Source organism: Anas acuta, chromosome 7 (genome assembly GCF_963932015.1).
Source record: "Anas acuta chromosome 7, bAnaAcu1.1, whole genome shotgun sequence".
NCBI classification, from domain to species: Eukaryota; Metazoa; Chordata; class Aves; order Anseriformes; family Anatidae; genus Anas; species Anas acuta.
Genome location: NC_088985.1, coordinates 37,261,152 through 37,333,240, shown reverse-complemented (window position 1 = coordinate 37,333,240; position 72,089 = coordinate 37,261,152). Strand labels below are relative to the sequence as shown.

The 72,089-nt window shown below is 43.5% G+C and overlaps 2 long non-coding RNA genes across 6 annotated transcripts; both read right to left on the bottom strand.

Annotated features, from left to right (window-relative positions):
* Positions 1-11,163: 11,163 nt before the first annotated feature.
* Positions 11,164-22,323, bottom strand: LOC137859832 (uncharacterized). 2 transcript variants are annotated; one of them, XR_011098586.1, is made up of 6 exons: positions 22,081-22,323; positions 16,225-16,514; positions 15,761-16,078; positions 14,452-14,611; positions 13,236-13,308; positions 11,164-13,146 (listed from the first exon to the last, which is right to left on the bottom strand). It is a non-coding gene; the product is annotated as an uncharacterized lncRNA (long non-coding RNA). The 2 variants fall into 2 exon arrangements; XR_011098585.1 differs by lacking the exon at positions 16,225-16,514 and having other exon boundaries at positions 22,081-22,310.
* Positions 22,324-30,108: 7,785 nt separating this feature from the next.
* On the bottom strand, positions 30,109-70,058 carry LOC137859831 (uncharacterized). 4 transcript variants are annotated; one of them, XR_011098584.1, is made up of 8 exons: positions 69,849-70,058; positions 68,765-69,133; positions 67,510-68,676; positions 66,360-66,510; positions 64,995-65,235; positions 44,911-45,089; positions 39,098-41,765; positions 30,109-34,929 (listed from the first exon to the last, which is right to left on the bottom strand). It is a non-coding gene; the product is annotated as an uncharacterized lncRNA (long non-coding RNA). The 4 variants fall into 4 exon arrangements; XR_011098583.1 differs by having other exon boundaries at positions 65,654-66,510; positions 67,510-69,133; XR_011098581.1 differs by having other exon boundaries at positions 67,510-69,133.
* Positions 70,059-72,089: the final 2,031 nt, after the last annotated feature.

Sequence of the window (72,089 nt, the reverse complement as noted above, 5' to 3'; positions counted from 1 at the left end):
GGATGGCCTTAGGGCATCATCCTAGGGACCTCCTTCCGAACAGTTTGGATGCTGCTGCTTATAGCTGGCACATTTTTGTGGTGTGTAGCTCAACTGCACGATACGCAGTGTCTCTGTTCCTTCTGTGTGGGTCTCTGGCTGACAAACACCAGAAGAGCCGTGGGCAGGAGGGACTCAGAGCCCAAATGGCCTGCAGGGAGAGAAGGGCTGGTGGCTGGGGTGCAGGGTGGTGGCCACCACCAGGCACAGCACCGCTCATCCCCCCTGGGCTGGCACAGCCGCCCACCTTCTGGTGTTGCTTCATAAATTATGCAGCAGATGATGTAGAAATTGTGTGTGCTCCTCCCAATGGCTCTAAAGATGTTTATTAATTCAAGGAGATAACCCAGAAGTCCGGGGCTCTACGCCTCTCCCCTCCACACGCCATAAAGCCAGGACGCAGGAGCTGGCTCTGGGACTGGGGCCACGCTCTAACGCTTGAGCACTTGCAACAAGCCATCTAGCAAAACGACCTGGCAGTAATTTGGGCTCTTAGAGTGAAATTTGTTGAAAGATCAGTATAAAATACGTGAATTGAGGTTACAAGCTACAAAGCATTCCCCACACTGCAGTAAAATTCACAGTGAAATTCAGCAAAATGTAGCTCTGCCCTGAAGAAGCAACACTCCTCCAAAAACCACCAGAAATTTATGGTGAGCATTTCTTATTTTTTTCACAGATTATAGAATTATGTTTGATAATAATCAATAGGAAAGAAGGCTTAAATCTTTAAGGAGCTTAGGCTCCTAATTCCAACTGAAATAAAGAAGAGCCAAGTGCTGAAGTATCTTAAAAACACAATTATTCCCTAAGATAGGATGTGACATAACTGAATAAGAATACTCATGTGCCCTGCAGCGTTAACTGTGGGTTGTAAGCAATTTACAGGGAATCATTTGTTAATTTTTTCAGCATATTTTTCAGGTCTGTATGCTGTAGTGCTGTTATTGATAATTGGCAATGTTGTTAGCAGTGTACAATGTGCATGTTCCCGATAAGAGTGCTGATGTCTTTGTTGCAGTGACTATAAAAAGGTCTATTTATGAGTCACAGAAATTTTTGTCTCTCATAACCATTGCTAAGAATTTAAATATTAGCTTTGCTTTGCTGATGGTGGTAAAGAGGAATTAGGTATATGCAATGAGCAACTAGAGAAATGATAAATACCACAGGCAGAAAATTATAGTTTTCACCCATTTTCTACCAAGTTTTCACAGCAATAATGCCAAGAAAGTGATATCCAAACAGCACAGAACCTCGCTTTGCTCAGATCAAGGTGAAGAGGAGTTGCTTCAGCTCTGCATTGTGATTTCCTACAGGAGATGATGGAGTAAGTACAAACAAGCCCGCTGAGTTGTGCTGGGTACATTCAGGCTGCTATTCAAAAGGATTGCTAAGAGAACTTTCCCCACAGACCAAGACTTCTCACAATTACAGATTTTCTGCCTGTGAAACCAGAATCCAGATACCACAATCAGGATGCTGCGACAGGTGCAGACCCCACGGACATGCTCAAGCTGCACCAATAAATATTTTCAACTCACTAACAGGCTTCTGAGATTCTACTTCACCTTCCTTTGTTAAATGGTCTCCAAAAGTCTGTTTCTCCATATTTCCTGCTAAGCATTTTAAATTTTATTTACCGCAGCGATGGAAATGAAGCAAAGATATGCAGAAGAGGACTTCAGGTGTGGTGGGAAGCTCTGCAGGCTGCCTAGACCTCCATGTGACTGCCGAGGAGGTCATCAGCATTACCATAGGGTGCTTAAAGGTGATGACCCTGCCTGAGTTTTCTAAAAATCTGTGCACAGAGAGACTGGAAAGGACCAAAAGAGCAGGAAGAGAGTAAAATCTTAATGACCACAGGATGGGCAGAGGGTGAAATTAGGCAGAGTGCTGGGTACAGGATGCTTAAGGAGGAAAAGAGATCAGGCTGGCTTGCTGGGATGAAAAACACGGGGAAGAGCAGCGCAGGATGGAGATCCCAGAGACTGAGAGGCAGCAGCATGGTGCCTAGAGGGTCTGGGGGGATCTGGGGGCAAGGGCAGGCTCAGTCCTGCTGCTGGAAATCCCTCAGAGAGAGGTAGCCAAGCACAGCCCAGGCTGGGTGCATCCACGCTGAGAGGAGCACTGGGCCCTGTGGAAGGTGGTAGAAAATGCAGTACCACAGCAGCCAAAGCACTTCAGGAAGGAATAAAGCACCTCACGATCCCCAGCATGAACCATTCACTGGCTGAGACTAGAAGGAGACTGTAACTGGGAGGAGTTCTCACATCCAACCCCTTTCTTTGCCTTCTGCTCCTCCTGAAGCACGTGGTGCTTTATTAGATGTTGAAGAAGATGTTAAGCTGGTTGTGGCACAGGGTAAGATGCGAAGCTGTGCCCGCATCGCTGAGGAGATGTCAGATCTTAACGAGCTGGCCGTCGTTAGGAAGAAAGCCAGAAGAGCTACAGGGAACAGGGATTGAGCTGGCCCAGTGAGCAGATGGCAGAAACTTCTTGATCTTCTGATAATCTTCCCCAAGATCAGCAGCAGATCAAACGTCTTCCTACTCCTCTAATGTGACAGGACACAAAGACAAGGGCTCGCCTTGCCAGGCGGGCACAGCCCCGTGCCGCGGGTTTGATGAAAGGACGTGTGCTTAAAAGCTCCTTTGTACCACTCATACACTTCTCTTCCTCTCTTTCATCAGATATTGCTTAAGTATGTGCTCTGATAGCAGGAACGCCTTTTAAATACTTGTCTGTAATACACTTCAGTGGGTGTATCAGACGTCCCCTTCCATTTGCAGTGAAGGCTTGCTGCTGGGTCTGCAGCTCAGCCTCCTCCACCCTGCCACAGGAGGCTCCAGGAAAGCCAGTGGGACTGCTGGAGTAAAATAAAGCTCTGGACTGAAGATCTGCTTCTTAACAGAACAACAATGACCCTGCTACGGGGACCGATGGCCTGCAGTACCTGCAGGATCAGGACGTTGGTCCAGAGGTGCCACTTGTTGACTTCCATAATGTCATTTACCGAATTTTCAAAACAAGCTTACACTTCAGCAGCATATAATAAGAATGAAAGTGTAAAAGCTTGCCATGTAAGCATGAGAAAAGTTGATGACTGGAGTGTTTTGTGCCAGTAGGAATTGCTTCAGGTTTAGCACAGTTTCTGTCACTACAGGTTGCTCGCAGCCTGGAGAGGACACCGGGAAGCTCGGGTGAGGCTGGGCTCACGCAGGGTGAGCGAAGCCCCAGGCTTTCACACTTTTTTACATTCTTTTCGGTATCGATCCGTGTAGATTTCCTCCTGTGGCTCTAGCTGCTCTCACTAGCATGCCTTTTCTTTCCCACTACCTTGTATACAAGAGCAGGACCATAAATGCCCAGTGCTTGAAGCAAGGCAATATCACTTATGTGCATGGTGGCATCATCATGTTTCAGTTACACTTTCTGTTCCAAGCCTTTAAACAACCAAACATTTTGCTCGTCCTTTTATGCAAACTGCTGCCTACTCAGCAGATACTTTTATTAACTCTCCGCAGTGATGCCCATGTCTTTTTCATGACTTTTTGAAGTTAATTTAGAACTCACCAGTGAGTCACAGTTCATACCATTCCTTCTAATGTGCATTGTTTTGCATGTCAGCAGAGCGATCCATCTGCTACGCTGCTGCCCTCTCTCCCACCTTTATTAAATCCTTTGGAAGTTTCCCTCAGACTGCCCTAATAGCATGCTGCGGGCACGCTCTGCTGCCTCCCCAGGAGTTAAGGATGCGTTGAATACCACGGACCTGGGGTCCCACACCAGCAGCCTCTGGAGAGCTGTTTATCTGCAGGTATCAAAGTGCTGCACCTCCTGCCCCAGTACTGCTCAGTTCCTTAGCAGCCTCTTGCAAGGTTTTGTGGGAATATTCTGGCAGCCCAAATAGGTATATCAAGTGTTTTATATCTGGTTTATTCACTGTGTCTAGACATGCTGTAAAATCGCCACTAGATTAGGGAGGAGTAACCGGCAGCTGCAGAAGCCATACGAGCATCCCACTTTCAGTGCTTGAACAGAACGAATGGATTTCCTTAGCGTTCCCTCTGTTATGAAAGACAGATGAAAAGAAAAGGAGCCGCTCACATCTGAAGTCTGATCACTGAAAAAAGCTGACAAAGAACAAATTCTCCCTCACATCTCATTTGTCTTGCACAGACTGACTCAGACTTTGTTCGAAGAAGAAACCAACGGCAGCTGCATCGAGGTGTGCACATGAGAGGTGCAACACTGCAGCTTTGGAGCGTGTGCTGGGGCATGGCAGTGTCTGATTAGAGCCCTCTAAAATGAAGTCCTCGGGGACAGAGCACAGCCTGAGGCTCCCTGGAGCATTCCTGGACGCTGGTTGGAGCCCAGGGCATCACACAGGTGCATTTTCTGGTGGGAGAAAATGTGTTTCAGGAAATTCCCCAAGGGAAAACCTGCAAACATGAAGAACATAACTCACCAGCCTGTTGGGGGCAAAGTTTTGCCTAATATTTTAGAAGCTGGAAAGAAAATGTAGATGGAATATCTGCCTATAAACACATACATACACACACCTCCCAGCTAGGCAGCTGCCTCCCTACACCTGCTTTAGATCACCAGCTTCAAACGCATACTGCAGATAAAGTTTATGTGTTCAGTTACTCAAAGATTAGAAATAATGGGATTTCTACAATTACAGAACTAAAAGACATATGCTTTGTTGATGAAAGATCTGTCCATACAAATGCAACTCCCGGTAATTAAATATGCCCTTCTATCAAGCTGGGAAAGACAGAGAGCAAAGATTTAGAGGCAACAGAGGGAATCTAAAATTAGACTCGCACTACACACAGCATTTCTTAGGGAAAACAGAAATTATTTTCTCCACATGTAAAGTCTCTAATATTCCCAGGGAGAGACTTTCTTCTGCAACACATTAAGAAGATGTATCAGGTTTTAAGCCTTCCAGGGTGTTTGGGGCAAGGTGCTCCGCTAGGGAATAACACACGTCTCGAAATGAGGAATTCAGCCATCACTGGATTTTTTCATGTACCAACACACAGGCAGATAACCGGCATGTACAATTCTGGACCTCAGCCAAACATCACCACTGATTTTCTCTTCAAATGCCTATCTTCAGTTGCTTATGATATTAATCTCATTCCCCCCCATTTCCAATGTGCATGCAGTGATTGCAGCGTGGGTACCTGGGCAGAAGCAGTGCTCCATCAGCTCCCGCGGGCTTTAACTTCTATCTGCACGTACACCTGCTGGGCTGAAAACAGAAGGACATTGCAGCATTATCATGAAGAGCATTATGTGAAGACTGCTTCATGTAAATGGTTGCTTAATACACATTTCTCAGCTGTTGGGTTTGCAGTTCTGAGGCATTGTCACAGCATTACCCCAAAAACAGGTACATTGTCGTAGCCACCTGATTTTATGGAGTTTTCTATTCTACCATGGCAGACTTAGGCTTTACTTATTATAAATGAGGTAAACAGGAAATCTGAAGAGAGGAGAGAAATACGATCACTGCAAATTGAGCTTTTAATTAATGCATCTTTTACCTGAACTTCATCTGCTTTTCCCCACTATTTTCTCTTCTGCAAGTGCTGCTCGGTGTGACAGGAAATTAATTAAATTCGAAGCTCTCATCAGCTAACCAAAAGAATCATTAATTTTGGTACTTTAGAAACTGAAGTCCTGACTCACAGCATTTCCAGGCAGTGCAGTTTAGCACCTGATGATGGACAGTGCCAGCTATAGCCGTTTGCTTCATCTGCAGCCGCTGCCACCATCAATCACCAGAGGAGCGCAGGTGAATGAGGGTTCAGTGATGCAAATGTACCTGATGAGAAATGGCACCCTCTGACATTGCCCGCAAACGTGCGTCTGCCTTTACAGTTTTATTACACAGTGACATGCCAAAAAATATTATAGTTCGATGCTATTTGCTTGTATGAAAGCCTTTCCAGTGATTTGGGAAGCCCTAAATCTGTAATTAATTAGTTAAAGGTAATTAATATTAACTTTGACGTCCAGATATTGGGGGGAAAAAAAGCAGGCTGTGGTATTATTGACAGATTTCAACACATCCAAGTTTTGTATCAATTGCTGTCACCATGAAGACTTTTTCTTGTGATTTGCTGCTTTATCAGAGCTGTTTCAAACTACAGATGAAGCTGAGCTTGTTTGAACTTCACTGAACTTGCTCAGAGAATAAGACCTAGCAGCTGAGATAAGAAGTGAAACTTCTGGAAGAGAAGTGGTTTTCCCCTGAGGCGAGAAGGATCAATCCAGCTCTCCTCTCGTTGCGGTCCTTAAGGAACTAGTGACTTTGGGGCAGCGATTTCACAGCTCAGGTGTGCCCACAAACACTCCTGAAGAACTGCCAGCTGCCTTAAAGTACTGTTAGCACATCACCGGCCAGGTTTGGTCCTTACCACGCAGGGTTTCCTGCACGGCACCCAGGCTGGGCTGGAAGCAGCCGCCAGAGACCTGGTGCTGAGCCCTGCTGGGGCCAAGGGCTCTTTGGTGCTGCTGGGGAGGCAAACAGCTTGGCCTTGTGCCTTAGAGCACAGCTTCCAAATCCATCTTTTTCTGAACAAAACCTACCAGTTTACATCGCCATCCCTATGGCGTGAAATCATGCTGAGAATGTCCCCGCGATGCCAAGCCTCAAGCAAGAGCCAGATGTTAGCCTGGAGAAGAGTGACATGTCTATGAAAGTGTTCAGCATTCTCTTGGCTTTACTCCTTTTGTGCTTTAAAACTGAAAAATGCTGCTTATAAGACATGAAACAGAGTTAAAGCACCTTGCACTGGGGTTTGGGGCAAATCCTCTCAGGAGAACAGGCTGGAGGGGCCCCTGGGTGTGGGCAGGCTGGACCTGGCTGCCTCCTGCCGACCTTGTGCAAAGCTGGGGGACACCTCCCTGGAGATACCATGTGCCTGACCCTGTGCAGCACTTCCCAGGCCCCACCTGCAGGATTTTACACCCTGAAAACGCAGAAGCTTGTGTTCAGGAGCTGGGGGCAAGGCTGGGAATCAGCTCTTGATTGAAACCCATCTCAACACAGGCGGACGTGTAGCATTCACACACCTGTGGGTAAATGCATTTGATATGCACCAAATTCCTTTTGGTCCTCTGCTTCTAGACATCACCCGGATTTTGTATCTGTCTCCCACACTGGCATGAAGGGGAGATCCAGTGGTGTGACCGGTGACTACCATCCTAGTTTCCCACAACCAGAGCTAGTTACAGACGCCTTGTTACTCTCAATGCTGTAACTTTAAATATGCAGTAGAACTGTTCAGTACTTTCACTCAATATTTATCTTTTCAAACCAAACATTACTGCTTGCATAACCATAAATGATGAGAACTGAAGATAAAATATACAGGCAAATCTAATTCTGATGCTTCTTTTTCTGAACAGTACACTTTCCTTCCCTAGGGCACTGCCTCTCTTGTTGGACAGGCTTTCCCTGCTTTTCCAGATGTGAGCCGGTTCATTGCCAAGTCCCCTTGGCGCTCCTCTTTCCTCCCTGCGATAAGGGGGCTTTGACTTTTGCATGTAAAAAATGATGAATTACGACGAGTTGCTCGCAGCGGAGCTGCTTTGCTCAGAAGATCACAAGGCAGCAGAAGCCTGGCCAGAGGCGAACAGCTACCGATACCCGCGTCCATGGCAGCACGTGAAGACCCAGGTGGCAGTTTGCATTTTTAACATATAAAATGAAATTTAAAGGACCTCAGAATAAATGGAGAGTAGAAATGGGAAGAGAGATCGAGAAGAAGGGCCAGAAGATGTTGTCCAGAGCAAGGCAGGACCTTTAGGGAGAATAAAGCTCTAAACCACAGAGAGGGTTGCTTAGAGCCAGGGCATGAGCAGTAAATACCAAGATCATCACTGATCTGAACACAGTGGACCGCTGCTTATGTGCAAGGTTTCTGGACAGAAAATACCTTTTTCCATTCCCGTAAATGTTTTGGGAAGTACAGAAAGGTAACCCGGGGGTATCTTCTGCTCACAGGGAGGGAGAGGGTGAGTAAGTGAGAAATAATAACAGCTTGTTTCCAAGTGCAACCTACAGGCTGCAAGGTATTTGTCCACTGGAGGAATTTTTTCCTAATAAAAAACATCTTCTATAAGTCATTGATGGCTGAGTATGAAAAAAATGGAAACTTGTATCTCATCACAACCACTGTTAAAAGTTATGTTTAGTAATTAAGTAACTAATTGCCTCGGATAAAATGGGAGAAAAAAATCAAATTCTTTTCATTTCTACCACCATTTTTTTTAAAGCAATATTTCTCCATAAGTAATAATAATAATAGTAATAATAAAGTTAAAAATGAATTGCACACTTAGGAATTGCTCTACATTATCTCAGACTTCACAGCAAACAGACTAAATTCTCCAGGGATTAAACATCAGTTTAACTATAAATCCAGCACAATGACAATAGACAGCTTGGCCAGAGGTACAAATAAGGCTTTGCTCTATGCAATAAATTTCGTGTCCTCCTTTTCTGCTAAGGCTAAGAAAGAAAGAAAGGAAGACACAAGTGAGATTGCCGGTATTTCAGCAGTCCCTGCTACAACAAACTCACCAAAGTGGAAAAGCTTTGGTTCCAGTTTGAAAAGGAATTATGTTCAAAAGAAAGAACCTAGCAAAAGCTTTTCCATGCTCAGCTCAATAATACATATGAAAAAATATATTGATATATGCATGGAAAATAAATAATTTATCCACTCCCCTCCCGCTGTTATTCCAGTTATACTGCAAAGGTTTCTATCAATGCATAAATTATCCGTTCTTATGAAAACATGTTTTAATTCTGTTTCTTTTATTTGAATTTTAATCCAATTCTTATCTAGCATTGGTATATGAAAATATTAAATAACAATAATTGTGAATACATTTTGAATGTGTATGTAAAACTGCTCATGCAGGAAGCCTAAATTTTACATCCTTCCAATGGCTAGAAAGAAAAGTAGGCACCAAATGGTATGTCAGATCCAGGAGGCAGCAAACACCTCTCGGCTCATACAAGCAAGCTATCTACAAAAACGGCACATTTAATTGGGAAAAACCACGAATACTTTCAAGACATTTTGTGAACAGAAGAATGAAAAAATAGCTAACTAAGGAACTTGCATTAAACGATGCACCCGCCTCTACCGTCTAATTTTCTCAGTGGGATTCCTCTGTCTCATCTTAAACACGACACCTTAGTCTGTGTCTGGTTCAACTGATTTCAATATTTTATCTTCATATTCAAAATACTTTTATTTTTCTATGTGCCTTGAAACTTTCCCCACATTATGCTGTGGGTTTCAAAACGGTTGTGCCCTACCAGTGCCACAGAGGCCAGGAAGGCCAGGCTTTCCTGCTAGGAAATTCTCTGTCTCACCCATAGATATCAGTTGTTATCCCGTGGCTATCACTCTTAACAAATGTATTTTAGTATTAATGCACGCTAATATATGAGAGATTAAATTTTAAAGTCGACAAAGTACAGATATTTGACCTGTGCTACTTTAGTATTCATATTTCTAGAATACACTACTTTTATCCTTCAAAGGCAAATGCTGTTCCATAAAGATGCCTCTTAAACTATTTTCATTTTTTGGTACAATCAATTAGCTAAAATGCAGGAATTGTTCGAACCCAGTGCAAAAATGGACTGTAATAAAAATCTGAGATGCTCCTTATCATGGGTTCCTTATCTTGTGCACTGCAGGGAGGTCTCTGGTGAGCCTCATCACGTGCACACAGCCCCAGCCCAGACCCCACAGGCTTCAGTGGGGCCATTCTGGCTTTTACAGCCATATTTTTCTTCATTTATGAACATCCATAGCCCCAACAGCACACAACATAGTCTAGAAAATTCAGGTATAGGATATACAATGCTAGAAAATGAATAAATGGAGATGAAATAAGAATCTTCCAGCTGAAGCCCAGCCATAACAAGGCATGGGTGAGGAGCTGAGGTGCCTGGGGACGTCCCCAGGGCTTGTGTCCAAGGCAGCAGCAGCCCCAGCTCTGTCCTGAGCTCAACGTTTCACACAGACAGCTCTCAAGGCAGAGCGCACAGGGCTAGCAAGTTGTTCTGCTGCAGGAGCAAAGCGTGAGGTGGAGGTGGCAGAAAGCGCCGAGGCACAAATTTGCTTGACACAGCACTTAAACCTGAGTACAGGCTGCACTGGACAGGCACTAAATGACAAAGATAGCTGCTGATAGATAAAGAAATCCATTACCAAGGTGAGAGGAGGTGAACTTTGAAAGTGCGAATCAATCATCTTGTGTTTTGACTGTTTCATCTGTTTTTTAAAGAGCAGGGAATGAATGACTTGTTTGAAGCAGACAATGGTACTGTAATTTCTTTAGCTATATATATAATGGTGTCATGAATATGCATCTTTGGAGATTAAAGAAAGCCCTTTTTCAGACTCCGACATACAAAACTCTGAATTTGATTATTTAAATCATAGTGAATTATCAGTGCAATTATCACACAGACAAAACAAGTAGATTATTATTCTGTGCGATTCTCATTTAAATGAATGGGGGAGAAACAAAAGAAAGAGGAAAACCATCTTAACCTTCAAAACGAGCTCCCAATCTATCCCCTCTTCTCCTTCAATGTTCATACCTTTCTTGCAAGGTGACAAGTCTTTTGTCCCCCAGTGCCCAGCTCCTCTCTTCTTTCCTGAACATCCAGTTAAAATATCAGCGCAGCCCACCCGGTGTGAGTGCCACGGGGCTGCTTGGCGTGCTGCTTGCTGCCAGCACCCACACCTTTCTGCACGGCACAGGTGCACACCACAACCACCTGTGAGGTGGGCAGTACGAAGGCAGTTCACACTCACCATGGCCTTCACGGGGTGTTACTCAGTGAAGTGCCACCAGGCAGGGCAGGGGGTGCCCCCATGCATCCTCTTCCTCACCCTCATCCTCTTGAACCCACATCAGGGAGCAGAGGCAGAGCTAAGGGTGTGTGACCGAGGTCAGCACTTTCATTACCTGTAGGAGTTAATTTAATACCTGCCTGTGGGATTCATTATGCACCTCGGGTGCTGTGCGTGATACCCCGTGAACTGCCTCTCCTCTGGGACACTTCCCTTGCCGTGCTGCCGCCTCCTACACCCCTGCTGCTCACAGGGAGGCTCGGTGACACAAATGAGCAAGGTTTTCCCCTCGAGGACCCCGCCGTGACAAGCTGACAGCTCGCAGCACCTGTCCCCTCGCCCCAGAATTAGCCCCAGCCGGAGGAGGTCTCAGCGCCGTGGCATCTCTGCTGCTTTCCCAGCAGAACAAACGGAGAGAAGAGGAGCAATGGGCGTGGAGATGAGAAGTCACCTGTCTCACTGGAGGTGAGTTATCTCAAATCCTACCACAGCCAGAGGGAAGTATTCTTCTGTTGTGTCGGGAGCAGCAGGAGCATATAGATATCGACCACCTTTAACATTTCTGTAGATCCTAATCTAAACTAATCTAGTGCAAAGGAACATTAAAGGAGGCTCTCTGAAATGTTATATGTACGATAGGAGATAAAACCTGTCAGGATGCACTCTGGGTTACCATTTAGTGTGATGCAGAAGGCAGCGTGCTGTCATTGCTCATCTTCCACGCCACTTTACGGTGTTTGCATGCACAATGTGAAAGCTCAGAGGGACACATTTTAATTTGAGCTTTATGGTGTGTAAGGTTGAAGCCTCATAATGTTAAAAAAGGGAGTCATAAATAACGACAGCTGCCCACTGCATACGAGAAAACCCACAGCACTTCATACAGCCCTCCTGGGACAGCTGAAGGTGAGCAAACACAGCCAAAGTTTGCCAGCCTCACCTGCTGCCTTCCCACTGCCACCTCTGCGGCCACACTGGAGTTCCCAACTTGTGCTGGTGGGTGGGAACTGGCCCGTTTCTGAAGGCTTTATAGGCCTGGAGACAGGAGGGGAGGAAATATTTTGACCACGGTAATTTGTCTGAAATCCTCATGGTTGATTTGTTCCCAATATGTGTTTTCTATAAAACTTTTGGCCCTGCATTCAACCAAGCCCAGCAATGGACACACAAAATCACATAAAACCAAGACAGAGCAAACCCCTCTGAGTTCTTCCAAAACTCTTCCCCCAGTGCCCAGAACTGAATGCCCCTGTGCGTGCCGATGCACGACTGCCTGCCTGGTGGAGAAACTGCCTTCATTACAATGCGAAAGTCACGGGCTCAAATTCTCTTAAGCTGATATTGTTGTTAAAATTCCTATTGACTTTTCTTTACATCAAAGCAATTATAAGTGAACTTATTCTTGTTATTTGCCTAAAGCAAAAAAACAAACAAACAAACAGCAAAGCTGCCAAACAGCAGCAGCAGCTTTCTTTTTCTCATTCAAGAAAAAAAAAAAAAGGAACAGAAGAAATGATCAACATTAGATATGGCAAGCTTATTAACAAGTCCATTAGCAAAATCATTTTGCTGATTAAATTCAATAATACGCATTCAATAGAAGCAGCGACATAACCGTAGAAGCCGGTTCCTGCAGCACACTGCTTCCTGCAGCAGGTTGGACAGAGCAGTGCCCTTGGACCAGTCCCAAACTGGGACGTGCTGGGGCACTCACAGGGAGGCTGTGGGCAGCGGTGGCACCCTGCGGGCAGCAGGGCAGCTCCGCTTCTTCTGGCACTGGTGTAAGCAACGTACTGGGGCTGCACATTGGGCATTAATGCCCCAGCATTAGGAAAGGGCAGGCATCATTTCACGTTCCTAGATGGTCCCATGGGATGGACGTGGGAGAACTGCTGCCCTAGCCAAGGCTCCAGGTGCTGGGAGCAGTTACATTAACACAGCACGGCCAAAGGCTGTCCCACTCGTGTGCCAATGGTGGGTAAGGAACTTAAACTGTCGGCTCTGTATGACATTAGGTGTGTGCCCTCACAGGTACCTGTCTGCCAGGAAAAACGATGCTGGTCTGCGCTGGGACCTGTGTGCAGTTCTTTAGTCTGGAGCTTGTTTGTCGACAAGTTTGGTGCCATCCGTCTTCGGCTTCTAATTGGCCATTTCTGTCGCTTTCCATTATTGGGTGGCTGACGGTAAGTGCCTCATTCTGAAAGCAGAGGACTAATAAATAACTTAATTTCAAGCACACTTCAGTGGTTTAAGGCATGTTAAAAATGAGAACTTCAAATCATCCACCTGAGCATTTAGAGTCGTGTCCACCTAAATGGCTCCTCCGCTTTACCGCTCTGATGGATTGCTGCAGGTACACCTGCATTGCATGCAACAAAACAGAATTCATTCCCAGCACATAAAATATCCCTATGTCCTAAATTTTAAATCCTTAAAAGCCCATATATTTATAATAATTGACATTCTGCATTCCAGTGAGACTTGGTGCTTTCAGAGCTTCCCAGCCAACACTTTCCCGACATTTCAGTTGGTTTTCAATGCGTCCCTTTACTGATTAATTGCAGGGTGTATGTGTGGTTCTGTCTTTAACAGAGGGGAGAAACCGAGGCAGTGTGCAGACAAGAAGAGTGTCGGATGACCACTTGGCTTGCCAGCTGCCCTGTGCTGTGCCATGCTGTGCCGTGCCATGCCTGCTCCCAGGGCACCCGGTGCCGTGCTCCAGTGCCCATGCACAGCCCCAGCTACAGGGATCAACCCAGGGGTCTCTCCCCCACATCCATGCTGACAATCAGGCTGGACGGACAGACACATGCCCCCATTTACAATCCTTCATGTGAATATGGCATAAAATAGAAAGTGCTGACATTAAATCAGCTGTGAGCGTGAACACCGACGTTTTCTGCACATGCCTTCTGTAGTGTTGTCAAATAACAATGTGTTTTCCAGAGGGTGCTTTATGATGAACTTATTATTGTTATTACAAGTGCTCTCTGCTTCATTCTGGGAATGACTTCAAACATATTTGAGGTTCAGTTCCTTTAGCAATTTCAGCCCTAACAGTTTTCATCAGTGATCTGTGCACTGTAAATAACATGGGGGGGGAAAAAAATAAAAAACATTTCTCAAAATGGTAATTTCTGGACTTCTCCCTGGCTGAAACTCCAGCAGCAATAAGCATATTTGCATTATATCAGCAGTCTCGCACCACAGCTATCTGCTCGGCAGAGTGCTCGTATTTACAGTGCACATGGTGCTGCCTGTTGTCAAACTCATGAACAAACTCAATGACCCAAAAAACTGGGAAATGTATGAACTGGAATAAAATGAGGATGAGAGGAATGTGCATGAGGTTATCACAGGCAGCAGGATTCCAGTGCAAACAGCGACACTGCCCCTGCCTCCCACCCAACCTGCTCTGTTCCCTGTCACCTGCAGCATTCACAACTTTGTGCTCGTTTCCTGCTCCCTGAGTTCTTGGTGGAGACAAGCACACGAATCTCACCTTGCACCAGGGAGATCTCCCAGCACTGGCTGCTCGTTGCCTGTCCACATTGCAGCTGTCCTGGGGTCGCACCTCCTGCATGAAGGATGGTCGCTGAGGAGCGCAGGTCAGCGAGGAGGTGGCGACGTCTGACACCAGCATTCAAGCAAGAAACTGCAAACTTGGTTAAAAAAAATCACCAGGCTGCTCCTTGTGCATTTTTCATTCCAGCTAACTGCTTCTCGTCCCGCAGCCCCCTCCCGGGGTGTGCTGGGGCCAGCTCAGGGCTGGGAGGTGAGATGTCGGGGCAGCCTGCTTCACCTTTGCCCGGGGCTCAGCAGCCGTTTACCCTCGTGCAAGGTTTGTTCTGCAGAGCAGCCCAGCAGCAAGGTTATCAAGGAGCTCGAGAACTGCCTCACTCACTGTGCCGAGCCCCAGCCCCTGCTTTTTGGAGGCAGCCCAAGTTGCAGCGGGCACCCATGGGTGATGCCTGCGCCGTGGGGGCAGCCATGGAGGTATCGGGGCTGGGGGTCCCATCCCGCACGCCCCGAGGCATTGCAGCACAGGTTGCGCCCACACCCCACATTATTTTCTTGTCTTTGTTCATCCTAAAAGGATTACTCCATCCACGTCTCAGGATTTTGTTAGAAGATGAAATACAGTATTGAATTCAATCAAGAAAAAGTGTGATTTTAATTTAGAAGCTTTGTTTTCCACTCTCTCTAAAAATATCTATTTTCCCAACCTTTAAATGTTTCCTTAGGTAATACTAGTGTACATAACAATATGCCGTAATGGTTCCCCACGCTTTTAGACGAAGATGGCTTTATATTGAGAGATATTTCAGTTCACTGAGTAGAATATTAGAGTCTATAGAGCTTTGATAGGAGAAAGGCGATAAAGATATATTAAGTTATTCTGCGAGTAAATGATAAAACTGCAGAGAATTAACACTGTTTGTGCTAGGCTGTCAAATTTCTAATTTTCTTTTCTGCTCATATTCATTCATCAGGAAACACATAACATTTGTGAAAGGACTGCGGTGTCAGTCATTTTGGTCTAGGAACGTTCACCCTGCTGCCTATAAGGGTTACACACCTTCTTTTACATCTGAGAAATGGAAAATTACTTAAACGCAATTTACTTTCTGTTTTCTAGAGGATAGTTTATACAATCTATAAATAATTGCTATTTCTGCCTCTAATTTCTGCTAATGCCTTTTGCACTACTTCAGAGACCAGCGGAAATCCCAAGGAGAGAGATGTGAAGAATTCCCTAATTTGGGGGAAAGAGGGGAAGAAAAAGAGTGAAGAAAATGATAGCATCGTACACTGTTATACTGTACTGCTGATAAGAATACTCCACAGGTGCCAGATGATGAGGAAAGCTGACACAGCCCCACAGGTGTCCGGGGATTTGGGCAGTCCCTGCTGCACCCAGCTCCCCAGCAGCCTTCCCCAGCTGCACCTCTCGCAGCAAAGAGGCTCTGCCCGAGATTTTGTAGGTGACAACTGCACCTCATCACCTCCCAGAGACAGGATGATGAAGAACGATGAAATGGGGATCTTCCAGCCTGCCTGGGACTTCATCAGGATGACAATTCTTGACATTCAGTGCTTGGAACACTGAGGGGTTGGATAGAGCAGTCCTGGATTAAAAATTAAATTAAAATTAAAAAAATAAATAAATAAAAAGAAAAGGAAAGAAAAAAAAAAGGAAAGAAAAAAAAGAGTTGGGATTCTTCTTTCTTCTCTTTTCCAGCTGTCTGAGAGTGGAATCACCAGGAGAAAAAACCTTGAGGGAGCTCCCGCATCCAGATTTACTTCTGCAGGCTGGATGGAGCTGGGTTTCAGAGCAGATCGTGCCTTAGCACTGGAGCTTGGGCTCCCTGGCACAGGAGGAACAGCTGCACTGAGGCATGCCAGCCCTGGGAAGCAGGACGCTGCAGACACGGCATCTGCTGCCAGCCAGGCTGCCTGCTCCCCGGGGACACAAACAGGGGTCAGCTACGGGCAGCGCCCCTTCTTCAGTGGCTTCTCGTTCACTCTTCAGACCAAATAGATGGGAATGACGCTGCCGTTACTCTGTTGGGTTGAAGTGGAAACGGTAAACGGAAAGGAAAATCTTTCCATTTAACTTCACATCAGCATTTTGCCTGACGTGCCAGCCCTAGGGTGTGTGTAGCATGGGATGCTGCTGGGAGGAACTGAAAACACAAGCCAAGGTATGGCTAAAAAGCAAAGTATTGTCAAATATCTTCACTCAATATCCTTCTTACTGAACGCATGATCATGGACTAAATTTGTAAGTAACAAAACGACATGCTAAAAGATAAACAATTAAAAGAATAATGATACGATCTACCTTTCTAAAAGAGAAAACCATTACAGATGGCTGTGAACAACGATTGTAAATTAGATCATTTGTGTATCCATTTATATTCCTAATGTGCCTACAACTTTAATACTCGATAAATAATAATGAAGGTGCTTTAAACTCCCGGATTTTTTTCCCTGCCCCAGTGGCTTGTGGCTGTTTGATTGCATTACAGAGCCCTAATATTGCTATTTACACAAGACTGACTTGCAGTTTATGTAAGATCAAGGCTTTTAGTCCTATTCCTTTGTGAGCTCCTCAAGCGAGGAGCTGAGCTGGATTTTCACCAGTCCCTGCCCAGCAGTTCAGTAGCTGTTACAGCTGGCAAAGCAGGGAGGCAAACCACAGCACAATGACTGAGTCTGCTTTGGATTCTGCCACGCTCATGGCCTGGAGGAGCTCAGCTGTGGCACCTGAGTGAGGAATTGCACTCGCAATTATGCTGCAAAACCTCGGAGCACACGGGCAGAGCTCGGGGCAGTGCTGGTGCAGGTGGGTGTGCAGCCACCTCCTCCTCCTCCTGGCATCCCTCGGCCACCCGACTCTTCCTCTCACATTTGGGTGGCCACAATTGGGTGTATGAGGGTGTGCGTATGGAATAATATGCGGCGAGGACAGCTCATTTACAGAGGAAAAATAATGCCGAAAAGGTCAGAAGTCCTGGTAGTGAAATATTAGATAACAGACTATTCAAATGAACCAAATTATCAGGAAAAAAAAAAAAAAAAGAAACAGAAGAATATGGAAATCAGAAGCTCTGACCTTTAAAAAATGTGCATTTTGCAATGCCAAAATAAAGCCACGTGGGAGGACCTGGCCTCCAGTTTCAACAAGATTAAATATTTTGCCATTGAACAGATTATTGTGATTTACTGGCATAAATTCAGTCTGTCTGTTTACCTTTTTGCTGGTTGAATGCAGCATGCATAACATTAGAACAAGGCCCGAGACTTAAAAATAAAGATAAAAAGATGGATTCACATATGAGCTGCATGTTCCATGGACTGCTTAATGCTGGAGGCAAACAGCATAGAAAGAAATCCTCAAAGTTAGTAACAAATCAACACGTCACTTTTAATCTGTGCTTTAATAAGTTATGCAGAAAAGTCTGCAGTTTCTGTCAAAACAGAAAATAAATCTCTTTTATAAATCAAATCTGTACGGCTGTCTGCATCAAGTTAAAAACTAGGTGATCAATAGGTTTTCAGCAGCACGCCAAACAAATATCATCCCGGTGTTATAATTGATATAAATGGCACGAGCACACATCTGTCACACTGCCTTTCAGCAGCGGGAGGCATGTGGCAGAGCAAGGAGCTGGTGGGTTCATGCATGGGGTCTCCAGCAGCCTGTGAGCATGGCAGAGCCCTCCCAGTGCCAAGGCTCAGCCCCACGGGGCTGCAGCCTCAGCAGAGAGCAGCAAGGGACTCCACACACCCCCACCATGTCCAGCATCCACCACCAGCCTCATGAGATGAGTTTATTTCAGAATAAACATTGGCCTGTCCAAGGAGAAGCTGCATCAGAAGGTGGATAACATTATAGGATATATTAGGAGATGGTAAATATGCTTCCTATATTAGTAAGAAACATTTCATAACACTTCGGGAAGGAGTGGCACCGTGAGTGCATAGCGTAACGGTGTGCCAAACAACACCTGAAACACCCAATTCCTTCTGCTGCTCCAGCAAAGGCTTCTCTGATTTTACTGTTCCTGGCTGCCCGTGCAAATTCCCCATCTCAGCTTGAGCATCCCACAAGGGACTGGGACCTGCTGCCAGCAGGCTCCAGCTGTCCTGCAGAAAGCTTTCTCCCCAAACGGGTGCGACAGGCAGGTCGGGTAGCACCCACCTGCCTAACACAAACCTGGTGATTTAAAAAAAAATGGAAGAAAATCCAGTCTTAAGGATTCAACTAACTTTAGCAGAAATAGGACAAGTCAGCAACAAGACTGACTCGCAGCTGTGAGTGGAGCAACCCAGAGAATAATGTAGTAGACTGAGAAAAAGTGACAGATTCAGAACTAGTACTTAGAAAGGTTTAAATTTAATACTTGTAGCATCATAGCATTAAAATAATAACGATATTTTACATTATTATAATTATAAAATAATTGGTACCATTGATATATTACTTTTTTTTTTTTTTTTTTTTTTTACACACTGATTTATCCCAAAATTTCTCTGCAATTAACACTGTATAATAATTACATCATTGGTAAGGAAAAATAAGGCACTGTTCCATCTTTTCCCAAGTCTGTGCATGGGGAACAGGGGCAGAGAGGGGAGGAAAGCTGTTTAGAAGTATAAAACTATCATTCTGGGGAATGTGACTATAAATGAGGTAAGTTTTTGCCTTGGTGTGTTTGTTGAGCAGAAAGCAATTTCCATGCGTAATTCCAACCACTGTTTGCTTGTGGCTGAAGTTGAAGTGCACCAGGCAAGGCGCCACCATGAGCGCTGCGAGCAGCTATGTTCCCAGCTCCACTTCAGTTTGTATGAGGAAAAAATGAATAAACACCAAATATAATAAAAGTATTTCCAGGATAACTGCGGGTTCATGGGCCTGATCTAAGGTAAACAAGTGAGACAAAAGTCCTTTCACCGGGACGTTGGACCTGGTCACGGATGGATGCCAGACAGATGAATACAGGGAAAAGGAGGACTGCTAAAATCACCATCCATGCTCAGCGAGCTCCCTAGGGTCAAACTCAGCTTTCATCAGCAATAACAGGGCCTTGTCCATGGGGGTTCAGATGGGGGATGCCCCAAAGCACTGCCGTCCTGTCCCTGTCCCTGCTGGGGCTCTGTCCCTGCCACCTGCAATGCTGAGGCTGCGGTCCCTAACACGGGAAAAGCAGCAAAGAGAAAATTTCCTCGTTGGGCTGCAGAAAATCAGTCACAGTGGCAAGAAAAAGGTGAAAAGCGCTATGCTGCTTAAGTTACCTGATTCTCTGGAAAAAGCCGCTGTAGAAATCCCCCGGCTCTGTAATCGTGATGGATGGCAGCGCACTTGGTGAGTAATCCCTGTGCAAGGTGCCGAAGCCCTTCAGCTAATACCGGTGTCTGTGCTTGACTAGTTCATTTCTTTCCTCCCCACCATCCTCTTTTTTTTTTTTTTTTGAAACTACAAATCAATTTTTGGTTATTTATTTGTTATTTCATATTTATCCAAGAAAGAAATATTTCTCCCCTAAAGCAAATCAAGGATAGAATAACAATCTGAGAAAGGTCAGCATCTATCCCGTTTGTTAATTGAATCTGTCTTCAGAGCCACAGTGCCAATACTTCAAGGGCAAGAAAGGGCAGGGATATAATAATAATCAGAGCAAATGTCTTTGTACGAACTGGAATTGATAGCGGATAAGCTCAAGACAAGTGCGGCCCAAGCTTCAAATCTTCTCTAAAGAAACCATCAGTCCTTGGAAATTTTGTCATTTTTCTCAAGGTAAATGGTTCCACGAGGCTGTAATCCTCTGTGGCTGGTCCCAGGGGTGTAAATTATCCTTAATCCTCAGATATTTACAGCCTGCTCAACTCCCCACCAAAAGATCTTCTATTTTACTAAAATTGCTCTGTACTGTTTTCATGTACATAAAATATTTCATATTCGTGTTTGGACTGGTCTGCCAGAGTATCTCTGAGGGAAGAAAGGGGGAGAAAGCATCTGGTCCGAGCAAGCTGTGAAGTCACCCAGCAGACGGTGTAACACAGCTCAGCTTTTTGCTGCCGCGACACTTGGCTAAGCATCACGGCTACACACCATTTCTGAACTTCACAGCATTTCCAGCACCTAGCAATTAAAGCTGCAGGAGAAAACGCATTTCCATAATTTTTGCAGCTGGGACATTATGGATGTCACTCACTGAAGCCAGGAGGCTGAGGAGGGGGGAGCTCAGTGGGACAACCTGGGGGCTCCCAGGCAGGAGGGAGGAGAAATGGGCTTTTGGTGATTTATTTTGGGCTGCTGGATGTGCAGAGGGACCAGAGGTCCCTTAGCCTTCATTTCTTCTGACCCATTTTTGCTGAAAAAGAACTTGAGAGATCTTTGCAAAGCAGAACACTTAATCAACTCAGAAATTAGCAGTCCTGGGCTCACGGCAGAAGAGTTGTGCTTCTCAGTTAAGTCTCTGAATCTGACAAACTTTCTCTAGAGTCAACACAAGTGATTTGGGGATGTTGTTGACAAAAGAATTTGATTATTTGGGGGATATCAAGGGATTTTTGATATTAATTTATTTGGACAAGTTATTACTGTTAGGGACTCGGAGCTGAAAACATCTCATAAACAATCTGAGCCAGTTAAATGAAATTCATTGGTGGGAAGACATTGCTCCTGTTCATAACTTGTTGAAGGACAGCTACCGGATTAAGATAATTCTTGTGAAACAAATACATTAATCCTGTAAAAAGGAAAAAGAACATAAACATTTTCCTTTTGTTTTATTCAGTAAGGGTGTTCACGGCTGACTGACTTCTTGCATAACAATTAAATGTTTGTTTTAGAGAAATGAGCAGGGCCTGTAGGTAAGAAATCAGATAAACGCATGGCTGCTCACGAGGCTCACAACAGCCTCCCCATCCCCAGCTTGTCTCAAGCTTCGTGACACATTCAGCTGCCTGGAACATGGGGTGGTGGCAACCTCCAAAATCCCAGCCTGCTGAGCCCTTCGAATCGCAGCGACTATACAAATGGTTTTAAATGTGAAACTATTTTAAAACACGTTTTTGCACTAAAACCTGTTCTAATATTGTTTATGCATAAGGCATATATCATTTAGCTTTCAAATACCCAATGACCTGTATTTACTCAGGTTTATAAGTTTCTTGTTTTCCATTAAATGAGGTGCTTAATTCTGTTTGTCCATTTCTACTACTAAATTTTCACCTAATTATAGCAACTATAAAAAATAAATAAATAAATAAATAAAGCACTCCTTTCCTGTTTTCTGTTGTGCATCACTAAGATGATACACACATCCCAAATATGCTTCATAGAGACGCAGGGGAAAATGCTATTTACATCTAGATACACACATCCCAAATATGCTTCATGAAGATGCAGGGGAAAATGCTATTAACATCTATAGTTTGCTTTTCTGTGAGACCCGACAGGCATTTTGCACCTTTTTTTTCCTGAAGAAGCCCTTGACAAAAGCTTTCCTACAATGCCAGTACATCATTCTGGGGGTAAATCAGAGTTTCTATGTCTCTGGATCTTATTTGCAATATCTTGATCAAAAAATATTAAATATGTCATCAGTCAGACTCTTACCTTCACTTATCCATTTACAGCTGTGGATTTCTGTTATTAAGCCAGTTTTAGGGATCTCCTCCCCACCTTTGTTTTTCCACAGCCTTCCATATTTATGTGGCTACTTAGCTTTAACCACGGTGTTTTAAGAAGCAATCAGGTGAACAGAGGCCAGGTGAAATTCATCATCAGTGCCATCAGCACCTCTCCTGAAGGCAGCACTGTTGGGGGCTGGGACTTACAGCAAGGTGTCAGTGCCCACCCAGCACTTACACAAACAGCTTTCTTCTGGGTCCAATCCTCCCCAGCCACCAGGAAACACATGAGAAATCTTTAACCAAAATAATGTAAAGCAAGGGAAAAAAAAGTAATAATAATAGCATTTAATAATATGATTCTTTTCAGTTTCATTATCTTACCAGCTCTTAATTCAGAGCTGTTCCCCTTCCAACCAAAAGTACTGCGATCTCTGGATTGACTGAGGGTGAGAAACAGTGCTTAAAGCAGTTTAGGTTTAAAAATAGGAATTAAAAAAAAATAAAAGAAAATTAAGTTTGGAATACACGGAGATGGAAACAGTATGAAAACAAGGGAAGAACAACTACTGTGAGTTTCCATGCTGGTTAGGCAAAATCACGGTTTCCTCGGGGTTCCTTCTCATCAGTGGTTTTACAGCAGCTTAATTCAGTAGCGTCCATGAAGTTTTCCAAGTTTTTGCATACTGCATTTGAGAACAGCCCTAGATGTTGTGTTCCCTGTGTGTGCACTAACCTGAAGCTCATCCTTCGAACTCCACCTGTTGGGTTTGGGGGGCAAATGCTCACAGTTGGCATGCACATTAGTAGAAAAATGTGAAAACCCAGCCCCGCGGCTGGCTGCCCAGATGTGTGTGTACGTGCCAGGCTCTAACACCACAGCAGTGCTGCTGCCGTGGACTTGCTGCACGTTCCAACATGAGGCTGCTTTGCAGCCAAGCCAAATAAAAACCTATTGTTGTTTTATTGTATTATTACCGCATTGTTATGACAGCTTTAGTGTCTTAAATCAATAAAACCAGTTGTTTAGAAATCAATGTGGAATGGAGTAATATACTCAACTGAAATTAAAATAAAACTAATTGAAACCACTGCTGAGCACAAACATTAAAGAAAAAAAAAAATGTTCTATAGGGTGGGGGAGCAGCTCCCTCCTAGAGCAAAGTCCCATCCAATTTGCCTGCATGCAATACAAAACCACTGCTCCTGCCAGGGTAGCCTTTGTCTGAACCAGCAGTGAGCCTAGAAATGAAATCGCTCCTTTCAATAGGCTCCCGAATTGATAGCACTGTCTCTCCAACGAGCAGGAACACAGCATTAAGGTCTATATGAGTTTCACTGCAGTCAACACATAAACAAGAGAAGTACTCAGACGCTCTTTATTACAAATATCTGCAGGTAAAATGTAATCTTCCAAAACAGTTTGGCCTCCAGGAGCAAAACGAAGAAGACACACTGTGGTGCTTTGATGATGACGGTTCCCTTCTGACAATAAAAGAGCCCATCATGGATCTTTACTGTCAGAGTCGCTGATCTCAGACCGGGCGCGCAGGTCGGTGCGTGCAGTCTCGAGGTGGGGATTGATGTGCTCGTGGCATTTGCATGATGAGTAAAAACAGGGTCCTTTGAACAGGAACAGCTGAGCTTCTGATTATCCTTTTTAAAGAACTGTGCTGTTAAGGAGAAAAAGGTTGATGCTGGTGTGCGTATTTTAATTGCTTAAAGTTGTTTCTCTTAAAACATATAAAGGACATAAAGTAGGTACATATATATATATATAAAATAAAGGGAGACCTGAATTGAAAACTAGCCACAACCACCACTGAAAGAGCTGTTTGAAATACAAAACAAACACCATTTTCTTTAAAAATGATGATGATCACACAGGCTAATGTGTTCTCCTAACACTGCATTTGAGTTTTCTGAGCTTCGGCTGGGCATTTACGCATTGCTAGCAAGGTGAAGGAAGAGTAAACAGATAAAAATGTTCAGAGTCCAACAGACAAATAGACCAAATGAATATGGTTTTGCACTTTTTAGATAATGATCTTTTTCTTAGTAACGGTTTAATGTAGCCTAGAGGTCATATGCTTCCATTTCAACTCAATTCTTTCTATTGTAGGGCATAAAAATGATCTATTGACTTCACACAGCATCAGGTCTAACACGCAGGGCTAATGGCACATTGATGAATCGTTAATGCTTTTTCTATTGTCATCTTGACAGTTCCCCAGGAGCTGTTTTCAATGTCAAGCTTTTCCTGGGTTTTGTGAAATATCTTTATTCTGTATTAAGAAGATGCATTGCATCTGATTCTCCCCATCCATTATGCAGGCAGTGCTCCCAGACAGTAAGAATACTATTTGTTTTGTGTGCCATTAATAATTAGGGATTACCTGAAAGGCCAAGGTAGCGTATTTTGAAAGCTGTGAAAAGGAGTTCACTGCGCACGCCCAACATGCACGCACATTTCCGAAGCACAGACCAGATGGAGGCAGACATTTTAGCCAAAATAAAGAATATTGTGCTCCCCGAAAATGTGGCAAAATCTGTCAGCTCTGCTCAGGCACAAAGCCCTGTAAGGGCTGGAGCACTTCAGCTGCGGCTGATTAAGAAACACAACATTTGACTTTGTCCAGTGAAGAACAGAGTGCACGCGGCATCCACCAATGCTCCCATTAAAGCTGTAGTGCTAATTAAACTAATTACGCACATGAGGCTGGCAATGGCAAATTGCTGGAACCTCACAGCAAAAAGAGCCTCACATAATTCAAAGGGGCAATGATATTTAAGCATAAAATTGCTGGGGAAAAAAATATGGAAATGAAATGTAGCAATCCATTAGCAAAAATTATACCCCCTTAAAGCAAGACTTGTTTAATGTCAGGTTGATAATTTATCAATTGTATAAATGTAACACAAAAGTTGCTCTGTCAGCAGTGGAGTTCCTAAACATCTCTCTACTGAGATCCCTTATCTCCAGGATGCTGAATAACTGCTTTAGTTGACAAGAGCACATCCTCTTTTGGCGAGTAGATCTATGTATTATGTGGTAGTGGAGAGGAAAATACAATAAAAAATGTGATGTCACCAAAAGGACAGTTATGCTTGAAAGAAGTATAAAAGCTACACAACCAAAATACAGAGGCATTTTAGAAATGCATACTATTAATTTGCAGTCAGTGCTCATATCCTTGAGTCCATCTCTATCTCCAGGAAGGGAACGTGCACCAGTACCACCACTGAAACTACATGGGAAATATATTTGTTCCTTTGTGCTGCAACGTGTGAGCATGGGCATTTCTGTAAAGCTACACAAAAATCTGCGTCTGGGTAGATGCTTTCACCAAAATCCTGTTCGCTTACCATGCTGGTGATGGATTACAGTCACACCAAGCACAGAAATTACTCTCGTACAGAGTAGCTCCATCAGTTACAAACCACAATTCACCTGTTTTCCCTCAGTTCTATTAGTTCAAGCACACCCTCATTTCACTTCAATTAATGTCAATGTTATATATTTCCTAATGACTGTAATGTATTGGTGTTTCCTCTGTAATGTAAAGGCACATTTGTTTTTGCAAAGAAGAGTGTGGTTTTACACTGTTTTATATTCATGTATATCACTGAAATTTATATCGCACAGAGGAAATTTCCATTTTGCTACTGTTAACAAGCTGTTTTCTGTTTATAAGAACGTCTCTAAAGGAAGCCAGAGTTAAGAACAAGCATGCACAGTTTAGAAAAACTTCATACAAGTTTGCTGTCAATCCCCGTTGGTTTCCACTTACCTCGCAAGCCTCCATGCGTCAGATCTGGGCTCCAGAACTGTCCCCAGCCACCCCTGGGTGCCCATGGGCATGCAGCAAACCCAATGCCCGCTGCAATATTTCCGTCAGTGTGACTGGTGTGGGATCGGAGCATTTAGGCAGATGTGATCGGCATCACCTCCTTCACCGGGGAGCTCTGGCAGTGGGATTTGCATGGATATTTGCAATCTCAACGTGAACATCCCTGGTAAAACCCGAGAAACGTGGGCCCTGGAATTCAGTTACGAGGTGCAGTAGCAGTACATCACTGTCATGCTTTATATTATGGCCTAGGAAAACTGTTGTGTTAAGCACTAACCAGGGACTGGACAATTATTTTTCAAGCGATATAAGCCCTGACAGCTTTAGCAACGGTGCTCTACGCCAGCGTTGTAATAAAAGGCCCATCAAGCACCTCTGATATGTATATCTATTAGGTGAATGTATAAGTAATGCTGCACACACGCGCGGCACTGCATCTGTTCAATTAGGCACTGACAGGCTGATAACGAGGTGATGTGAGCCTCTCCCACGTGCCTTGCATTGCCAGAGTCTGAGAGGGCCCAGTCAGATGCAGCACCACCGCTGGAATTCCAGATGTTCCCAGATGTGCCGTCCTTGCAGTGAAAAACCAGCCCTTTCCTTAAAAATGTGGAGTTTAATTCCAGCCACTTGGGTGAGGTGAAACTGCTCCTGGCCGGTGAAGTTCCACCTTGGACAAACATCTCAGCCAAGTCAGCAGCAGCTGGAAAGGAAAAGGGGAAATGATGAAAAAGCCGCTAGCCCCTTTAAATAAGTGTAACAGCACCACCGGGCCTCGCCATAATGATCCCTACACTTGCAGGTTGTATTTTTTCCCCTTTTTCACAGCGATACATTAGGTTAAGCATAGCATAGATGACACTCAACAGGTTCCAAAAAGACAAATAAACAAAAATTCCCTTGTAGCCAATTTTTCTTTTTCCTATCAAGGAAAGCAAAGACAAGCCAGTCTGCTGGAAACAAAATTTCATCCTGGGTGTATATGACTGCAAGAGTTTAAGGATATTTTGTAGTTATAACTGCGGAAGAAATTGCCCTGCTATCTTTCCATTTCTCCTTGACACGCATCCAAAAGAACATCAATATTTCTGTTAAGACATTGCTAGACTTGACTGCTGTGATGCTGCTATTATTCTTCCCTTTCCTTTAATTATTTTCTTCTGTATATAGCAATTTGTTTTCCTCAACTGATAAATGTCATCAATTTAAGGAATGTTACTATAACTGCATGAATATATTTAGCATATAGAAAGCGTGTTCTCCCTTTGTCATTATAATCCAAACACAACTTGATTTATAATATTATTCTCTCCTACAACCCACCCGATTTTTCAATGGAAAATCCACAGGTGCTGAGAAGAGAGGATACGGTATCCACCAGCATCTTTCTTTATCTTTTCCTGTTTAAAATTACCTCTTGGCTCTCTGAAATGGCTGAGGCAGGCTGGCATCAAGGCACCCCAAGACTCCTGTCTGCTCAACCTCCAAATCCAGGGCTAGACTTAAATGTTAGTTTTTGAGGGTTGCTCTGGAGAGGGACAGGGCACACGTCCACTGTGCCCACAGAGCCACCAGAGCATCGTCCCTGGAGGTCACCCAACATTCCCCACCAGCATCCTTACACGGGGGGACAGCACCCCACCCTGCCTGGCCACTCACTGCAAAGCATCAAGGAGCAGCTAAGCTGCTGGTGGAGAGGATTTATGTTAATTACCTTGCTTTGCAGAGCACAGCTACGAGTGCTGAGCTCCTTAGTCACCGTGCCTCAGCTGAGGGCTGGCAGGGAATAGCTGAGAGGCGAGAGCTTTCATTCCTACATCTGTTCCACCGCTGAGCTCCTGGCTGTGCCGTGTCTGTAGTCGCCAGCGTTCACATTTCAACTTCTCTGTGAGCAAGACCGAGTGACGGCATTATTCATCCGAGTGCGTTTCCCAGGCTGGCACTTGCTGGAGTGCAAGGTAGCTATTTAAAAAGCCTTTCACTGTCTTTCTGGGCACAGGGAAATTTTGGCCGCGACAATGATGAACATGTGCATGCTGAGTTTGACATAACAAAGTGAAAACCAGATTGGGAACTCACTGAAAAACACACCTATAATTTATCTCTGCTGCTCAGGGAGTTATCCATGACAAGGAAATTTCTGTCCTCTAAAGCTGCTTCTCACAAGGTGTCGTGCCTTTGCCAGATCTCTCCATCAGCTATTGCAATGTTTCCAAATTCTCAATTGCAATTTTTCCATATTTCTTTTTATCTTTTCTTAGTTGGTTTCTCAGAAATACACACACCTTGATTTTTTTTTTCCCAATCTTTCATATTCTTTTGCAAGGGAGGCATTTGTTTAATGAGACTTTGATTGATCTCGGCTGCCAGCTGGAAGTGGTACAGTGGTTTTGTGGGTGTTCAACAGTTGCTTTTGTTCTCAAGCCATGGCTTTGCAATCCACAGTTTAGATACACCTAGTGCTAAAGCCTTCTGTAAACCACAGTGGTTTGTGCCTCTATTCTTCCAAATACTCCTAGTACTGTTGAAATCCTTGCAGATGCTGAAAACTTGCCAGGGTAGGATCCTACACACGCTGCTGGCACTGGCCCACTGTGGGCAGGAGGCTGGGCCCAGCAAGCTCAGGAGCTCTGCTTCCAACCACATCATCTGGATGAGGATGTCCATAAGGACATTTCACCTTAACAAATGTCAAATTTATTTTTGCTCAAGTAGTAATTTTATTTTTTTAAAGACACCATACTTACAGTCATTTGCTGTGTGAGTGAGCCAAAATATAATTTTTGCTAAAGAAGTGCACATCTTTGCAATTTTTGCATGTCCCAAACCTATGTCCCAATATGAGGAAGACCCGCCAGGTACAACTGCTCAGTGTGGGCATGCTCAGGCCAGAGCTCACCTGCCTGCTGCGGGGCCCTGCTCACCCCGCTGACCTGCTCCTTTCTTATTTTTTATTTTTTTTTCCAGAAATGGGCCCCATGTGTCAGCATGCAGCCCTGCCATGCCATGCACACTCCTGATGGTGGGTGCCACCCGTGGGGTGCACAGGCACCGTGCCGTGCCCAGCCCAGCACCGTGGGCACTACACAGGGCACCCCAGCTGTCGCAGGTGATGTGGTGGATTTACAGCCAGTGTGGTGGGTGGAAAGTCTTGAAAAATGCTGGCTCGAAACTCCTACTCTTCCATCTATATTAAAATGAATCATGAGCGTAATGTTTTTCTTCTGTACTCCTTCTAATTAGAAACTACAACCAAACTGTCCGCACACTTAGACCTTTCAATTTTTGTTCCAGTCTCTCCTATTCATGGATTTATGTACTCTCAGTTATTAAAGAATCCTTCCCCTTCCGATATAAATATTCACTAGATGCAGGGTTGTTTTCTTTTTTTTTTTTCTTCCTTTTTTTTTTTTTCTGCAGAATAAATATTGCTCTGAAGCTCACCAGGAAATTAAAGCAGAGCCTGAAGCTGACTGTCCTTGGATGATGTACTGCGAATGAACTGTGTCCTGTGGGGATTATTCCAGTCCCTGAACATCATACTTCTTGTATCTAAACATCAAAATATGTTTTCTTCCAACTTCCAAACAACAGTACACATATAAATTTTCTAATGGATTTTCTGTTTAGCTGTCACTTTGGCTGATCCAGTAGACAGAAATATAGCAGCAACATCCACTTATTTCAAAAGTACCTTAACATCCCCAAAGTTGCTTTGAATTTGGTTTGATAGTCTGAGACTTTAAGTAATACAGGAAATGATATAAGAAGTGTTTTCTTTTAAACGCCTTCGCATTTCCCATTATGAGAATTACCGGCGCTGGGTGAGGAGGGCTGTTAAAGCCTCTCTTCCAAGCAGGGCGGAGGGCTCTGCCAAGCATCCAGCGAGGGCTCAGCCTGCAGATGGGGATGTCTGTTTGCTGCTCCCCTTGCACTCCCTCCAGGCCCAGCTCAGAGATCAGTTGCCCACAGTCTCTGTTTTCCTTCTCTGGGTTGCATTCTGTGTAGGAAGCTGACAAAAACTGCGTCAGAAGAGGGCCGCTGTGTGTATTATGCACCACACCGGCACACACCCGGCACGGACACCCCACAGCACCACAGGCCTGCAGCTCGGAGCTCACACTGACACCAGCATTACCCTAATGACCACAACGGAGCTCACACTGACACCAGCGTTACCCTAATGACCACAACGGCAACATTACACCCAGCCTGTACCCAACCCTCTGCTGTGGCCTCCTGCCGCACGCCTCCCTGTCCTCAGCAGGCCCCGTCCTGGCCCGCTCCCCCCTCAGCACCAGCACCACGCAGGCCTCAGGAGCACCTTTGGTATTTCAGGCACTGCTGCCAACAGGAGCTGAGACCTGCACGGCTCCACAGGCAGCCCTGCCAGCAGAAACACAGCTTGCTGCCACTGCTTCTTGGGGAAAAATCTCCAAAAGTGTCAGCGTGCTCTTGAAGGCCTTGCCCTTACTTTCAGGCAGGGCAGTGGCGCAGGATTGAATGCCAGAGTGGTCTAGAAGGATAAAAGGGGATGTCTGCTCTCCATCCATCAGCAGCTAAACCGTATTCATCAGTGTCACGAAAGCTGTTCCTGGCTTACATCCTGGCCTGAGTCCAGCCTGTGCTGGGACTGGTATATTGGTTTTGGATAGATTAGCTCTCAGTCAGTCTTTAGCTGTCTTGCTGAGGAATTATTGCTCTATAATACAGTCTGTAATTACATGCTCACATGATATCTTTTCCATTCAATGCACAGGGTGGAAATGTATGGAGAAGCATTAAGGCTACAGGGACAAAAATGGATTTGACCTTCAAGTGCTTGCCTCTACAATTTTAAAAAAACATCCCTTTAGCCGAGCTTGTCAAAAACTGTGTTAATTACATGGTGGTCGGATTTGCCAGGCAACAAGTAGCAGTCAAGCAGGCAACAATTCCTCTCTGAGAGCTGCATAGCTAAAGATCCTCAGAAAGTAGGCATGGAAGTGAAACTGAGCCTCGGGCACACCCAGGCAGAGAAGCTGAGCCGCAGCAATGCTAGGAGCTGCTGGGCATGAGGGGATGCCTTGTCCCCACTAAAACACGTCCTTCCCACCGCCACCACCAACCTTTGGGGTCCTGCAGTGGGCCAAGGACATGGCTCTCTCCACACACACCCCCTCACCCAGAGATGCTTTAAGATGCCAGTTTTGCTATGACACCATCTGGTGTTTCCACTGCAGCCCCTAAGCCCGTTTCTGACCCAGTTCTTCCCTTCCTGAGCCCTTACTCAACAGCAAAAGCACCGCTTTCACCTCATTCAGCGCATAGCAGCAGCCTTGGATGGGCACTCGGCAGTGCTCCAGGGTCACCAGCAAGTACTCGAGTATCAGCGTTACCATAGCTCATTACACTGAAATCCCATTTTAGATGCCATTAGCTTTATTTTTATCATTCAGCGGTTGTTATAGCCAGTTTCAGATTTTAATGTTCCAGTGGGAAAACAGCCTGTGACAACAAAAGCAATAGAGCAAATATTCGATAGGGCTTCGTAACGCTGGGCTGCAGCACGTCTGACTTTCTCATGTTGCATCCATGTACAATAATTCACTGCTGAGATTATTGAAAAAGCTTTAAATGTGCCATAAATAACAACAGGCTGAGGTTTATGAAATTTGTTTTCCTGAGGGAGGAAGCAATTAAACTATCCACTGGAAAGTGTTAATATGTTCCATAATTATTAGCAGGCAGCTGGCGATGCCATTTTTACCAGCGTCTCAGCAGGTATAATGCAATAACAGCACACTCCATTGCTAAACTCACTTGCAGTAAAGTTTGCCCGAGTAATTTTGCTTCAGATTTGAGCAGATTTTTTTCTTGCAGTATCAGTAGATGTTGCCCATAATGCAGAGACATCTCCTGAAGTATACAAAGTCTCTTTTAACTCAACATGGAGGGGAAGATGGGCCCTGATCGCTGCACTGCCCAAGCCCTACCTATACCAATAAAAAAGGGCATCTGCACCCAGCACAACTGAAAGCTGCTGCAGGATAGAGCAATAAAGCAAGCAGAATTTGCACAAAAAGAGGATTTTTTGGTATAGCCCTCTTAACAGACAGGAGGGGACCACGCTCATGAGTTTGGTTCCCTCTGGTCTTTTCTACTCTTCCCAATTCATACGTCTTTCTGTAGTTTGCAGTGCCTTGTCATAAATATGTCTTGAGTTTAAATAACAATATTTTTGATGCTCCTCACTCAAAATTCTTTTTATCCTTTCTTAGACCTGTTTATTTTTGTTTGTTAGTTAGTTAGTTTTTTTGTTTTGTTTTGTTACTGTTGTTTTGTTTTTGTTTGTTTAAGCAAAAGCTAAATGATTTAATTCTGTTTAGCCAGTTATTATCTCCTGCTCTGAATTACCATAACAGCAATCTTCATCTACAGGATCTGCCTCTGCCTTTTATTTGTTCTCTGTGATGAAGCCATGCTTCTCTGCTCAGGCATTGTCAGAGTTATGAAGTGGACGTTTAGCTGTGCACAGCAAGCTCAGAGAAAATATAAAAATGTGCAGCAGGTCCAGGGCTATCAGTAGGATGGGAAGAATATACAGGAGTATTCCAATGGCCAAGCCAGAGCCTGTTTCTGAAAAGAATAGATGTAAACTAGCTTTTGCATCTGTCTGGTGGGCATTTTCTGATAAAGGTATTCAAAACAGATTCTGTTTCTGCAGGAGAGACTTCTCTGAGCACTAGTCCATCCCTCAGCAAATAACTCTGCTATCTTTGAGCCAATGAGTGCTGAAACGCAACAAAAATAGCTTCAGCTCTAATCCTTCAGGGCCTGAATGTTTGGAGCGTAAATGGGTATGGTGTAGAGAGGGTGATTATATTCTTATTCAGTTTCTTTTTTTGACTTGCCATATGCGGCCAGGAGGGTTATCCATATGCAGATGGATTTGTCAAACAGCATAGCTAACAGTAATAGGGAAACCTTCTAAAAATCTACCTTACAGACCTCCCTCGTTCTATAGCTTTGAACTCCTGAGCTTCAGGAGTTGAATATACCAGGATCACAGTAATGTCTGGCATTTTTCCCCATCTAGGCCTTTGAAATTTCACAGTGATACTGAATATCTTGGGTTGTTTGGTCGGTGTTATTTTGTTTTTCTATTTTCCCTTTGGACTATATTGTCTTTATCTTAAAAAACAAATGCATTAAAAAAATAAAAGTGTCCTTAAGGAGTAAATATAACATTTGCTACCACCCAATAAGTGCATTAGAATGTACCTATGACTATATTTATGTACATATCAAAGAAAATGAAAGAAAAAGCCTCTAACAAGCATAATTCAGAGTCTTGGATGGATATAGAGCAGCGACAGCAGTGAGCTCTGGTACTCACGGGCTGCGGGTACGGAGGGATCCCTCGCTCACTCTCGAGCAGCCTGCAAAGCATGGCAAGCTGGGTGGTGAGCCCGGTGGCAGCAAGGGAAGACACCTCTTTGAAGGAGGTATAAGCATAATAAAGAGAAAGGGATGTAGGGGTTAAATATAACAGGAACAAAAGTAACCATAGGAATTATGCAAACCCATTAGTGGATGGGGCGTACAACAAATTTTGAGAATGATAGACAGAGATTAAGGCAATTCAGATAACTATTTCATTCTGAACTGTTAACAAACAAACAAACAACAGAATGATACGCTTGTGCCTGAAGAGGAAGCTGAAGAGTTTTCTAGTTTGTTCATCACCAAAGAAAACAGTAATATCCACCTGCCAGGGGAAACGGCGAGCTGGGAGGTGATGTGTGAAAGGCCTCCGTCCCTCAGAGGCTCTTTTCTAATAAACTGCAGAGTCAAATGTGCGACCACAGCCCTTGCTCTCCTCACCTCAGTGCCACTAGCTTTTCTGAGGGAGGAAATGACTTTCACCCGAGATGTGTTTGTTCCCAGCAAGTGCCTCCTGGTTCCCTCTCACAGAATCACAGAATGGTTTGGGTTGGAAAGGATCATAAAAACAGCCCCCTGCCATGGTCAGGGACACCAGCCACTAGTGTCACGGTGCCATCTCCCACGGTGCCCTGGCTGGGCACTGCCTGCACATCGTCCCTGTGCATGGAACATGCAGCAAGTGTTCAAAACCACCATCAAAGCAAAGAACCAGAGAAAATCCAGGACAAATACTAATTGGGTGTAAGCAATAGCCTCCACACATGTATCAAAGGCAGGAGCCTTTGTGGTGAGAGCATGGCACACAATGCTGAGCACGGGGTCTGCCACCCACCTGAACTGGTCCTGGGAGGAGATCGTTTTTATACTATAACAAGTCCTCCTGGAGAGTTCTGCATTTTTAACACTTAGAAAGGCATAGGATCAATTATTTCACATCTGTATTTCACAGGACCATGAATCTCTAAATATCTATACAGGTGCATACATGCAATGCTTGCAATACAACCATGGTGTTTTTACCATTTAAGCTTTTAATTTCTTTACTTAGATTACATTAATTTTTCTTTTCTTTCTCTCTTCAAAACCAAAATAAAATATTGAGTTTTACTCTGACCCTGGAAAATGACAAGTTTTTTGTTGTTTACTAACTTTTCTCTCCTCTGTAGTAATCAACAAAGTGGTGATATCACACTTTCTCTTACTGTGCATAAATATGGTCACACTCACAATGTATAAAGGACCATTCTGCATTTAATTTTCATCAGCAGTTCTCGTAATAAATGTAACAACACGTGTTTGCGTTTCTAGCATATGTTGTTTGTCTTTCCAGCGTAGCAGCTTCTGAGATGCTGATACCCTCCAACGTGACAAATCTGACTGTGGCACAGGAAGCATGAAATCTTCAAAGAGCACGGCAGCATTGCTATGAGTGTCATGTGCATCTATGTACATCTCACAGCGGGAGAGCTTCCTAGGGAAACCAGTCACTTAGGGAGTAATTAATGTAAATCACTGTTCCACATGTTCCCATATACACTTGTTCTGCTCCAAGAAGCCTGCCATACAAAGAAGGAAAATGCATAAAGTGACAGCCATGGTCTGTTAAAAAAAATAAATAAAAATAACAAATAAATAAATAAATAAATAAAAAGAATAAATCCAGTAAATCCAGTAAAATCCAAACCAATATATCTGTTAAAAAAGGAATAAATACCCAACCTGAGTGGGACCTGCAAGACCTTGGGGGCAGGCAGGAAGTTATGGCACGTGTCCAGGAAAGCTGCACCTCCTGTTATGACATATATCAGAAATGGCCATGTAGCATCTTTAAAATGCAGAACAGTGTTGGTACTTTTGGAGAAGGGAGGCCCACACGTGTACATTTGCAAGTTTGGGCCCAGCCCCTGCGTACCTAATGTCAATATTTCAAAAAAAAAATGATCTCTACATCCATGTTATCGTGTCCAGAAGTCAAGGACTCTCAGAGCCTCTGTGGTCAGCACAGGACCATAGAGCCACGAGCAAAGGCATGGATCAAAAGCCACTCCTGGCCTTAGGAGTAACCTGCAGGTCTGAAGAATCAGGAGCCTTACCCCATGTCTTAATAGCACCATCACCGAGCAGAAAGCAGTCCTGGATGAATTATTAACACATCTGATTATCAAGCTCAGAGAAGAGTTTGTAAAAATGGTGCTCAGCATGTTTTCTGTGATGTTTTTTGTGTACATTTGTTATTTAAATGCATTTTCCACTTTCCTGCATACTAAATTTGCTACTGTTAGCTAATCTGCTTCATGTCAGATGAAAGTTAAGATAATATGAATACTTAAAGGTTCCATTTGATACAAATTTTTTGATAAGACACAGTGAAATGGAAGAAATTTCTGAAATAATTCACTTGACATTTCTCTACAGTTCATTTCCTTCATTTTCATTTTGCTGGCATCTCATTTTCTCTGCAAATTCTTCCATCCAGGTTGTAAATTCTGCAAAATGTGATAGCAGTCAAAGATGACCCTTTCAAAGCCATGCAGGTGACACAGAAATTCAGGACTTGATTTCAAAATTGACTTACAACGTCTCATTGAAAGTCAGTGCAGGTTTCTAAGTTGTTTGATCCCTTTTGAAGACTTTGCCCTGCCTCCCTTCTTTCTCATAGGCATTTTTAACAAACACTCTGGTGTTTTGTATCCTTCTTGTACATGCTCACGGTGTACAAGTAGCTTGTACACATCTGAGCCATTCAGTGCCTCAGCACTTTTTTTTAGATTTTTTATTTTTATTTTTCTGTGAGGATGGTCAAGCAGTGGGGCAGGCTGCTCAGGAAGGATGTGGGGCTCCACCCCTGGAGAAGATCAAACTCCCTGGGCACGTGCCTGAGCCACCAGCCGTGGGGACCCACTGGGACAGAGCCCCCACATTGCTGCCAGCCCTGGCCTTCCTGGGACCTTGTGGTTGTACAGTTCTGCAGCTAACTGACAAATAAATCATGTTAAACCCACTCCTTCAAGACAAAAAGATAAAAATATAGCCACCTCACTTGGTATGAAAAATTCATGTACATCCAGGAATTTGCTTCAGAAAGTAGCTTACATTATTAGATATTCAGAGGTATTATCTCTACCAGATTTTGCAACCCTTCCCTCCCCCAGCTGAATGAGGCATACAAACTGGCCCTGTAAAAGCTTCTTGTAAAACCACATTATAATTTTTTCTCATCATAAAATTGCTACGAACTGAGATAAATAAACAGTATCTGGATATCCATAGCACATGGGCAATTTCTGATTGTTCCAGGAAGATGGTAAGCAAATTGATGCTGCCCTTGACTTTGTGCTCTATTTTAATTTTATACGTAGCGTTTTCCTCTTTCATTTAATGGAAACTTGATTTCTACAGATAAATAAATAAATAAATAAATAAATGTGTGATTCAATGCACTCTAGCCACTTATAATTTCCAGACAGTGGGTTGGGGTGGAGGTGGGGGATTTCTCAACATATAATACATTTCTTTAGAAAGCAATGAATAGTGCATGTCAGCCCAGACCCATCTGCAAAGTGATGCCCTCTCACTCAGCCCACATTCAGAAGCTGAATTGTATGCTTTTCCTTGGCATTTTATAATTATTGGTTGAAACATTGCCCTACGGGAGCAGTGACTTGGGGGTCCCCTGCCTGCATTGTGCTGCCTCCCTCTACTGGAGAAGGGACTTTGGGAACTGGGTATTGAATCAGAAACATCTGAGGGCTTCCTCACTGGGGATTGCTGTTTTGCCTCAGTAATTGATATTTCCCACACAATGCAGATGTCTTTTTGTTGGAAAGGTTCCTTGCAAGCCTGTTAAGATACTTTTTAGTTTTCTAAAAGTGCAAGCAGAGAAAACATAGGCTAAAATATTTGGCTTGATCCAATTCAATCATTTATACCTTAGGTGGCTCTTAGAAGGGAAAATGCAACCATGACAGCTTTGTCAGATCACTTCTTTGGTAAAATTGGTTTCCATGTTAATCAAGATGGAAGTTAAGTAATAATAATAACAAAACTATGGTAATAAACTAGCACATGCTGTTGTGAGGCTGACAACTAAAATTTACAGTTCTGTAGTCAATACAAATATGAGTTTATTGATAGTATAAGGCACCTAGCAGTTGAGAAAAGTTTGAGAAAGTCAGCAAGACAAGTATATGTATCAAAGGCAGGTGGTTCAGTAGTTCTTTGGAAATGTCTTTATGATTGTTTCAACACCATCCTTTTATTGTGTTTGTTAAGATGAATTTTGCTTAAATAAAGCTGTGATTTTCTGGATAATCTCAGCATGAAAGTGAAATTTAGGGAAAAGAATGAATGTTGTGTCATGCCTAAGCTCAACCTAATACAAAAACACCATTATTATTTTGAATTAAAAAGTCAATAAAAAGTTGTTTGTTTGTTTTTGTCAAGCCTGCTGGTGGTACACCAGTGCAAATTATATTTCCTTCTTTGTTTTCATTCTTTTAACTCATCTGATCCCATACTAAACTTCAGCACCACGTGCTGATTTTCTGCCCAGTGAATCTGGGACTTGTGCACTGGGTGAGAGAAAAGAGCCCGTGGAAAACTTGTGCTGCTTACCAAGCACAAGCGCCTCTTGGGTTACAGGAGCCAAGATGGCAAGATTAAGAAGCCATCCTTTTGTTTGCCATGGCATCTTTCCAATACACAACAAGATCTCTTGCCCGCATACATAATTATTTCTCCTTCTGGACCACTGTGGCAGATGGATGTATTAAACATCAACAAAAAGCTCAATTCATATTGCCAGAATTGTGATGCTTATTAGAGAATATTAAAATTCAGAATGGTAATAATGGCTATTGTTACTCCTTTTCTGTGCATTGCTAACTTGTGACTTGGGGTCTGTTTTACAGAAGGACGTGGCTCTCACGGTGCAGGTAGCACTGACAGAGCAGCCCCGCATGGGGGGAGCAGCACCTGCACGAGGATCACCAGAGGCTGTTGAAGCTTTTGGGGTTGCAGGTTGTACCACACTAGACATCTCCCCACAAAATTGCTCTGTTCAGGGAGCTAGTCCCTGAATTAGCCCCAGGATTATTGCTAGAACTGCAAATAGCACAAAGCCAGAGCTACTGGGTAAGACCAAGCTTCACAGGGTGCTGATGAAGGAGTTCAGGGGGCATGGGGAGAGCTGGGCACAGCCCCCAGTCACATCCCTGCTGCTGCACACTCCCAGGACACACTGCACCTGTGCCACCCAGGGGTTTTCTCTGCCCACGAGAACTCCTAAATATCCACTTGAGCTGATTTGTAGGCAGGTTGGCACTGCCTATAGTGGTGAGAGCCTTCATCCCCTTCTTTGGCACTTGCACATCCCAATCCAGCTCTCGCACTCAGCCAGCCTCCCAGATCTCACCTCCACAGCCCCTCAGAGCTCGCCCTGTGATTTCCTTTGGGTTAAACTAAACTAAATGGAGCAGAACTATCTTAAACTCTCTTTAATAAAGCCTAACAAGAACAAACTCTCTTTAATAAAGCTTAACAAGAGCAGCAATATCTGCAGCCCGCTCTGTACAGTCTGGTAATTCTCCTCCAGAATGCAAACCAAAATGGGTCTCAGACTTTTCTTCTCCTATTTCTGACATCACTTCTCCGTTTTCACCCAATCCTTTTGTATAAAAATCCATCTTTGAATACTTAAAGGATAAAAAATTTGGGGTACCTCACCAAGACAGCGGAGCAAACAAAGACGAAACACTTGGTGAAAGCCCAGCAGCAGAACTTGGTAACACTCTGAGGCACTTAGAGCAACGCCAGCAGGGTCGTTTGGCATTTAACTTCCATGAAGCAAAGCCCACAGCATATAGGAACACAAAGAATGTAAATGTCCACATATGGCTGGCCAGGAGAGGGGCATGTAAATCTGTAACTCATCAGAAATAAATTGTAAAGTTAGGGGGAAATATGCTTTTGGACAAAGTCAGGCAACAAATGGCTATTTCAAAACAACTAATATTCTATCTTTGTTATCTTTTTCTTGTACCTAGTTTATCCCCTGCCAAATCAGCCAGTTTTTCAGTGTATTGCACCAGCAGCCCCAGCCTCTCAGGTGTGGGGCTGCTCCTGCAAGCACTGCCCTGGCAGTCCTGTGTGTTTTACAAACATTTAACAACTTCAGTGCAAAGAACTCTCTTTGGTAACCAAAATACAATACATTTGCTACCTGAATACGTGAATCAAAAACATAAAAAAATAAGACACACGCAATGTAAAAATAATTAATAAGGGTTTGATGCTACCAAGAAACAGCTATGTACACCCCTAGATGTTCATATAGAACTCTGAAACAGGGTGGAAAATTCCTAAAATATGTAAATAAATAAATAAATGGTACATTTTACAGACTACAGCCAAAACCAAAGCAGCTAGTTCATATACACCTATTAAACATGAGCGTCTCAGGACGATCAGCGTCTAAATTTCTGCAGTAAATAATGTGAGCAGCTTTACTTTTTATGATTCCCCATTACTAATTGCAAACATCCTATTAGCTTCAGTTACAGCTACTGAACGTTCAGTGGTCATGCAATATTTATCAATCTAGCTGCGATGACCCCTAGATGTTTTTCCTGAGATGTTGCTAATTTTGTGTAGTATTGGAACCAGACGATGTGCCTATGCAGCGCAGGGAATAAGTGTAAAAGCATTAAAACTCTCAGGAGTAACCAAACAATAAACTCATCTAGAAAATCCTTCAAAAGCTCTGTGCTAAAGCCAGTAAGGGTGCTGTCCTCCTGATGATGCCTCCTTTGATCCTCCTCAACCCCTTGCAATGACAAGGGGATGTCTCAGACACAGAGAGGGCAATACTCAGCTCAAATTGCCCTTCCTTTCAGTGTCTGCAGACATTAATTAACTCTGACCCCGCTCCAATTCTGCTGCACCTCTCCGGGCTGTTAGTGCCCAGATGGTGTCACAGCACTCCCACCTCGAGAAGCGCTACCTGTGGGTGTTGGGATGTGGAATAAAACACAGACGATGGCAATGATGATAACTGCTATGGTGATGAGGGCAGTAAGCAGCACACTTAATGGGATCTCCTGTGTGGTTTCTCACCAGATCACCTCGTTAAGCAGCGCTTGTGCTTGAAGCCAGAGCTGCTACCCTGATGCACAGTGATTGGCGCGAGGTACCCAGAAGAAGGACTGGGAGCAGCCCTCCACCAGCATCCCACAGCCCAACAAGAAATTTGGGGATACACTATAGGTTATCCTACTCATTTCTTCCCCTGTATGTCCACTACAGCCCCTCCTCGTGCTTTGCAGAGCCAGGCAGGGGAGCACCCTCCCGAAGCAGCAGGGTGAACGTGCAGGTGGAGCCCACAGCCCCACCTCACATAACTTCTCCTCCAGCTGGAGACAGCAAATTCCCCAGCTGCCTCCCTGCTTTGTAAGACCCCTGGCTTATTTTCTCATGAAAGGCTCAAGGGAATTACAGTCTCCTGCAAGAGCATTCCAAAGAAGAAGAAGAAATAGCTGTCAGAGACTTTAAAGAATTATTCCAGAAATGGTAATAAGCACTATAAATGATTCCTGTATTTTTCTGCACTTAAGAGCATTTATCACAGCTATAAGTTTTAAAAGCCTTTAATTTTTTTTTTATTTTTTTTTTATAGCTGGCAGTAGATTTTTACTGGTTTGTACTATATTAAAAAGAAAAAAAAAAGTATGATCTACACAATGATTATTTTGTACAAAAGTTGAAGTTTTTCATTTTAATTTATCTACTACAATTTATTCTTTTTGTTCTTTTTTTTTTTTTTCCCTAACCTATTAAAGAACTTCATACTTATGAAATTACCACTGTCTTACCTTTAAGCTAGTTATATTAATTCATTGCGTTCCTTTATGGAGCAAGACAGTTTTACTGATCATATTTTTGAGTCTAAAGATAAATAAATTTATGAGAAAAAAAAAAAAGAACAACAACCAAAACAACAACAATAAAACTTGTAGAAAGCACATGTTCAAGCTGCTGGTTTTGAAGTTGGAGACAGAAAAAGAAAAGAGAAGAATGCTGCAAGAATCACAGGAAAAACTCCACGAAAGAGCTTTTGAGCTAAGCATTGACCCATAGGAGGCTACAGAACTAGGAGATAAGACACTATTTCTTTTTTGATTTAAAAAAAAACAAAAACAAAAACAAAAACAAAAACAACAAAAAAAAACACGTTCTCTGTAACAAATACATGTTCCTACCAGAAACACATGCTGGCCAGTTTCTAGCAGTGACTGGGATCTCTGACACCCAGTCACACCCAAAGAGCTCACGTGGGGTCTCCAGGGCTTACACAAATTCTTCTCATGAGGTTTTTGTCTTCTTCTCCTAATTGCACCTGTATGGAAATATGAGGGCCATAGAAGATGTTTTGAGTGCAAGTTCAAATGGTTTGCAGGAGCTATGGGAAAGATTCAACAGCCTCTGTTCAGAGTGAACTGCCTTGTTTTGAGGGCACTTCATGCCAGATATGTTGGCACAATTGAACACTTTCAGCCTCTTTGCTTGAAGCTTTACTGTGGCACAGCAAAACAACTCAGGCATTGTTGGTCCAGAGATTGCAGGAACTGCAGAGGTGATTTGTGTAGGGCTGGTAAAGGCACCGTCTTGCTGGAGAGGAGGTCTGGGCTCCGCTGCAGGCTCCTGCGTGTGGCCTGGAAAATGGCTCAGTTCTGGGTATTGGAGGTGGGTTTAAGCCAGGGATCAAAGTGCTCGTACTGGTGTGCATACACAGAGGCACATCTCTGCAAACCAGAATTTCAAAACCAGTGAGAGGTTGATGGAACAGGGACAGCACCTGATTTGTGACTGTGAGTATCGGTGTCCAAATACTCAGTCCCTTTAGATACCCCAAATCATTACTGGCTTTGGTTCTCCACCCTGGGGAGAGTCAAGATCCATCTCATTGTCACTGAAGCCAGTGAGAAAGCTTCTCACCACCGTGAGTGAGAGCTCTTGCTCTTACTGCTGCTCCATTTTTATGGCCTTTGGTCCTTTTGTTGGAACCATGGTGCATATTGCTTACCTTGGGACCAAAGTCAGCACAATCACTGACACAGATCCTGTGTGTCATGAGCCTGCAGCTGAAAACATGAATTTCTTCAGGGACCAAGCAGGCAGAGGCTGAAGTGTTCATTTCAAAGTTTTGGAGATTTCTTGTTCAGGTGAATACCAGGATCGGTTTTGGTTTGCTTATCCCAGTCACAATATGCATGTTACTCATTTTGCAAGCTGGTAAATAAAATAATTCCATCTTCTATCAATGGCAGCTGATGAATATGCTTGAGAAGTGTACAGTGATGGTGTTTTCTGGCTGCAGATTTAGTTTAGGTGACTAGGTAGGAAATTGAGGGTAAAGGAGGGGATTATAATAAAGGGAGAAATCTTACAGTAATTAAGATTACAGGATTTAAGTGCCTAATAAGGACATTCTCACTAGCTGTTGCTTTCTAATCTCTAAGTAGCACGCAAGCAGTGCAGTCCACTTGCAGGCTTTGATCCATAGACATTTCTCAAATCCTTATTTCCAGATACCTAAGACAACTTTGTTCTGGTGTAATCTGGAACAATATATGGTACTGATCTTACACGCACAGATATCAAAGTTTTTTTCCTGTCTATAAAGCGTGAATCTTGCTCTATTACAACACTCAAATCAGGCGAGCAAACATACCTGTTTGATGTCATTGTTATTGCTTCCTGAATTTTGTTTGCCCAGGAAAGTAAGATATGTATGTTAAGAAACCTCCATAAAACTTGTCTCTGGTATAGAATATGACAACCAGGCGGACACGGTTCATAAACATTCGTGATGTATTAATCAAACCAAGACAATCTTCCCTCCAAACATGCAGGTAACCGTATAAACAACTTTGTCAGCACTGACATAAAAATATATGATTTAACTCATTAATGAGTGTGGATTGTCATGTTTAAGCTGATTGTTAAGACACAAAAAATAAGAAATGTGTTTTCGCTGGATATGCCAATGGTATGCATGCATATAGCTAGCAGAAAAGGACAGATTAAAGACTGCATCCCAGATAAAACTGCAATCCTGTCAGATCAGTGCCATTTCTCTAAGTAAGAATAAGACTAACACCGCCAAATAGATATCAGGAAGAGAATCCATTAAGCATTATTGAAAGTCGGGGTATCCCCTCCAGCTAAGAAAAGTTATTAGTCTGACAAATGTCAAGTGCTAATCTAGAACTAATGGAATTTAATTTTATGAATTGTTTTCATAAATATTCTAAAACATCTTTAGAGAGACATATTATATAGTTTTAGATCTGAATTCATAAACATATTTTAGTATAGAATATGAATAACTCACTGCTATAATTTTATCTACGCAGAGAAATGATATTTTATTTGTTCATGCCTCAAACCACAGCATCCCAAGCTCCCTGCTTGCCACAAGCCCAGTAAAACACCAGGGAGTGTAGGAGGCGAGCAAGGGGGAGCAGGCAAAGCGCTGCTCTGCAGAATTCATCTGCCTTAGATAATATGAATCAGGAGCCATTATTTTATCTCTGTAGTGAAATAGTACTTAGGACTGTCATTTCAGAGGATGCATTGCTTTCTTCTCTCTTGTTAGGGAAGCCAGAGAGAGGAGTGTTGGATTTCCCATGCTCTTCGTGCCAGCCGTCTGCTGTCAGCAAGAGACTTTTTTTTCTCTGTTCCCCCTTCCCCCAGAAGAACAACGTTAGGAGGCGGGTTTGCAGAGAGATGAAAAGTACTTCACAGGGCACGGGAAGGGAAAGAAAGAGACTGGAACTCGTTTGTTTGTGTGATTTGGTTTGTTCCTAGGATCACTTTGCAGGGACCGAGCCCTGGCTCTGAGCCCTGACAGAGGATCCAAAAACCTGTGCCCGTCTATTCCTGGGTTTCTTAATGAGCAAATGATGCATCCAGCAGAGAAACCACAGCACCGGGCACCTGGTGCCCAAATGCCAGCCCCTGCTGGCCTCCTACTTCAAAGTGTGTGCTGCCAGAGGGCAGCATCCCCCGCAAAGCTCTTCTTCATACGAGTTACACACCCTACCTTTCCCTCAGACCGCAGGCTACCACTGAGAAGGTGATAAAGACAGCATAAGTGATAAAGGAGTGAGCACTCTGTCTCCTTTCCTTATTCTCCAATTAGTTGTAACTTTGCTTTAGCTCAGGTTTTGCCCCTGAGCCCCCTGTCCCTGGGTGGGGGTGGCTGTGCAAGGGGTGCGGGGCTGATGGTGTCCCCTACCTGGTGTCATCCTTCCCTCATTTCAGCCTTTTGGTTATGCCTATCGGTCTCCTTCAAAGCCCTTGGGTGCAGGAAGCATTTCTGAACATAGCATTTGGCAGGAATTAGCACTTAGTGAGGGGAAAAAAGCCCATATCTTATAATAACATTTCCCAGGCAGTTGTTAGATCCTTATGAAAGAGACTTTTAGGTGCTCTACAATGCAGCAAGGTATTTCAGCAGTAAATGAGATAATGCTGACCTGAATTTATTCCCCAATATAAGGGTGATTTGGAGAATCATCAAGGTAACAAGTTCCAGCTCTTCATCATCCTGCAGACTTCAGTGCGATGCTGTTTTGGCACGGTGACATTTGTGACCAGCATCGGTGCCTTGTCCTCAGACTCATTTCTTGTTCAGGTCTCCATTTGGCTTTCATGCCTGTCATCAGAAAAACAAGACATTTTACCTATGGCAGGTTAACCTGCATTTTCTTAAGGGAAGAAAATGTTATTTTATAACTCCATCAGCTGCTTTCTGCCTATTTCCCATTTAATTGTGCAGCCTTTTTACACGTGGACAGGGACAGAACAAATATCACTATTATTAGCAGAGACAGCTTCTGCCATTTTGCTCTACCTCATTAGACGGGAACAACCACACTTGTGACATCAAAAAGGATTAAGCGCTGAAAGTTCAAAAAATTACACTTTCTAAAAAGGAAAATCACTGTGACAATGACCTTCTTTAACAGCTAAAGATGCCTTTAACAACTAAAGAAGCCCTGGCTGCCCAGGGCTTGGAGCACAACCATGGGTACAAAAGGTGAGGGGCACACCCTCACCATAATAGGGGGGGAAATACATTTTCCCATGCTGCTTGTTGTCTTTATTTCCACATCTTCCACTGCCAGATCACAAACAAGAGATGGGAAAAAATTAAAAAAAAAAAAAAAAAAGAAGGGCCAATCAGAACAATTTTCACCCATAACTTCCCAAACCAAGAGATCTGCAGAGCAGCTATGCCAGGGAGCGGCTGCAGCTGCTCCACTCCCCTCCTTTGTCAAATACAAGTGGACACTTGCACCAGAACAGATCTTCTATGAAAACTTTGATTTTGAGTTAATCAGCTTCTTCCTTCCTCCCCAAAACCCCAGCTAAACCACTCCAGGTCACACCCACTTTTCCAGGCCAGTTTTTAAGAGTCAGCTACTCTGCTCGCAGCAGCTTTCTGCAGCTCCCGACGCATCAACTCAGTAGTGGAGCAGGAGCAGAGGGGCACTGCCTCACATCTCCTCCTGCATAAAAGCTGTTGACTCCCAAAGCGTTAACTTTACAGAGACTTGCATGGTTGAATACTCCTGCTGACAGAGATATTACTTCTGTCTATCACAGTGGAAACCTGTCCAACGAAATTTCTTATCTGTCACCCAGATGTAAGCTGAAACTTCTCCGGGATGCGCTGGTTATCTGTCTGAGTAAAAGGGTGAGTGCCACGTTGGGAAGTGATTTGTATAGATCGCTGGGTTTTAATGATAAGTGTAAAGTACTTCACCTCTTCAGGGGTGTCAGTGAAGAAGTCGAGAGCTTAACATGATCTCCTTGGAAAGCAATTTGTGTTGCAATTACAAAATACCGGGGTGCGTGTCACGGAGAGCTCGTGGATTGCAGAAGTTTAATTCACAATTTACGGGCGGCAGGGCATGATGCCATAACTGACATCCTTGGGACGTGCAGCAGGTTCAGTGGCAACTTCCACACGTGGAAATAAATTAAAGAACTTTCTCTAGCAAAAACATCTGCCTTTGCCTAAGTGCTTTACTCACTGCATGCCCAGCTTTGTAGATAATCAAAGTAGCAAGGAATGAGTAACAGCTACATCGGTTTGCTGCGCAGTTAGTTAGCATGGCATCAATGAAAGCTCAAAGATCACCTCCACATTAATGACATTAACGAACCTGGTCATGAGAAGCATCGCCCCTCTGCCCCTTTTCTTTTTTTTTTTTTTTTTTTTTTAATCAGGGAGTGGCAGAGGTACAACAGGAATGGTCTTAACATTTTAAAATCTTTTTTTATCTTTAGACAAAAGAAATATAACCACTGTAAATATATTTTAAACTCTATTTTAAAACATATTAGGAAACTTATTTAAGTATTATATAAGTAAATCAACTGTTTTTTCTTTATCTCTATCTGTTTTATATTGTCTGGCAAATCATCTGGACCATATTCTTTAACAATAGTTATAAAACCTAACAGAGGAGGAAAATAGGCTTATTGTAGTACAAGTTACAACAGCAGATGAATTCACTTTAGACATACAACAGAGAATTTTTTTTCCTCATTCTTCCAGGAAAACTACTTTTTGGCTCATCATTCTGAGTCAGAAAAAGCGTGATAAAAAATAAATACAAATCAGGAAATCCAGGTTATTTCTCACGGAGGGAGAACCACATTTGAAGTCCAAGAACTCTGCAGAGATCCTGCTCTGTCCCTGCAGGTACAGCCCAGGGGGCAGGGGCATGGCAGAGCCCAGAACTCAAACTGGGTGAAGGCGACCAGCCCTGCACTCCCTTGTGCCTGGGAGCTACCACTGCAAGAAAGCTGGCCTGACCAGAGAAAACAATGATATTATTCGCTATGTCCAGAATTTTATTTTATTTTAACATTTTACTTTATGTTTATAGCTTGCATGACCAGGATCTTTAAGGAAAACAACTGCAAAAACCAGAGGGCAGCATCCCCTTGCTCCCAGCCACACCCTGCTACATCTCACAGCACTGCCCATCTGATTTTGCAATGCGGTAGCTCTAAGGACAGGCTATTTCCAAAAACTTAGAATTATTTGGAAAGAACTTAGTCTATCATGTCAATTATTAATATCAAAAAAATTAGTTACCTCAGGAGCATGGTGATTGGACTGATCTTATACCACAAGCGGGATCGATTTTCATTATGAAAGTATCTGACACTGAAGTTTGGAGGTGAGCAGTGAGTTTTACATTCTGTGAACTGGTCAACAGAAATTGCCCAAATAATGCCTTATGAAATAATTAAGGACATGCTATATAATCACCGCATTAAATTCCCAAACTGGCTCTGACATTACTTGAAGTTCAGCAGGAAAACTAATAAAAGTCTGGGAGAGGTTATTTTTCCTGTGCTGTCAGCACATTGCTAGCTAATGACTTCTAGAGCAGGTCAACTGAAAAGGGGTTTCTTTCACACTTATATGTTACTATCATGATTTTATTTCCTTTGTCAGCTATTATTTCTACACTCCAGGAGCCGTGAACATGATTTTTGATTTATTTATTGTAGAAAATGATTATTTTCTCTTCACAATGCAGCTGATTCTGAGAAGTTATTCTTTTTTTTATGACTGCATAGTCCCATCTAATATCTCAAACACCACAGCAAAGGAAATCTGCTTTATAATTACGAAAGCTGCATATATTGCTGTTTGACTTGGCAGCCTTTATTAAATCTGCTTTTTATCTCAGACGTGTGAACCTGAGCTGTATGTGAGCAGCATCTGCAGGGCTGTGGCCGCTGTGCTGTGTTAAAAAAGTCAAGATCGAACTTATTTTTTGACAGGGTCACCATGGGAAAGGTCTGAAACAAAGCTTTACTTGTCTCCAGCTCAACCCTTATGATCACACAGCTTACTTCAGGACCACGCGTGGCTGCTTTAGAGTTTGGCACCAAGTTACCCAACAGAGTCGAGGAACATCAGTGGGGAAAGAGTCGTCAGTGCAGGTTATGTGGTTAAGCTTCCCCTCCAAGAAAAGAGGCTAGACACCTTGGAAGGGAGAGCCTGTGGTTCTGATCCCCTTTGCACACACTAGGTAAAAACAACTTTGATTGCTTTAATGACTTCAGCTCTCAATTTAGCAAGCAAGGGCATCGTTCCTCAGCAAGCATCACAGCCCAGTACCGCCAGCTGTCCTACTGCTGTCCAAGGCACTATTAGCAACCTAAGCTCTAGTTCTAAAAGAGGTTAAAAACCACCATTGCTAAAGATGCAGTCATTACAGCAACTCTAAAAAGAGGTGGCCAAAGCAAGCTGCACGCCGTCCCAGATATTAATCCATACAGGGCTATGTTTCCCTTCAAGAAACCTGAACAAATTTGAAATGAACTTTCAATGAAATTTTAATACTTATGTATTTTCCGCACACAAGTGATGGCAGAATTTGGATCACTGTCTATACTTTTAAAAGCAAAGCTTTGAATAATGAATGGAAGGTGGGAATTAAAGAGTTGTCTTCTCTGGGAGGAAATGGAGTTGGACTCTCATTCTTTTAGTTTCCTCATCATTAGCTTTATAACCAGCTTCTCACTATTTCATGAATATTAGAAGAATATGACAGTGAAATATATTGTAATTGAAAGAATATTAATTAAGGTTCATCTCATATTCTATGGCTCTCTGTAATACCATCTGAAAAAGAGTCATTATACAAAGCTAGAAAGTCATGCTTTATTCAGGACAGTGTTATCTTTTTAAGCAGATGTGAAGTTATTAATTTAAAACAGTAAAACAGTTCAAAACCTGTATTCTTCATTGTTTCAGATATTAAGAAAAGCTGTTACTTACTTAAGCGGTCAAGATTTTACTTGATTAATTTTCTTTTCAGAGAACAGGAACTGTGGGTTCTTCATGATTATAACTTTCCTCCTAACAAATCAATGCAGAGAGCAGGACAAGTAAATTATACCCAGAACAGCCACAGTACGAACTGGCGACAAGCACCCAGCATAATTCATTCCCTTTATTGTTCCTGATACTTTGCATTACAACATATCAGTTTTCTCATGCCAGAAACAATGCACGCTTTACTGCAAATGAATGCTACCACAGAAGTTGCATAATTTATTCCTTCTATTTCTCTTTGCTCATAAATGCCAACTTAAATACTCCAGGGATCATCCATTCAAATAAGTTATCACGTCGCTTTCCAGACCCATAGCTATAGACAAAAATTGCCCCTCAAGAGTTTTATGACCTTATGGAAGTGAATCCTTTTTTTTTTTTTTTTGGAGGGGGGGGATTTTTTTTGTTTTTTTAAATCTGCTTAACAGAAAATTCTGTCCTTAGTCACAAGCCTATTGAAAAGATACTCATGGCTCCATTATGGTTTTTAAGGAGCGATATAGAAAAATATATCTACACTTTTGCAGTGATAGAGTAGTTATCTATGAAAAGCTGATAGCGAGTCACCATTCTGAGTCTGATTACCACATACAAGAGACTTTAAAATAACCAATATAAAGATGAATTAGTGATAATATTGTTCTTTCTGAACAATAGTTCAATTTGCTAGAAATTCAGCTGGGCACAGAGCTCTCTGTGGAAGACAGACCTTTAAGATTCAGCAGTCATCACTGCTCATATCACGCAGAAAAGCTGTTACTTACTTAAGCAGTCAAGATTTTACTTGATTAATTTTCTTTTTAGAGAGCAGGAACTGTGGGTTCTTCATGATTGCAACTTTCCTCCGAACAAATCAATGCAGAGAGCAGGACAAGTAAATTATATCTAGAACAGCCACTGTGTGAACCCACCCACAAAAATAAATAAATAAAAATAAAAAATGAAAACCACAACTTTTTTCTAAGAAAGCTTTGAAAGCAAGTTTTCTATTCATTGAACTGCCTCCAAGCTCCAGGTTAGCTTTTACAAATAGAGGGAAATAAATTCATCAGAAAAATTGTCCCAATGCTGAGGGGTTCCTTGACCCCTCAGATACAAAAAGGGGATACAAACCTGAACAGACTTCTTTGTTTTGTTTTCCTATTAAAAAGTAAGTAGATTAAAAGAAAACAAACAAACAAACAAACAAAAAACAAAGCAATAAATTTGCACCTAATCCACTGCCTACTACTCACATGTCTTGGGGATCTCACAGGCTCACGTTATGAATAAAGTCTATTTCAAAACTGCCCAAGTTTTGAAATAACAAATGTTGTCACACCGTTTATTTCTTCATTTTTTTTCTATGCTATGATTTGGTATAAATTAGAAGTATAACATTTGGTTGAAAACATTATTTTTAAACCTTTATTGTAGGATTAGAATTAGTGTGAGTCTGTTCTTAAACTCTGCACACAACACTTAATTAGCAGTGGAAATTTATTTGTTTGACAGGAAACCTTTCACTGAACTATGGCCATGAGTAAGTTTTCTTCTACAGGCTGCAAATTCACTTTGATGCTAATTCTGGTTATATTCTTGGAATGAATGATCATGAATTAATGGCCTATGAACTGAATAAATAAGCCTGGGTTTGCTAGCCTATGAATAAATACCGCAGCCTGCAGTGCCATCAGCACCATCCCGGGTCTGACACAGTCCATTGAGTGCTGTCAGGGCTGAAGGACCTTGGGAACACCGAGCTACTGCAAGCTGGTGATTTATTTCCTCTGTTCTCCCACTCTAAATGGTTCCAACCCCACCCAAACTTGTCGCGAGATGTCTGAAGCCCTACATCTTATTTTACCAACCTGCGGGTGTGGCTTCCCTTACTCTTCTATCCACTTTTATTTATGTCTATCTGGAAAACTTTTGGGCTTCAGATTAATGGGAACAACCACTGCAAAGAGAGAAAAATGGGAAGATAACACAGTCAAACACTACTAATTAATGTGGTGTGTCCCCTCCCTCCTATCGTAAAAATATTGTTAAAGTCACGCTTCTAGTACCAGCTACGCTTTGCAGCTGTACTGATTTCTGTCCCTCCTGTAGTTAACTTTTTTTGTTTTGTTTTCAGTAAAGTTCTCCTCCGATGGAAACATGAATGAGTCTGCTCAAGGACTCGTCCACTTTTACAAGGAAGTTAACATCACAAAACCATCAATCTTTGCTGTATTCCCAGTTTTATTGCAATTCTCAGCTGCACAAAAGGAAAGCAATCAGGCTGACAATTTCTCTATCATCAGATCCCAATTCTTTTAGTTTTTCTTCCCTTTCTGAACAGCAATTCAACCTGCTTCATTTCCTCACTTACCTGTAAATGTTTTTTCTTTTAAATAATTTATTGCTTGCATGAAGAAGGGTCAAAACACTAAACCAACATCCAAAAATAATAGCCTCTTAGCTAGTTTTAAAGTTATTCTTTAATTAAAATGGAGAAACTGGAAAAGTGTCATAAAAACCCATCACGATTCTTACACGATTCCATATAGCTATAATTACCATCCACTTTCCCAGGCAAGCTCTGAAAGCAATGATCAAGTCTTAAACGCCTGAAGTTAAAGTTCAATTACAGCAGATGAAGGGAATGCTGATAATCGGCCAGCTGATTAAGATCCGTATAATTTGGCAGTGCCCGGTGCCTGGATGTGCTGAGCGGAGCCAGACCCGATGTTCAGGACAGCACCATGGCCCCGAGCCCCGCTCACAGCACCGAGGGAACCCATGGCATGGCCAGGAATCACGGTGCCATGGGCTGGGGCACGGGAAGCCAGGCAGAAAGAAGTTGTTTTGAGGGACACAAGGGCTGCTGGTAGCTCTGCGTGGGCTGTGGGTAGTGAGCAAGTAATTAGCGCTTAGAACAATGCAAACATTTTATGAATATACACACAGACAGGAATTTGTCCCTTACACAGAACAGAACTGGGATAGCTTCACACTGAACACTTACTGAGGGCGTTGTTTTCCCTTCAATCTCTATCAGCTCTGAGATGCCAAGGGACGGACACTGCTGCTTCTTCTCTTGCTACTAACTGTCGAGAGAAAATCCTAAGGGAGAAATCTGGTAAAGCATCCACTCTCATTTTGCAAATGAAAGGTTAAGATGGATTGCCAGGTATTGTACCTTCACAAGTACTGAAATCTCCTAAAGCAACCCCCAAACACAGAGAGCCTTCACGCTCTGCTGTTCCAACATGCAAATTAACGGCGGGGAAACATTACCGAGCCTATTTTTAGTGCTTTAGGACAGCACTTGCTGGAAGCTCGCCACAGAAACACAGCTGCTAAACACTTCTCAGGCAGGCTTTTAGGAGGAGGACGGGCAGTTTGGGAAGACAGTTTCATCCCAAGTAGAACTAGCAATTTTCTCTTGTTCTAGCTTTCTTGCTGCCTCCAAAGCCAGTAAAATTAAGCTGGCAAAAGCACTAATGGCACCACCACCTCGCAGACACCTATAAGGAAAGGGGGACATGGCAGGGAACAGCATCCCACTGAGAAAGAGGGGGATACAGCCCAGCTGCAGCAGGGGGATGGAAGGGGGACACACTGGGAAGAATTCACTTCACTGGGCACCCACAGGGGGTCGAGTGGCTCTGGGAAGCCCCCCAGGCAGCTGGTGAGGGTGGGTGCTGGCCATGGAAAAAGGCAGAGTTACGGGACTGCCCTCAGAAATTAACTCTGCTGGGTTAATGCTGAGGGGCCAGCCAGTGCTCCGGGCAGCTTGGTGAGGTAGGGCACAATAAACCTGGTGTCGAGCAGACCTGATGATGATGACAATAGAGATCATCAAAATAATATGCTCACTTCTGCCCTCGGCTTTGTCTAGATGATCTGCGCTGCCTTTGTGGAATCACTGCAGCAGGTTGTAAATGATGTATGAAATGAAAACCTTCTGTTCGGCCACTGCAGAGGGAAACTGCAGACCGGGCTCTTCAGTCACTTTTGAACTGTGCTATTTGCACTGATATTGAGCTCAGACGTGCAAGAAAAGGTCACCGAGCTCGCATGTGCACACAGACACCAAGCAAACTGCTCCGTGGGATTACGCTGAACACAGCAGCACTGTTTAGAAACCAAACTTAGTAAAAGCCTCAGACTGTTTCAGTGCAGTGCAACATTTAGATATTCTGATTTTAAGGGAACCTTGGCTCTGAATGGAATTACAAGTTGTCTGCTGGCCGCTGCACACGCAGGAATTTTACAGCAATTTGACTGAACGGGGACCACCATGACTTCATCAGCACATCTGGTTATACTCCCTGCCTTTAACCAAAAGCACTTTTCCATCATCTCTGTCCAAAGGGGAATTAAACCTATAACCATCAGGGATGGTTATGAATATTTATTTATTTCTCTAATGAATCACAGAGGGGGGTCATATTTTCTCTTCTTTTCAATCATTTCCCTCTCTGTAACTGCAGAAACTGGAAAAATAGGGCATAGCAAGATGGGCCCCAATCTCCTCTGATGTTCTTCTAGAGATGTTGGACACCACAGAGCAGTATTTTCATTTCTTTTGGAATAACAACACGTATGCATCAGTCTGTGTGAATAACATGCCCTAGGTCAAAGGATCTCATGGCAGCCCCCAAATCAAGGGGCAGAAAACTAGATCCTACACTACGAAGACGTGCTGAAGGACTTCACGTGGGCATTTTGCATGCAGGAAAGGCCAAGCAGCAGAGTGATGACAGTGAGCCACAGGTAACTGCACCTGCTGGGCAGCACAGCTGCCCCGGGGTCCCACCAGCAGGATTCGGTGCCTTGCAACTCATTGCAGGCCTCAGGAAAAATCACCTTCTGGTTTTATTCTCCACCAAGGGTTTTGCCATGAAATTATGGGACTGGGAATTACTGCCAGTTCCCAGGAATTACTGAAGCTCCCTTTAGCTCCCTTGGTGTTTGAGGTAAGCAGCTTGGAAATCAAGCACATATTTCTACCTTGGCTTCCAAATTACAAGCCCCTTTTGCAAATTTAACCCTCAGGGGCAGGAGAAAGCCAGAGGCATGGCTGCTAAGTACCATGCTGTGCTGCTCCACGGTTTTAAAAAGCATATTCTCATAGCACAGGGACAAAAATCTGTGTGACAGTTTGTGATCTACTTCTTACCATAAACTGCATCCATACCCCACGTTCCCACGCCCCCTCCAAGGCCAACATGAGAGAAGAAAAGATGCAATGCACTTTCATTAGCCAATGCTTTGCCCCTCAGCTCTCAGATTAAAGAAAATCTCAGTCTCTAAAGACATATCATTTAAAGGAATGGAGGCAATTAGGGGGAAACGGAATAAACACTGTTAATGAGGCTATCTAATCACGATGTTGTAGAGACAATAAAGCTCATATTTTTTTGGTTCGGTCAACAGTGAAAAGTTAATAGACCCAACACTAAATTATCTTAGGATGCTTCTGAACTATGTCCCACACTATATATAAAATATAATAAATACAAAACATATATATAAGTATATACACATATTTTATATATTTAATAACTAAATAAAAATAATCTATATTTTTTTTAATTAAGCATGCATATGAATTCTATTGGTGTTGAAGCCAGCTCTCAGTTTAAATCTTGCTCACATTTTGGAAGTATCCTTCCAAGGGAAGAGCTCCTGTTTGCTTGAAGCCCGGGAAGGTGATGGAGGCTGGAGGTGCTGATGTGTCTGCCCAGATCCCACTGACCCCACAGCCCCCAAACCCCCCCACAGCCACTCACCAGGCTGGCATCAGCAACAGGAGCTGGGCCAGCTCCATAACACCTGGGGAAGTTTCTGTCACCTACTAAAGTCTAAGGGAATTTTTGCTTTACCATGTTTAGTTGCTTCAAATCTCTTTTTTATTCCTTATTAGCACCAACATCATGAACATAACTGCTTTATGAACATCAGGAAACCTCAGAATTTTAAGGAATGTTTCTGATATTCACAACCAACCTTCTGAGGTCTTTTTTTTTGTTCCATTTCTCTTTCATTTCCAGACAGATGGTGAACAATTAATACTACTACAGCAGTGACAGTATTTCACTTTCTTCTGTCTTTCCTTCTCCATAATTAATTTACCCAGTGCAGCCTGCCACTTCATCATCAATCAATTAGGCAAAAAGGCTTGCCTGTTAATTTAAATACATTGTGATATTTGAAGCATATTTTAAGTTAGCACATCACGGACTATCATACCTACATGAGATTCATTTTCAGGCACTGCATGGACACTTCAGGTGGGCAACCAGCGGTTCCTGAGGTTTGCTCTCAGACTGGCCGCAGATACTTTCCCTTACAGAGGTCCCCTACACAGCTGGATGCAGCTCTGATCGAGCCAGCCACATCCAAATCTCCTTATTTCATAGGAGCAGAAGAATTAATGAACACATTCCTGACCACAACCCCTGGGGGGGAACAAGGAGTCTCCCGGAGATGCTCAGGCAGTGGCAGACCCGCGGCAGTGGCTGCTCAGCTCAGCACCACCCGGTGGCTCTCCCACCTCTGCTGTTTGTGGCTGATAAACCCGCTGTGGACAAACATTCACCAGGGAGAAAAGAAATCCTTCCGAATGTCAGCCTTCAGTGAGATGTTGTACTCTGAAGCAAAAGCATTTCTTGTCCCTCCAGTACATTTACCCTGCCTAATGAATAACTGGGTATTCTTATTACCTATATAAATATTTAATCTCTTACAAATCCCTGTGAGTCTTTACATTCAGTAATGTTGGTATTACTGCCCTGCACTGGCTAACAGAGGCTTATACAAGAAACAAAGGGCTTTATTAATTGGGCTGTCTAATTAGGCGGCGTGGTCTTCATTTTTCTATCCAGCAAGACTTGATGGCCCGTTCACAATCTTCTCTGAAAAGAAACTCAAAAGGTGGATTTTTTTCTTAAAATCCACACCTGGTTTGGAAGCTGTGTCAACTCATCCAGACCCAGTGGCACCCACGCAGGCCCTGCAAGCAGTGTCTGCACCGTGCCCTTCTGGCCCCGGCACACGGTGTGCGCGGCGGTGCTTTGCTGGGCAGTGGCGAGGGTGAAGGGGGGATAAAGTGGGGCTGCAGCCACACAAGGGGAGCTGCAGGTGGGATCCTGCCTCTGAACTGTCCTGGTACTGCTTTAAACCACGTGTCCAGAAGCACGGCACTACTGTGGTGCTGCTGCACCACCCAAGGTTTAGATTAGCAAGAAGCAATGTGTGCTTAAGGGCTCAGCAAAGCCCAAACCTTAACACAGCTACAACTCATTGTTCGGGTTTCATCTCCAGCAGCTCTGATATTTGAAGAACCTGGCACCAGAGCTGCTCTCAGAGACATCCCTGTGAAGATGCGTTCACTCCGCTCTCCTCCCCACCAGTGCAGGAGCTCTCAGCAGCAGCCCCTCGGGACCACCGCTCCCCCAAGAGGGTCCCCGGGAGGGAATCGCTGGCAGATCTTAAAAGTAACCTCCAATGTAATTAACTCCCTGGTTGGATTTAATTTTTTAGTCGTTGGAATATTAATACACCAGAGCACTTTTCAGCAGAGGATGGTAGAGCTGCAGAGCCAGCTGCAGCATGGGAGAACAGCTTCAGCGTGGCTGCTCCTCACATCACATCCCCACGGCTTTGCGAAGAATTACCAGAATGGCCACAGTCACTGGAAAATCTCCCAGGTGATTTACAGCTTGTGTTCATACCAGTCAAGAAAAACACGTAACAAAATTTTGCAAAAATATCTTATTTACAGTCACTCTGTAAACACTAAGGAACCTCTTCAGGACAAAAAAAAAAATCCTTCTTCCTGCAAAGCAACACTTAATTTTGTTTGCAAAGGCAGTGGTCCAGAAAAGTAAATGAAAAGTTGCATTTTCTCTAGTCCTGAAACAAGATCAGCTACCCCTCCTTGTAAAAGCTGGCTGCATACAGCCAAACATCCACCCAACCTGTTGCGCTCTCTTCCCTTCATTTAATAAAACTATCGTCCTCTATAAATGTTCAGCAGTGAGTGCACTTCAGCAGTCAATATGTAATTACTTGCAAACAAAACATCATTTTTATGATGCCAACAGAAAGAAAAAATCAAAGTGTGATTTTAAGACCAATTAAAGAGATACAAAAAATTACCAGAAGTTTTTTTTCCTTTTTTTTTTTTTTTTTTTAATATAAGTCCATTCTAATAAAATGCATCAGCTTTCAATGGTCTGTCACTATAGAAAATTATGTAGTTCATAGACCCAGCGTTGGAAAGTCATCTATATGAGCCCAAGCACCACGTTCTTCCAAAAACTATTTAAACAGAATTGATCAGAAATTACAAAATATATAAATACGATATATAAATACAGGAAAATTGATATATAAATACAGGAAAAGTATAGCAGAAAAGAATGAACAAATATCTTATTTATAAAATGCACTCTAAAATACAGAAATGCTGCAGATGGTGATAGCAGTGTCACAAAACAATCCATGTTTTGGAAGGCTGCTCAGTGGTGTGGAAAACAAACCCTATGAGGGGTTTGAAGCCCTGATGGGGTTCAGGAGAAGCACCACGGGGCACCAGTATCTGCAGGGCACCAAGGACCCACCAGGAACCACAGCCACTGCTCCTCCACTGCCACTCTGCCTTCTGCCTCCACACTGCCCCAGGTCCCCCTTCTGGCCACATGCTTTGCACAGTAGGTTGAGGGTTTTACAAAGCCTCCTCTTGCTTCCCAAAATGTTTTAAGTCCTAGCCCTGGCACATGGTTCTTCCTTCGCTTTCTTTCCCCAGCTTCATTTCTGTGCTTTCCATCATTTGACCCATCACCCTGACTGATCACGCCTCCCTTGATATTTTTCACGCAAACATAATTCTTTTCCCCTCCTGTGTCTCTGAATCACTTTTAACCTTCTCTCGCTCATTCACTTCTTCCTTTCCTCCACTCATCAATAACTTCCTTATCAGACAAAACCAGAGACTTGTTAAGCTTCCCCCATGACTTATTGTGTTTGCAAGAACAAGGAACCCCGTTCACAAACAACCGCCTCACCCCCTGTGCTCTGAGCAGTTTGATCCAAAGACTTCATCGGTGCATGGACCCGTGCTGCTTGTGCTGAAGAGCATTATTTATTAGAAAGAAAACCTCATCGGAATCCATAAACTATCTCTGGAAAATCGTCACAAACTTCTTCTCTCTACTTTTTTTTCTGGGCACACTCACGGACATCAAAAACATTTCATGCATGACAGTTCCAAAAACCCGTGTACTGAACTTGCACTTGATGCTGTTAGCTGCTGTTTTTAAACCATAGTCTGGTATAGATTGAGTAATCCTTCCTCAGGCGGGGATTGCGTTACTTCTCCAACCACTGCCCCGTGTCTCCCGACTACAGAAAATCAATTGCTCTCCTGTGCTCAGCTGTTCAATTAAGCTGCACCACGCTGGGAAGCACCGCGAGTACATTTGGTCTACAGCAAACGCGCACACACACAGGAGCTGCACTCTTGATAAGAAGGGGCTGGTGTGTGGTTTGAAGGCACGGGAGAAGTGCTTATTGCTAAAATCTGCCATTCTCTTTGAAGTTGCTTTTATCACCTTGTGATCTTCATGAAAGAGCCGCGCGCACATTCTGGGAAACCCTGCATTTTCCTTTTTGTTTGCTCCTGATCAGGCCAGAAGCTAGGCTGGTAAAACTAGTACGTGGGTTTTGTGAAGTGCATTGGAAATTGTGCACTGCAAAAACAAACAAGTCAACACAACCCTATAGGTATGCAAATTGTCAAAAACCTCGCTGTTTTGCAGAGCTGCTGGTCATGCCTGTAGGCAAGGAGATGAAGCTCTCCGTGGCAGCGACCAGGAGGCTTCTGGAGCTTTGATCTGACCCACTGCTGCATGCCTGATGCTCCAAGCACCACTGCTTCCCACACGGTGCTCACCCATCCTGCTGGAGCCCCCGTGGTGCTCCATACCCTGCTCAGGCTCCCACAGTGGCATCTGCTCTGAGCAGCCAGTGGGACATGGGCAGGGCTGCAGAGCTGCTGGGAGCTTGTAGTCAACAGCACCCAGGCTGGAGGAAATGATAAAACAGATATGAACTGGAAGAGCCTCAAGCTGAGCAACAAAATTAGCAGCCACGGAAACGAGTTTGACCTTACCTTCTCCATAAAGCCCTCACACTTCAAATCGCCCAGAGAAGAGCTGCAAAAATAGCATCGCTTGGTGCTGCACTAAGAGCCCGACGGTCCCTAGAGAAAGTGCCTCAGCCAAATTACCCACCCAAGCAGTCATGGTAGCTGTGAAATGAGAACCTATACAGGCTGGAAGAGGAAATAAAAAGAAATACTTTGTAATTAAGTCATCTTTCTGAACGCTCCAAACCTCTGCAGAGGTCACAGCATGACCGCATAATTAAAGATCCCATTATAACACACAGCACAGATTATAGCATTGCTTAATTCATAAGTGTCTGTTTAGTAACCTTAACACCTACCTTAGCACAGCTGCTTATGAAATATCAGCATAAGTGGAAACCCAGTAAGTGGAATGTTATTCCAGAATTGCCATCTGCAGTGGGAACCTGGATTTGACCGCAGCACCCAAGGCTCTTCCTAAATTCCTGTGCTGTCAGGACAGGAGGGCACGCACCTGACCTTCATATTCACCCTGCTCATGCCACAGACCCATCACCAGCACCGTAAAGGCCCTTTCAAGCATTTCGTGCTTGTCACTGTTTACAGACCGGAGTAGGAGAAAGGTCATTCAGCCTACATCACTCTAGGAAAACAGACATACAGATAAAATATTTTGTCTTGCTCCTGGAGGTCATTTAGTGGCACGAGGAACATCGCTCACTTTGCACGCCGTTGCTTTTGGAGCAGCTGCCTTGCAGGGGCAGCTTCACTGAGACGCCAGCTCAGCACCGAGCAGTTGGGTTTACCAGCAAGGAGAACAGGCATGGGGTTGAGCAGGTGGGCACCTGCTCATCAGGAATCAGACAGCTAATATCTGGTGTGTAATAACCCTGATGTGTTGCAGTGCCAGCGGACTCCTGTGCTAACTCCTGAGGTGGTGCTGGGGTGCACTGTCCAGCCACTCTTTACAGATAGACCGAGAGCCACTCATCATAATTCACTGAAAAGTCCTTAATTTTGTGGTTACACATGCCAGTATCAAATCGCATCAAATTCTTCAAAGGAGGTGGAAGGACTAAAAGGGTTCTGCTCAGTAACAGCCAGGTGAATGGCTCTGAGCATCTACTGCAGCCTCCCAGGGCTCTGCCGGTGCCCCTCAGCTGCAGCTCCGTCGGCGAGCAGCTCCAGCTGCCCAGGTATGGGGTTCAGTTTGAACAGCAGTGACTAATTCTCAGCTTTCAGAGAAATATTGCAAAATTTCACCTTCCCGAGCCCTAGAGAAGCGGCACGAGGACTCCCTTTCCGCAGGGCTTGAATGAATAGCATATCCCCGGCCCGTGGCCACTGCTCCTTCTCCGAGCCAGAAGCAGCCATGAAAGTTCTTCTCTTTTATCGATCTATTGCATGAAAATAACATAATTCTTTAAATTAAGAGCATCCAATGACCACGACAGAAAAGGAAGGCAAAACCATTAGCAATAAATTTACTGCCTCGAGCTGAGCTTTAAGAAACAGACTGCCAATACTGCTTTCTCCCTGCTGAAAGCCACTTACTGGACTCACACAATCTTTTATTGTAGTGTTTGCAAAATGCTTTCCTTATATAAAGGGCCCCTGTCCTATTTGGGTTTTAGGCCACTATTCTGGACAGCTGTACTTGTAGGCTGGTGAAACTAATACTAACAGTTTGACAAATACCAACGTAATGCCTGCATATAAAAATTGTTCTGAGCACTACACCAGATAAGCTGCAGCAGTAAAAAATAAATAAGTACATAAAAAAAGAAGCCCAGCTAGCTAGCGGGCAAATGCGCACAGAGGGCAGCATCACTGCAGGGCAGGAAAAAAGGGGTACCCTACAGGCTCACAGGCTGGGAACATAAAAACCCTCGAGAAAAAAAGTAAAACCTTCATTCCTTCCCAGAAAAGATGGGATATGGCAAGAAATCAGCCCCTGCTGCTGCTGTGCTTGTGCCTCACCTCGGGGCACGCAGCGTGCAGGGGCCAAGCACTGCCCACAGCCCATTGCCACCGCATCTTCAGCGCTCCCCTGCCTGCACCACCACGCTGACCAGAGCTTGGTCAGCACAGGGACCTGCTGGAAAAGTCAATTTGTAGGAAATCAAAACATTTACCAGTACTGGATCTTCAGGAAGAACATACAAGGAAAGTTTGGGAGCCTGAAACCACTTGTGGTGCTCCTTGTTGTTGTATCACACTGCATATAATGAAACCAGGTCCTACAAATTCACTTACCCACAGAAAAATGACAAATCCCCATAAGGCTCTCTCTACAAGCTCAAAATACTCCTTTCCCAGCTTGGAATTAGAAACTTCAATTCTTAAACCTTGGTCAAATTAAAGTACAATTTGGAGGGAAATTTTCCTCCCTGGAATACTTCCCAGCCAGCTGTACCTGTGACTCCTTTCTCTTCCCTCTTACTTTGCCTTTTATGACAAAATCCATAAAATAAGTTTCAAAATTGCATGTGGGAAAATGATTTTACAAGCTGCTCCTGGCCCGTACCCATTCGTCTTGGGAGCAAAATCTTTGTCCTGTTAAAGCTTCTAATTTGTTCTACAAAGGACCGCTGGTGCCCTGAGATCACCTGCCCAAGGAGCATGGAGCTCGGTGGAAAAATTTCTCTAGCTTTCAGTGAGCTGTGAATCAATCTCTGGGAAATTAAACAAAATGTTTTATTATAAAGGGAAATCAATTGTGAGCAGCAAGGAACAACTGGTTGAGGTAAAATAATGAGATAATGATCTCAAGGTTCATCTTTAAACCTTAGTGCTGTGGAAATGCCTCTAATTAGCAGAAGAACAGTGTTTTCTATATAACAATCAGGGTACTTGGCTGCATTATAAAGAAAAAAGAATAGGAAATTTTAAAAAGCTTTAAAGGCATTTTGTTGCTCAGTGCAAGGCCAGCCTTCTCGTGGGGCTGGGCTCCTGGGGCAGAGTGAGCAAGGGCACGAGGCATCTACTGCCAGAGCCAGGCAGCGGTGGGACATCACTGCTGTGTGCCGTGCAACACGAAACTGCTCCACAGCAGCAAAGTGTGCAAAGTGCAGCGGGTTGCAGGAAGGGCAGGAGGCTGCTCTGTTCCCTCACATCATGGAGAATGCAGCAAATGGGGCACGGAAGGGACAGGTACAGCCACAGGTGGTGAGGTGCACGGGTAACTTCCCAAACACACTGGTACCTCCACTGCATCTCCTGACCTACTGTCTTTCCCTTAGCAGGCAAGAAAACTTCCAGTACCATAAAGGAACCAGAAGTCTTTTTTATGATCAACATTATTAAATCATAAACAACACATAGTAGATGCAAGCTATGGATTATTTTTTTTGTTAGTATTGGTAATCTTTCACGGTTTACTTACTGTGCTAGACCAGCAAAGCATCCTCTTTTTTCCCCTCTTTTTTTTTTTTATTCCTGTGGAGTCTGTTACATAGTTTATGCGCTGCACCAACCACACTTGGAGTACACAAAGCAATTATTTATCTCTGTGATTCAACAAAGACAGCAACTGTAGTTTCTTGAGAAACTGGTAGTTTCTTAAGCTAGAGATGTGCCTTTTTTGAACTGAACCATCATCCCTTCATTCACACACTTTATGAAATAGGCAGCATTTGATGTTCACCTGGGGAACACCGGTGAGAGCACCTGGCCTTCACCCCAAGAGCTGCCCCACAGCTGGGGAGCACAGACACGAGATGAAGAGGGTCAGGGTAGATTTCCCCTTGCAATACTCTTTGTGGACCTGAGCCCATCATGCTGGATGGGTTATAAAGAAAACACATACCAAGGGCTTTCTCCGGGTGTTGAAAAGCTAACGAGGCTACAGCGACAGATTTGAAGCAAAGCAGCTTGGTTTTGTTGTTGTTTTTCAGCCTGTGCTGGGTCAGCTCTTAGAGAGAACCAACGCCTCCCCAGACAAGACATGGTTTTCTGCCACTGCCGTGCTCCAGCTCTCAGGAAAAGGGCTGCTGCTGTACCACTGCTGAGTTTACAGTATGCCAGTGACCAAGCTAGTAGCAAAGAGCATCATTATCCACTCCTTTGCTGCCAGAGGAATGATGAGCCATTACATGATTTCCCATTATATAATAATGATGGAGGCAATTTGCACTTTTGCTCACATGCCTCGCTTACGTGAGCCTTTGGTTTCACTTGAAAGTGATTTGGGGAAAACTTGTATCTAGCTTAATATTCTTCCAGATAATAAATTAAGCTCCTAAATTAGCATGTCTCTATAGAAACAGCTGAAAGAGAAATATTAAATTAAAAAAGCAATTTTCTTTATGATGTGATGATTTAGCAAGGATTTCATTCTGCCATATGAATTACAGCCTGCTGCTTGTTCAGCTTATTATAATAAATATTTGAGAATCAACCTTTTGATCTGTATTTTTCAAACCCATTGGTTGACCATTGTTGGAAGTAATCATCAAGTGATTTGTATCCTCTCAGCCCTGAGACAGGGGTTTGGCATAGGGCTTCAAAAACTTAATTAGAAACATTGCTATCTGCCATGTTTTATAGCCTTAGATACAGAGCAGAGCAAAGATATGTGGAGAGAAAAAGCTACTTTTTGAAACTAGGGAAAGGTCTTTGTTTTAAAGAAGCATGAAAAATAAATAGGGGGTAGAAAAACATGGAGGAAACTTGAAATGTTATTTCCTTTATAGTTAACAAGTTAATCATGAGATGTTTCAGCACCCCACTCTATACCCACTTCTCACCCTTCAGCGTCCTTCCCCATAGGTGCTGGCTCTTTCCTAGCTTAGACGATCATCTTCCTGACCTTGCCCTGGCAACTTGTCAAGGGTTTGATGACTTTTTCCCCCCTTTTCCCCATTTCAGGGTTTTGCCTTAATTCCTGTTATCCAGGTGTCGATACCGAGGCATTATGGCAAAGGATAAATTCCAAAGAGGCAGCTGGCAAGCCAATGCCCTCCCTGGATGCAGCACTCATGAGACAGAAATTTGTCTAGCACCACATTGGTTCCCTTTACAAAGCATGGACAGAAGCGAGGAACCATCGTGCACACTCAGCAGAAGTGCTGTCAGACAGCAGGATTTATTAGGTGATCACAAACTCTTAAAAATATGCATAGGAGAGAAATGCAAACGACCCTCGACTGCAACAGAAGCAGTTTGTGGTGGCACCAAGGCATCCCTGACAGCTCTTGGTCTGCTCCCAGGCAGGCGATTCACCTCTAAGAGCCCAGCAGGAGCTATTTCCCAGCTTCTCCTGCAGCAGGATACCCCCAGAGCTCAGGATTACCCTTGCCTCCTTCTCACTCCTCCCCCTTTTTCCCAGACACTCTCTGCCTTCCCACCTGTTTCTTCACCTCTTCATTTCCCCCGCTCCTCCTGGCAATTTTCTCTCCCCTTTTTGACTTCCACCTCCCTTTTTAATCTCCATCTCCAGCCCCTTCTGCTTAACTCCCCTTCTCCTGTTTTATTTTCTCCTACAAATAAGCAATGCCAGGCCCTCCCAAATTCCATACAGCAATAAATAAATAGGAGTTTGTTATATGCGAAGAATTATTTTTTACCTATTTATTTCATAACTCAATTTTCTGCCTCCGGTGCATTCCCATGTCGCTGTCTCTTAGCAAAATATTTCCTGTAGAAGTCGCTTTCATTGTCTAGGCTTCCTAGGTGATATTTCTTATCAATTATATAATAAATTAAGTCTCTGACGGTGTTACTTAAATGGAGTTCACACTGATGGTGATGCCTGAAGAATCTAATAGAAGTCAATCCATCACGGGCTGTTCAGGTTGCTCCCTTTAGCTGGAAAAATCAAAGGATTGGTTTAACACTCAGAATTTCTGAATATATCCTAAAGGAAAATGTGGAAAAGAGTGGAAATGATAAAATTAGCATCCTGCTTAATAGAAACTTCAGAAAAGTCTGAGATTTGCCTCAAGATTAATCACAGTATTCTTCACAGTCTTCTTCATAAAAATCTCATTTTTCCTATCGGCAGCCAAGCCAAAGTCTCTTAAAGAGAAATAAAAAGTAATTGTGTTAGAAAGGTGATGTCACCACATTCATCATGAGAGATTAATGCTACCTGTATTTCTTTCTTTTTTTTTTTTTATATATATATATTTTTTTTATTTCCAAGGAGTGTGCTCCGCAGCTGCACCTGTAGTCGGTCAGATGCGTGTTGGCTAAATTTATGTATCTGTGCTTTTTCCCACCTTACCTCTGTGATGGTTTCCCCGTTCGCAGGCTGTAAATATCTGTGACAGTCACTGAACCTTGCAGCGGTGAAGCACTTGATATAGTGAAATGTTCTCAAGACAAAAAGCAGTTTGCTCCAGAAATGTTTTTCCACACTTTTTCAGGAGACAAGGTTGTCTGAAAAGCCCGACTCCTTCTGCAACAGCACAGCACTGCTCTGCCCACACCTCCACTGTTGCAGTTGATGTCAAATATATATGTACATATGTGTTACATTAAATAACTCATATGACAGAGCCATTTATCCTAGCAGGAGACTCTCCCTGGCTAATGATGCTAACAGAGACTCAGGATGTACAGTTGTACCCTCTCTGTTGCATTTTTGGGTTCTCCTCTTGTCCCACTGCTCGATCCCCAGGCAGGAGGTCTGGGAGAGGACTGCAGGGGCTCAGAGGCACCTCGCTGGCTGGGGTGCACGGTTCTTACAGCAGGGAGCAAAGTCGGCTTAACAGAGTGCTTTAGAAGGGTTTTGTGACAAAAAATGGTTTGGAGACTATACTTTAAGTATGCTGATGAGTACCAAGCAGACCAAGCTTGGCTTTCCCCAGCTCCAGCAGACAGAGCAATTAGTCTGCTAGGCAGCTGCAGCGCACAGTTCATCACCACGTAGCAAACTTAACCTCTGCTCAGCAGACCCCAGGACTTGGCCATAATATTCAGTGAATTACCTCCGAGTCCAGGCTCAGCAGAGCGATGCGACAGACTGCTACGATGTCTGGCCCGCGGATAAGTACGAGACTTCAGTACACAGCACTTCTGGTCCTCAATCTTCACAGGCAGGAAAATCATCCCGCCATTTAGAGAAAATAAAGACCATTTCTGTGATAGAAAAAGAAAAAAAAAAGCATAAAAAAAAAAAACAACAAACAAAAAATGACATAATCAGAGCATACTAGGTATTAAAGGGATGCGCTGAAAATATCACTTAAGAGAAAATGAGTTTAGTAAAAGTAATATATAAAATTAATGCTTGGCTATTAGAGCAACTGATGTAAACCATCACCTAAGGGAAGAAAATCTTTATCGTCATTTTGGTGTTTTATTCACTAGCATCATACAAATGGCACAAGGCCCACGAGAAATCCTTTCACTTACCTCCGGGCATTTTTCAAAGCACAGCTGCTGCCCTCGTAGAGCAGCAGTGCTTGCTGTGTCAGCCCCTATTTCACCCCCTGGTTAAGCACCAGCCACCCTTGTAAGCACCACCAGGGAGGCTCAGCACAGCTGCTCGTGCTGCTGGAGCTGCCTCGTGCAGCAGAGCCCTGCTGAATGGGGCACTCCCAGTGCACCCATGGGGTGAGCACTGCTGCCAGCCATGGCTTGGGATGGTTCTGCCTCTGTTCCCTCCTTCCCAGCAAGCCAGGGCACCAGCCAGGCTTTACCTGCACAGAAATCACCGGAAAGCTGAGTGAAGACCCAGTGATGACATGTTTTAAGCCTTATTATTCTGACTTTGTAACCTGGGTCATTCGTTATTTCTTGGGTTTCTTTCAAGCTGCTAAAAATTTACAGAAATTCCATCGTGTAGACAAGATATGTACATATATGCACACATCTACACATGCACGCACACACACCCACGTGCAACCATCCTGATGGACCAGGCATCCCCACACACACACCCGTGCACGAGTTACTCAGCACCAAACCTGGAACTCTCAGGTTCATCACACGGACCGACACCACTGTGCAGCAATCAATGCGCTAATTAATGCGGTAATGAATGTAGAAATTAATGCAGAGAGGAGAAGTAAAACTTGGCAACGGGATCACAGGGAGCTGCTGGCAGCAGGGGACTGCTGAGGCTCAGCCACATACCTGAGGGCATCCCTACGGAAAACAGCAAAAGCACTCAGAAGTCTCCTCTCTGCATTCTCTGCTGCTCCTCCAGGCTCCATCAGCACAGTCTATGTTATTCTCACCAAGCCTTTCCTGCTTTTTTGGGGGGAGATGGCGGCATGAAGAAGAGGAGGTATCAAAAGAAAGCGATTATTTCCTGTGTTTCCCATTGTTTGCTTCCGAGGCATTTCAAACAGTCCCAGGTGTGCACATCACCTGAAGCAGGAATTCTTACGTGTGATATGTAAAAAGCAGTTGGAAAAAAATAATTCAGCGGGAACATATTGCCCCTCCCAAAAAGATACCCAAAGCATACCCAAAAAGACATTCATATGTAGCAAAATCACAATACTGTATTATTTAGACAGGAAAATGTGCTGCTGCATTGCTAACATTGCTTAGCTTCCAAAAGCAATGGTGTCTGTGAAGCGAGCTTTCCTTGGGCATGCTTTCCACAACACTGAAGTTCCCTGGAACCTCGGGTAACTTTAAAAATGAGCAAATATTTTATTGTTAAATCATTTATCTCCTCCCTTTATATTTCTCTGAAAGCCATTTAAAGGGAGCATAATGGCTGGCTATTTCTGTGTGCTGAAAGCCTGCTATTCATCAAGGAGCTCTGCAAGCAGCTCAGCCAGAACACAAACGTGGACAAGCAAACCAGGCTGGTGAAGAGACTGGCACCATCTAATGACATGACAGCCATTTCAGCTGGAGCTGGGAAGACCTGTACGACGACACAGAAATAAAGACAGCCTATACCAGATTTCAGGCACAGTTTTCAGGCACACAGAAGCAATCTATGGTCTGTAAGAGGTTGTTAACCAGAAAAAAAAAACTATGCCTGGTGCTCAGCAATAGCAATCCTTCCAAGTTCTCCTTATCTGGAGACGATGCACTAAATGTAAAGAACTTCACCCAACCTCCATCACAACAACCAGACTGGATCTTCACTCTGTATACAATTTATACAGTCTTTTAACTATCTTTCCCTTAAAAATACTCAATTATTAGGCCTTATTTAAAAACTGAAGAGAAAATAAAACCAAACCACTTACTACTTATTCATTTCCCTCTATAAAGAAGGAAAGGAACAAACCTCCAAGAGAAATCAGTGACGCTGTTTGAAGGAAAGGTTTTTAGATGCTGCAATGACAAGAAAGACGTGAGGTGAATTATATAAAGACTTGAGAATGGTGCAATAAAAGGATAATTTGCTTAATTCCATCATTACCAGAGGCAGGTGTCCTCCAGTTTAATCAGAATATCAATTTGTGCTGTTTTTTTTTTCCATTGCAGTAGGAAAAAAGACTATAAAAAGAGTATCTCTTCTGTGTTTTTCTATCTTGAGCCTACCTGCATGACCACTTTTAACTCTGGCACCCAGCATTGATAACCTCTGATTGCAGCAGCAGCTGAAACTTCCCTGCTCTGCCCCCAGGATTTCAGCAAGCTCGGGAGCTGCTCGTGGTTGTTCCTGGCATCATTGGTTGGCTTGGTGCAAGCTCCTGGCTGGTTGTTGTTCTCCGTAGCTCACATTTGTGAACTTAACATTCATTTCTTGGCTTTGGATTGAAGTTTTGTAGCAAGGAATCCTAAAGACCTTTTAGAAGTAGAAATAAATAAATAAATAATGTTGGGTGAGGTCCTGGACTCCTGCTGGCAGAAAAAATATAAGCATACATGGCAACTGAAGAAGGTTGTGCCAGGGTAGTGATGAAAAACTTTGGAATATCTTTTTGTTTTCAAGACTCTCTTCTGTAAGCTAAGGACACACTTCTTCTGAATTCACCCATACGTGCATCAAAAACAGCTTTGTCTAGCACACTGGCTGCAGTCATTCATCAGATAGTTCATTCCCCATGCAGCCGTGCATGATCAGCCCTGAGGTGTGGAAGGGCTGCAGAGTTTGTTAAAGGGCACGGTCCTAGCACAGACTTTATCTTAAGTTTATTTTCTCTAGCCCAGTTATAAAGTGAGTGGGTTTAAACCCTTCTGTCCAAATTTCCATCTGTTGGCTCTGAGTTTTGGCAAAACGTTTATAGAATTTATCTCCATCTGTGTGATACTTCAAAGGAAAAGGTTTCCATATAGCCAATGTTAAAATAATAATAATAATAATAATAATAATAATAATAATAATAATAATAATAATAATAATAATAGTTAAGAAAACATTGTCTGAGTACTTTATCTATTGCTAACTTCAGTGCTGGCTTTCCTCTGCCAGCTCTGCCAGTGAGGGGAAAACTTTTAACCACAGACATTTTCTTGAGATTGCAACGGTAAGAATTAAAGGCTAGTGCAAATATTAATACCTCATCCATCCTCTGGAAGTGTTTCCTGCTCCCAGTAGGACAATTCAAGATGTATTAAGGTCCATTAGCTGCAGCTACACACTAATTTTCAATTTTTTGATGTCGCCAACCACTTTGGTGGATGACCTTTCCAGGGCTCCTCTCTCCCTTTCAGTCTCTGCAGAGCTCATGCGTAGCAATTTTGTTGGCTCTGCTAGTAAATCACACCAACTTCTGTATGGGAGAAAAAATAAGAATCATGGGATTAAGACATCCCTCCACACAGGAAGAGTTGTGGTTTCTGTTGGCTCCCACACGAGACTCTGCAGAGCCAGCTCAAACTCTCAGGGGCTTTTGTCCCACCCAGAAACCCTCTCCAGTTCCTCCCATTCAAGCTTTCAGCTTTCTCCTCCTAATTGTTTCTGATAGGTCTCCCCAATGCTATTAACATACTAAGTGTTCAATATTCAAGGATGGTACACTTGCTAAGATAAGATGTCTTAAATTATTAGGTTTGTACCAAGCCCATTCATTAACAAGTTAACCAGTTCAACACTCAAAAAAGCTTTTCAGACACAGGGCTGGGACCATGATGTTCATCAAAAATTGAGCGTATACAAGCATTGTCCAGACTCAGGAACTCCAGAGTTCCAACGTACAATAAGCCAAACCTTGTAACTCCTTGAAAACACGTGCCAGTGCTCCTGCAGCAGTGGTGTTCTCGCAGCTGTGGTGTTTCAGGCTCTGTACAGGGCTGTGTTTTCTTTGTTGGGCAGCACGGGCCCCTTGTTCACAGCACAGCGCTGCATCACCACCACAACTCTTCTCAGTCTCTCCACCGGAGGAAATGTTCACTCTTGCATATGAATAATAATTTAAATGCATCAAAGCAGTGTAAATAATAACGTTGGCAACATACAGAGAGGGAAAGAGTCACAAATAAAACAGGCACAGCTCACTTCAAGCTCTGAGATCAGAGAGAGGCGTGAATTACTGGTTGCAGTTTTAATCATCCTACATAGATTCATGGCCTCTGAAACTCCAGCTTATAGCCCCTTGAGAAACCTTCTGGGTTTCTCTTTCTCTCCTCTTTTTTTTTAATACACTTCCTGATGATATTCTATGAAATGAACCATCTGTCAATGGCAGACATAAGCAGTTTACGTTCCTGTTCTGTGCGCTAACAGCTCAACGTAGAGTACCACATCCCCACGGTGCTCGCGCATGGTCAAATTAAGTTGATGAAATCACTCTCTGAAATAGTCACTTTCCAACAGTTCTGGCACCTTCACAATATAATTTCCTTTTACTTCTAATTTATATAGCTAAGAAATTTGTTTGGACTGAGATTTTAAAGCTTCCTAGTAGAGACGAATTTTGTACCCAACTTGCAAGGCCTTGGAAATAACAGGTGAGTAACTGCGGGCACGAACTTCACCCGCGGTGATTCCAGCAGCTCTGATGTGCAGTCATTTTTAGCATTGTGATTTTATTTCCTTGTACAAAAACAGCGTCCCTCAGGTAGCCACAGGAACAAACCCTCAAGAAAATACTTGGAAAGGGTTATATGTGGTGTCTAAAATTGTTCTGGAACACATTGACTCTGCTTCGCCACTTGGTTTAATTTCAAAGCCATGGTTAGGGCAGCCCATGAGTATGTGCTTTCCTGAATCACTGTCATAAAACAGACTAGAAATGTCCAGGAAAGGAATGAGGGAAAGAAAGTTATGTTCCAGAGAGGAGGATATGTCTTGTCCTGTTAGGTGAAAAGCACTTTCCACTCTGCTCTTCCTTCGCTTAAAGATTAACAGGTAAATAACACACATTTTCCTTACACTCTTAACATATCTCTCACACTCCTGGTATCACTGCTCTCCTTTTCTTACTGGCACTTTAACAAATCCTGCTGGGCTATTAGGGTGCCACATCAAATCCTAATGCTCTGACACATGGGAACACGAGGAGCAGCGCCAGGCATCCCGGGGGCTCGCGGGGGACGGAGCTCCTCAGCGTGACAGCCGCCTGCCAACGTGCCCTGGTGACATCCCTGCAAACACAGAGAGGCTGTGGGAAGATTACTACGGTCCTGATGAGGATTTGGTTTTGACAGAGCACCTCTGTCTAGTATTGGCATGTTGCAGAAGCGTGTGTCAGAAACGCGACGTTTGTGACATCCTCCCTGTGGCAGCAGTTGGAAAGCGCGAGCACCTTCCTGACAGAGCATCACAGAAGCATCCCCTTCATGAAGGTTGAGGCTTTTTT